At 47.2% G+C, this 71,780-nt stretch overlaps 2 protein-coding genes across 2 annotated transcripts in view; both read right to left on the bottom strand.

Annotated features, from left to right (window-relative positions):
- USP44 (ubiquitin specific peptidase 44) overlaps positions 1 to 3,814 on the bottom strand; it is a gene marked incomplete at its 3' end in the record, with an annotated part of 11,440 nt that extends 7,626 nt beyond the window's left edge. The window contains exon 1 of the mRNA XM_079549358.1: positions 2,309 to 3,814. Coding sequence (XP_079405484.1) covers positions 2,309 to 3,739 — 1,431 coding nt within the window. The 5' untranslated portion in view covers positions 3,740 to 3,814. The remainder of the gene's footprint in view (positions 1 to 2,308) is intronic.
- Positions 3,815 to 36,406: 32,592 nt separating this feature from the next.
- On the bottom strand, positions 36,407 to 70,749 carry NTN4 (netrin 4; the record flags this gene model as incomplete). Its single annotated transcript, XM_079549583.1, has 10 exons — positions 36,407 to 36,543; positions 39,436 to 39,606; positions 41,777 to 41,845; positions 42,748 to 42,860; positions 43,507 to 43,735; positions 47,634 to 47,822; positions 47,996 to 48,122; positions 56,794 to 57,066; positions 67,342 to 67,871; positions 70,683 to 70,749. The coding sequence occupies 10 exons, from the start codon at positions 70,747 to 70,749 to the stop codon at positions 36,407 to 36,409; spliced, it is 1,905 nt and encodes a 634-aa protein (XP_079405709.1).
- Positions 70,750 to 71,780: the final 1,031 nt, after the last annotated feature.

Below are 71,780 nucleotides of genomic sequence, written 5' to 3'. Positions count from 1 at the left end.
AGGCAAATTCCAGACAATGGTTTCCCTTCAACTTAAAACAGAATGGCTACGAGAGGGACAACGTTTTATTGCACACGTGAAAGTAATGCAAAACCAGAGTAAACATACAGCTTATCTGCATTGTAAGCGATCCTCTGTGTACTGTATCAAGAACAGTTCCTGAGGTTTAAAGGTCAAGTAGACTGGCTTTGCTGCACTTGAGTGTCTCATAGAATCAAATACCTTTGACTAATACTTTCAGTACTAATGGATAATAACTTTTTCGTGATGCTGAAATGGAAGGCAGCTGCTGCACAGCTTCTCACCTCTCCTTACTCACTGAACTAAGATGTGGTTTACAAAATACTCTTGATTAAAGACCCACCTAATTTTTTGAACAAACATAGCATGCTATGGCTCCAGCTACTTTCTAGAGAAAAGCTGTACAAGTGCTACAGCTTATAAACAGAAAACACTGAGCACTTAAGGAAAAAGACTACATTCCTTACTTCTAAAGAATTAACATCGTCAAAGACGTGGAACTGCTGCATGTTCAAAATGCCAGTGAAAAGTAAATTGAAGAAAGGAGTGAAAGAAGACAAGGGGCTTATTGGGAGGTCAGGTGCTGGGTGCTATCTGTGAAAACTGCCTCAGGAGCCAGGGAGAAATTACTGCAGCACACTTTTTCTTGTTCTGCTCATTCTAGGCACTTTGAAGTTCATCAGTGCTGAATTTTGCACACAGATATTGGCCATCTGGAGAAAAAGAAATGGGTGTTGTGGTCATTGCATAGCTTGAATCTCTTTAGTTCCCTTTCAGGCTCACTCGATGACACTTGAGTGAATTCTCATTAGTCCCCTCCTTAGTTACAGGAACGTGGGAGGGTTTCTAGTCACAAGCCTTTTTGGATAAAGCTAAAAAACATGTGAAAGAAGCAATATTACTCAAAGTGTCTTCAGAACCTCAGCAAGTCTTCCAGAAAATGATTCCTATTAGAACGCAAAGCACACCTTGACAGCCTGCCTAAGCAATTACTTTGTTTTTCTATCAAATTTGCTGTTGGGAGAGGAATGTGATTTTCAAACAGATTCAACAATATGATGCATTAGACACTTATATCAGTCCAACCCTTATACGAGAGATAACCACCTCAAGGAAAAAGTAAGCATGCCAATAGAAGTCTCTTACACTGGGCCAAGCAGAAGGTAATGGATAATCTATTTTTATTAGCAGGTGTACCAGTTTCTAACAGTTAAATCCTAAAACGAACTAAAAGTCAATATATTCTGCAATACAACTCTAATTTTAAGAGTCCTGCTGGCTTATAAAGTTTACTGATCACAGCAGAAAACAATCCTACCTCAGCTAAAAAGCATTTAGCTTTACATACACAAATACTGAACAAGCACTCCAGTTGTCAAAGTAGAGGCAATACCCACAATTTTGTTAACTGTCCCAAACCTCTGTTCGTTCACACAACGTATCCAACAAATGTTTCTGCACTACCTCAGCGGTGTCTGCATTTGTACCACAGACCACTTCCAGAAGGCCTAGACTATCTCATCTCAGCCTCTGTTCCTCTCATAGTGCAGTTAGTTTTATGATGCTCTCAACAGAAATCAGCATTTATTTGTTAATTCACAAATATTTGCATACACAAACAGCTGGGGTATGCATAATAGTAAGTGGGCACATTGATGTACTTAACAGGAAGCCAAAAAGAAAACAAGAACAATTAGGGGGAAAAAAAAGGCAGTTTGACAGAAAAAAGGAAAACCACAATTGCCTTCACCCCACAAATTTGGTTCCTGCATCTAAAGGGCTTTCTGTATCTTTCTGTTGTAATGGAAAGGAAGGATTAGTATCCTGGTGCACAACTATAGCCAACTAGGTACTTTAATCACAGAATCACAGAATGGCCTGGGTTGAAAAGAACCACAATGATCACCTAGTTTTAACACCCCTGCTATGTGCAGGGTGTCAGCAACCACCAGACCAGGCTGCCCAGAGCCACATCCAGCCTGGGTTTTAACTTGTAAATTCTTTATTACTGCATCAGTTGATGTTCAGAAGCAAAGCCACATGCTTATCAGTAACTTCAAGAATGTGTTTTACAATACCAAATTTATAACTTTTATGTTCATCAGGTGACTCTTCTATTTTTGGGAGTAGCCAAATGACCTTACTTCTAAAACTGTCTGTACTATATCCTCCCCATCCCTCCTCAATAGTTAAACATGTATTAACCTTTGAAAGGCGCCAATCGTTGGCCAGTATAAATCTGTAACTACAAATCATTGCACATCTTAAAAAGATAACAAAATCATACCTGACTTAATAGCTGTCCGTGAAAAATGTTGTTCACCACATTCAAAACCTGTTTTATAAGTTTTCTTTGAGCAGCAGGGATGAGAGCTGGGTATCTGGTCCCCGTAGTCTCCAGTTCCTGCTGCACTTTATCCAAAAGTTCACAAAGAAATTCCTGAGCATCTTGTTGGGCATATCCTCTGAAGGCTGGAATTAGTCTCCAGACAGAATGAAGCATGGCAAAAGGAGACACCAGCGCCCATTTGCCAGACCACATCACTTGAAACAGAGTATGCAGCTCGTGACAAAGAGAAATATGCTTTGAACTGGGCTCCCTGGGCTGAATGAGTTCCATATTTCTACTTTTTGATGCTCCTCCACTTAATCCAGAGGATAAATTAGATCGTCTCACAGAAGATGATCCCCTTCCTTTCTCTTGGTTCTCATTCACTTGTAATGTTGAAGCAGTTATTGACGAACGCCTGGATGAAGACCTGGTTTTACCACTGGCTGCTGTTGCCAGCAGTTCCTGAGTTTGGTTGAGATCAAGCTTTAAGAAGCATTCTCGAAAAATAAGTAAGTGACTTAATACCTGCAGGATAGAATTCATATAGCACGTGTTTCCCAGGTTCCTCAGTCCTGTTACCCCGGGAGTCACGGTGGGCCTTCGTTTAATTGGAGAGTCACTTATTTTTTTCAGTCTTACTTCATCTGAGGTATACGTTTCTTTCAACTCTGACACAGATTCCATGTTCTGTGATGTCTTTTGCATGACAGATGTTTGTGAGGACATTCTCATCTGGTTTTGTAAACGGCAGCTCTTTCTCGGAGGCATCTTTTCCATCTCTTCCTTCAACTGGCGCTTTCGTTCTTGTCTTCTCTTTCTAGCTTTGTTCCTCCTTTCCTCCTCTTCTTCCAAACGCTTTTCTTCTTCCAAAATCTTTTTTCCGCTAGGTGTCAGCTGGAACCACGACCTGAATATTTTGCCCATGAACGCACGCCTTCTGTGCCACAATGCTGTGAACATGCGGTCCTGATTGCGAAGCAAGGCCTGGGCACCGTCGTGTGAAAGGTAAGAATCATCACTGGCACCCATAGAACGCAAAGTCCTCCCACTACGAGTAGTACACTCATACTTTTGACTCTTGATTGCACTTAATGTACTTCGCAACAGTTTTATATCACCAGTTGCATTATCATTAAGAACATAATCATCACAGAGATAACAGAAAACATACAGCTCATTTACTTCCAATGCCACCGGGTGACCGTTCTCCTGAAAGTGCTTTAGTGCATGTTCTTCAATGTATCTCCCACACGCCACGTGCGAGCAGCTGAGGCATGCCCACACAGACTCGGTAGTATTGCAGTCCATGCAATGCCATTTCTGTGGATTCAGAATGGAGTGATCTTGGGCCAGTCGCAGGCGTCCTATGTGCTTACACTTATCCATTGTTAGAACTGAAACTGCAGAGATACACTAGCAAAATACATCGTCCAAACTATCTTCTGCCCGTGACATTTCCATCTGCAACTAAAAAGAGGAAAAGAAAACAACACAGAAGGTTCATAAATACCCAGCTGCTTCACTTTGATAGATATCAATGTATCAAACTCCCATTTGAGGTCAAGACCATGATCTTCTTCCAACTCAGTCCCACCAAATGCATCATGGCACTCAGTTACACAGAGTCAAAATGAACATTACCATCTGCAGGCTGACCCCCAGACGAGTCTGATTGCTGCTGTTCAGATTCCCAGCACCTTCTGGCTCAAGAATGAACCATACTGGCCCAGGTTTTGTTTGTTTTTTCCCCCACTCTGTCTCCAAAGAAGCAGCAATTTAATTGAAGCACACTGCCCGAGAGTTTGGATAGAACCATTTGAAATGTTCCTATAATTCTATCTCTAAGCACACAGGTGCAGGAGTGCAAGGTTCACTTAAATGTATTATGTTTACACAGTGCACCTAGTGTAGACAAACGAGACTTTATACAACTCAAACCTTTAATTAAACCACACCTTTAATTAAATCACTGCAGCTCAGGCAAACCTTATATCAATGCATCCTTCAACAATGTATTTTCAAATAAGTACATTTTAACAAGTGACCCTAACACCAATAGGGGGAAAAAAAAAAAAAAAAAAAAAGAAAAGAAAAAAAAAGGAAGAAGATGATCTGGAAAAGACAACTTCTTTCTTCACTAGACAGAGATGCCATTAGACATCTAGCTCAACTCGCTAAAAACTTTGTTTAAAAAGGCATTTTTCTAATTACTGTCTTTAAAAAGTCACTTAAAAACGTGACTAATGTTGGCTTACATCCTTTTATAAGTTTATGTGGTATCATTTATTTGTTCAAACCTGCTGTATTTACTTTCTCCTGTAAGGTGCATTTACCTAAAACAAATAGGCAGGCTCTGACTAACAGGAATTAAAGAGACAGTGATTCATTCTTTCTTCGCCTTCATAAAGTCTAAAGAGAGATGGCAAAACCAACCCAGTTGAGAGAGATCGCCTAGAGACAAATGATGTGTCAGGAAGCAATTATGTCTGACCTGGAGCATTTGTGCCCACGATGTCACTGACTGGAAAGGCAAAATTAAAGCACACGCAGCACCAATCTGAGCAAGCACAGTACCCACCAGATGAAAGTTACTTCACTTGGGCAGGACAAGTGCTTATGAAATACGCAGGTTATGCCAACCAAGAACTAAGCTTTGCCATTACAAACGTGTGCATAATGTGGACCTTGCCTGGGCTGTACATCAAGGTCCAGGACTCTGTGTTCTACAGATGAGTAAGCCAGCTGATTTAGACTGCTCTGGATAGAATCCAAAGGACCTGACATGCAGAAGAAATGATTAATTGAGTTAGAAAAGGTGTCTGCCTTGCAGCCTTGCACTTGATCAGGGGAATCCTAACATCTGATGACATGACATTGAGGAAGGGAAGCAAGTATAGAAACAGCAACTGAATAGGAAAGTAGCTTCATTTTTCACCTGGTAATTACACTAAAACTGTAGTTAAAAGATTTAACAACAGCAACATGACTTCGATCAGCTAATCATCCTGTGGCTAATGCCCATTAAGCTGTTTCAACACAGCTACCAAAAGCTGCAACAAATGCACACATAACTGGCACCCAGAGCTGCAGGAGTTGAGTTCCTCTTGCTGTCAAGCAGGAAAGGCTGAGCCAGCTGTAGCGAAACCAGGAAAAGTGCACACAGTTTTACACGTCTGTCATCCTCATTCAATTTATCTGAGAGCTGCCTCCCACCCATACCAGCTGCACCAAAGGATTTCGGGTGCTGTGACCTCTGGGTACCCACGTGGTGAATCCCAGACTGAGCTCCAGCCCCGGTGCTCCAGAGGTCAGGATCCCCCGAGTACCACAGCCAGCAGATCACAAAAATAAGGGCTTTGCTGAATGCTTTCAGCTTGCTGGCGTCCACAGCATTCATTCCTTCTAAAAGGCAGTCTATTCACAGGCTGCTAATGAGATTCTTTTGCAAGTAATTGTCCATACTACATTTGTTTTTAATACTGTTTTTGTAAATAAGACCACTAATTTTACTCCGTGTCTTCCCTCAGTCTGACAACTTTTCCCCAACAAAGATGAGCTTCTCTAATAACGATGTACATAATACAGAGAACTCACGTACATCTCAGAGTTGTACGCGTGGGTCAAACCTTCTTAGGAACATTGGAGAAATTCCTAAGTACCACATGCTGCAGCAATTAATTATGGTAGACAGAATTATAAGAGATGAGATTCAGCTCTGTGCTTTAGAGCTAAGCAAAACAGGCTCTCCTGCACAACATGCAAGTCCTTTCCAGCAAGCAAGAAAACCAAACTGCTTTCCTCTAGGGCTGCTGGACACAGCAACACCATCAGTCACCGTGTACTGACTGTCTTACCTCTTAAGTCATGCTATAAACGCTGTGCCTTATCTTTTCTCCTTATGATATGTCCAAAAAACTATTTTTCATTTGAAACGTAGCATCAAGAGTGGTAGTACAGTGCTTACATGGTGAACGTAAGTACAGCATGAGTTTAGGACATGAGTGCTAAAGTACTAATACTACATCAAATGGGAAAGTTTATAACCTTCAGATTAAAACCGAACAGATTAGAGCTGGCAAGACAAGTCAGGGAAATAAGACTGAAGTTGCAAATAATGTGTAAAACTCATTAGGAAAAAAAAAAACAAAACTGGATGCTGATTGATACACCTGGTAGAAATCTGCAGCTGAAGTAAAAACAAGTAAGCTTTGCACTGCCAAAAATCCCTAAAGAAAGTTATTCAGCGCTCCTCGTGCTTTCTTCTCTCCCCGGGCTCAGTTCTCTGCACACACACAAAGAAACCGGGAATTAATTGCCCAGCGGTGCAGAGATCAGCCCCCCGTGCAGCAGGGACTGAGCGCTCCTGAAAGCAGCGAGCTGCCGGCCAACGGGCACGGCGTCTCCTCGCGCCCAGCTTCCACCAGCAACAAACACACACGGACCGCGATGTTTATTCTCAATGAGCTCTATCTGGACCTCACTGTTAGGCTCATCTCTTTCCCTTCCTCAGGTCTCCTACCTGCTGCACAGCTGAAAAACAGCGATTGCAAGTTTGGGTAACGCGCGTTGCTTGAAGCTAGATACACGGTTTCCTTAAGACAGATTGCTGCCGGTTTTTGTTTTTGTTTGGTTGCTGTTGTTTTTAAAGCCGACCCAAGCGAACCCGCAGCCCTCAGGCTAACACTGAGACCTAAAGATCTGCAAAGAAACGCTGCGAGCGATTTCCGAGCGGTAAGCGCGCAGCGCTGACACGAAACCCCCCAGCCTCCTTCCTTCGGAGCCGCACAGCCCCACGACTCGCTTTTCATCGCTCGTGTTTTTCTCCCAGCCAAGGAACGCTCGTGCGGTAACGCTGCCCGTGAGGAGGCACAGGCAGCGAACGCTGCTATGAGGCTACGTTTAAAGTTTCTCCCCGCCAAGAACGGCGCGTTTCCCGCAGCTGAGAACAGGCCGACGGGTACCTCGGACCCGGGCACCACTTCGTACCCCGCGGCTGCACGCGGGACGCTTCAGGTTTAACGAACGTCTCCGAGCCCCGCCGGCCCGAACCGACCGCCTCCCGCTGCCAGCCCCGACGGAGCCCAGCCGGTCCCGCGGCTCGCACCGCCGCTCTCCGCCTCCCTCCCCGAGCCCCTCACTCCTCAGGCTGAGCGAGGTCCCCAGGGCCCCGCTCCCCACCGACCCTCCGCCCGCCTCGCCCCGCTCTTCGCCCCTCGCCGGCCGCGGGGAAGCGACCCGTGCCGCCCCGCGTCGCCCACACGCACCCGTCACCCGCCGCTGCCGCCATCTTGCCCGCCCCGAGCCGCAGCCTCCTCGCCCCGGCCCCTCGGCGACGTCAGCGCCGCGCGGAGGCCACCCCCCCCTCCGCCACGCGGGGATCCCCGCCCCGGGCCCCGCCGCCCCGAAAGCTCCAGCCCTCTCCCTCCGCCCCCTCACGGCCCCGGTGCCTGCGGCGGGACGGCGGGGCTGAGCTTCGCGACGGGAGCGGTCGCAGAGGCCGCCCGCACAGACAGAACGATACGGTTCACTGTGTTGCTCCATCGCTCTGCTTTTTTTCCTCGCGCGTGCTCAAGCAGCTTTATTGGTCAGCGTGCCTCCACGCAGCGTGCTGCCTCCGGGAGCGCTGCTCTCCCCTCTGCTCGCGAGTCCCCGCGCTCAGAGTGCCTTCCCCAAGTGTGTCGGACCTCACGCTTCTGTTTCTGTCCTCGTGTCGTCACAGCCTGCTCTCCCCGCTCCCCAAGCGTCAGACGGGCCCTCGGTCCCGAGCTGGGAATGGCACTCGTTGTGCGGGGATGTGTGGCCCCGGCACAGGGCCGTGGGGTGCTCAGCATGGCCACCAACTTCTTCCGGCCCCTTTCATCGGCCATTCACACCGTAATTACGATCCTCAAAAATGCATTTTCATTCATGCCGGTCTCTATTTGGCAGCCCATCAGGTCCTCAGCGCAGTGCTGCCCCTTTCTCCTACAGCAGACAGCACCTATCTTCCCAAACCCCGGTGTAGTGTGATAACAGAGATTTGCTATGTCTCTGTTATCTCTACGGTATCTGATTTTACACAAAAGAGATAAAGTTCCTCTTTTCCTCTCTCTTTTTGTTAACCAGACAGCATTTCAGCTGGTTTTCACTCAGCACAGTTCATAGCCTTCCTGACACAGGGCCGTCTTCAGCCTCTCCCTGCATGTTGGCTAATCTGCCGCAAAGTATTGATTTGGGATTGGGATTTGGCTCCAGCCAACAGGTAAAGCAGCGGATTGCTGTGCTGCTCCTGATTACATTTGCTGACCTTTCTTTCTTCTTTCTTTCTTTCTTTCTTTTTTCCCAGGCTTACGCACAGCCATGCACCTATCTCTCTAAGTGATGGCCACGTTAAATCATTCAGGGCTGGGAAGAGAATTCTTGGGCCTGAGGGACATACACAAAGCCCAGCTCCTTCTCACCACCCAGACATTATAGCGGGAATTGTGTGATTTATTGAGACAGCCAGAAATTGATTTCCCCAAAGTAATTTAATTTGAAATTCATTGGGTATTTATGAAAATGGATGGCAGATATATAATGCATTGTCAAGAAGCAAGCAAGTGTAGTAAATCCTTAAGAGTAATGTGATCTCTTATCTTCCTATCACATACAAAAACATTCTCTGGAGGGGAGAGCACCGCCTCTGACTCAGTGTTGAAACCTTTCTAATGCAGCAAAGACTATTTTTAAATACTCCCTAATGTACATAACTATATACAATATGTATGTATTGTGTGCACTTACCAAAACATATTTATTCAGTCCATTGGACAGACAAGACACCATAAGCTGTTATTCTGAATGAGGCATCTGAACTTCTGTACATTTCTGAAATCTTAAATGAAATTAAAAGTGAGCTTAAAATAAATACAGAGCGACATCTGATCTCTTTGAAGCAAACACCAGTACTGTTTTGCACAACTCAGAGAGGCTCTGACTGGCACTGCTTGCTCTGGGACTGCTCTGAGTTTGAGTAGTTCCTGCATTATACTCCTCCTGGGGAGCAGTCAGCTGCTCTGAGCTGTGAGGCAATGGGTAAGGAACACTGGTCATCAGAAAACTTGTTCTTTTGCTTTTGTGCTGGTACAGATGTGTCCTGTGCAGACATCAGCAGATGGTATGGATTTAATTGCACATCTGAGGCACAGAAAATAGACGGGATGAGGGAGGGATAATAAATCACAATATTTCATAGACCAATACAAACAGCTTGATGGCTTCCAGTTCAGCCCTAGATGATAAATAGAAACCTATCCTTCTGAAACACTTTAGAATGGTACATTCAGAGGGGAATCTTGGAAAGCTCATCTACAAGCTCATACAGGTATGCATTAATATTTACATTGCTTAGGAATACTTTAGGCAACATCTGCAATGGGCATTAGCTGTGTTGTGTGTAAAAGGACTGTTTACATGGGTGGACAGTGATAGGACAAGGGGGAATGGTCTTAAATTGAGACAGGGGAGGTTTAGGTTAGATATTAGGATGAAGTTTTTCACCCAGAGGGTGGTGACACACTGGCACAGGTTGCCCAAGGAGGCTGTGGATGCCCCATCCATGGAGGCATTCAAGGCCAGGCTGGATGTGGCTCTGGGCAGCCTGGTCTGCTGGTTGGCGACCCTGCACATAGCAGGGGGGTTTGAAACTGGATGATCATTGTGGTCCTTTTCAACCCAGGCCATTCTATGGTTCTATGACTGATCCTCAATATGACTGAAATGCTTTGATTTGTGAATAAACAGATTTTGGGAATGGCATGGAATTCCGTATTTGTGAGACCCTGAAGATAACACCTGATTTTCTTCAGTACCTGTGGAATTTGGACTGTGATTTGGTTTTGAAATGAACAAAGTGGTTATTTAATTCCCATTAGAGTCAGCGAGGGCTCAAACCAGCTATATCTGCTGCACTTTTAGTGTGTGAAGCCTTCAGACAGGGCTGGCTGGATTGGGACAGGGCTGAGGGCTTGTGATGCCCTCCTGGTGTGGCAGCTGGGGATGGGGCAGGGAGCCCAATGGCCTCTCAGGTGGCACCAGCTGCCAAGACAACACACTGAGCACTGGACGTTCCCTTAGGCCAGCTCCAAGCACTTCTTCACACATTTCCAGGCAAATGAAGACAGACTCACCCTTGTGCCTAAAGTGAATTAATATTAAGGAATTCTTTTGTCTGAGGCCGAGTCTATAAAAAATGTTAAATGAACCAAATTGCCTGATAAAATTGTTTTGTTGTTTAGTTATAAAATCTCATTTTTAAATAGTTTGAAATAAAAGTGAAAAATCAGCCAATAATTGTTCAAGCAGGTGCTATAGTTGTTCACTCAAATGTCTGAGACTCTTAGAAGCTCTTTCCTTATCAGGCACTCGGTTGTCCTTGTGTAGGCGCTCAGCTTCTGAGTCTCAGCTGCACTGTAAATCCTGTTGCTCGGAGATGCTTGCAGAGGTCTTCTTCCTGTTGCTCTTTCATATGAAGCAGTTAAACACATGCAGGAATTCTTGAGAGACATAATTTAGCAGGACAAAACTGGTGTCAGTCAAATCTTGCAACTGCACTTTCTAAGGACACCTGTACAGTGGAAAATACCTTTTGTTTTCAAGCTCAGGACTAGTCTCCCACAGCTCAGAACCCAGATCATTCTTCCTTGTCGATATTTTCTTGATCTGCTCTCCTGGGATCTGCCCCTTCACATGGGAGCGTGAGATACGATGGACATTTTGTTATATTTCCATGGGGCCTGCCTTTAGTCTAGATGTTAGCAAATTTCTGCATGATGTTGGAGCTAACAAAGAAAAGGAATGTCCGAGGGTGGGTTTGCACTCCTGTTCAGTGAAGAGAAGGACAGAGAAATGCCCTCTCTGCACCTCCGTGTTCTGCACCAGGCTGCCCGGAGGCCTGGCTCACGGTCTGTGTTTCCACCAAGCCCTCGCTGCGAGCCTGGGGAGTCACCGTCCTGTCCCTGCCGTGCACAAAGCGCTCCCAGTGCGTGACCCCGCTCCTTGGCCAGGCGCTGAGACCTTTTCTTCTGCTCTCAGGACTTGTTCTGCATGACAGTGCTTGTGTCTTAACACGGCTTTTGTGCAGCAAGCTCAGCCCCGGGATTTGCTGCGGATCTCCCACCGTGCTCCATGGATGTGGGACCCCACTTTGCTGGAACCGCTGGGAAAAGCAGAGTGCCGGAGTGACAAAGGGCAGCTGTGTGGCACAGCGCCCGCACCCCCGTACTTGTGTAGGGTGAGGGCTCGGCCACCTTCCCGCAGCACCTTGCAGCGAGGTGTCTGTCCTTCCCAACGCAAAGCGCCGCATGGAACCACATCCACGGGTGGGCTGGGGTTAACGAAATGACTTCGGGTCACAGAGTTTGCTTCAGCTTCAGCCTAGCTGAATATCCAGCTTCATAGCAGCGCTAAGTGCATGCACCCTGTGGGGGCTGTGTGTGCCTGCAGACCCGAATCCTGCACATAGTCACATTGACAAATCATCCATTTCAGACCGGGCTTGATCTGCCACAAACACAACCTGTAATTCCATTAATGAGGTATCCCATTTGGTTTGCTACTCCTATTTTTTTTTCTCTCTGCACATTCGATAACACTTTATTCCCCTTTCTTCTGTTCGGTGCCTGTCTTCTTTACGTGAATTTTGGCCGTAAACTTTTAATAGTCTGTTGAATTTCCGTAAGCTTGTAAAATACTCTGCTTGCTTCTTAGCGAGCATCTCACGCTTTGCTCGGTACCGCCGTTGAGAATCAGGTCCTTAAAGTTCATCTGTACATGGAAACAACAAATCGGGATTTGGAGAAATTCTTGCTGCCGCGACACAATGACGGTGTCTCCGCCTTCAGATGTAAATGTCTGCGCAAAAGCTGCTTTTAAATTAAACTGTGGCGCAGTTCGGTGCAGTTTAGCCAAAGAATGTATTTGAATGGAAACGCTTAAACGATACGTTAGGATTTGGTTACAGACTTTGCATTTGTTTTCTGAACCAAATGTAAAACAATTGTGCGGCGGCCCACTGGAGACAAGATTGTCTGTGTTAACGATCAGTGCTCAAGCGTTTTAGATTTCAATCTTAAATTAGCAATTTAAAGACAACAAAGAATGATTTTCATGCTTGTCAGTTCTGATTAATGTAACATTAACCCCAAGAGAACGCTACATCGCTCCACCACTTTAATTCAAGTTGCAAGGGAGCAGCCCTGGGAAACGAGGAGAGGATTTGGGTTGTTTTTTGTTTTGTTTTGTTTTGTTTTTAACTCGAATCGTAAATGTACCGTTGCCTATTGCTGCTGTCTCTTTCTTACTCCGGGCTCGTGGCTGTTATTTTCTGTCGTTTTCCAAGCTTTGTGACAACGAGAGGTTTCCTAAATTGCACCGTAACGACGTAACGCCATTTCAGCGCTTCCCCCGGATAGCAGCACTGATTTTGCCATTCCTGTGTTGGTGCCGCGGAGCCACTGCTCACACCATCGATCTGATCTCTGGAGAGCAAAACTGCTCAGAGAATGCACAGGAAATTTATATGCTTCTCCCCTGCTGAGTAAATAACAGAGAGATGAAACAAAACCAAAACGTGAAAGCAGCACATAAAATAATGGCAGTATTGCTGTAAAAATGGTTGCTTTTTGATTTGACTATAAAAGTAAATTTTGCTGTAATTTTCCCTACTGTAGAACAGGGGGTTGCGTGTTTCTGTTCAGTATCCCCAGTGTGGGGCTGTGAGAGAAGCGTGTAAGGGAATGGCTGTCAGAAGGGGAGAACAGTAGAGCGTTGCCATGTGGTGTGGCTCAGTGTGTGATGGGGGCCTGCAGCTCCCCTGTCCCTCACATAGCAGCATCAGGCACAGTCCACAGCGAGGCCTGGTGTCGGCATGGATGCTGTCCCCCAGAAGGAACATAATACATACAGAATCATAGAATGGCCTGAGTTGAAAAGGACCACAATGATCATCTGGTTTCAAAGCCCTGCTGTGTGCTGCTAGACCACTAGACCAGGCCTCCCAGAGCCACATCCAGCCTGGCCTTGAATGCCTCCAGGGATGGGGATCCACAGCCTCCCTGGGCAACCTGTTCCAGTGTGTCACCACCCTCTGTGTGAAAAACTTCCTCCTAATATCTAACCTAAACCTCTCCTGTCTCAATTTAAGACCATTCCCTCTTGTCCTATCACTATCCATCCTCATAAACAGCCATTTCCCCTCCTGTTTGTACTCTCCCTTCAAGGACTGCAAGGCCACAATGAGGTCTCCCCGGAGCCTTCTCTTCTCCAAGCTAAACAAGCCCACTTCCCTCAACCTTTCCTCACAGGAGAGGTGCTCCAGCCCTCTGATCATCTTAGCGGCCCTCCTCTGGACCCACTTCAAGAGCTCCATGTCTTTCTTGTACTGGGGGCCCCAGGCCTGGACACAGTACTCCAGATGGGGCCTCACAAGAGCTGAGTAGAGGGGGACAATCACCTCCCTCTCCCTGCTGCCCACCCCTCTTTTAATGCAGCCCAGAACACAGTTGGCCTTCTGGGCTGCAAGCGCACACTGCTGGCTCATGTCCAGCTTCTCATCCACCAGGACCCCCAAGACCTTCTCTGTAGGGCTGCTCTCAAGGAGATCTTCCCCCAGTTTGTATAAATACCTGGGATTGCCCGAACCCAAGTGCAGCACCCTGCTCTTGGTCTTACTGAACCTCTGGGATGTGGTGCTGTGATTGCAGTGTGTTCACTCAGCCCTCGTGCTCCTTGTTCTCTTCGTGCATGTCTAAATGAGGACTCTGAGGCTGTGTGAGATGGAAAAAGCAAAACAAAACACAGCAAACCTTGGAAAATTTTAGCTCTCCAAATCACAGCTATTAGATGAACACTTCTGTATACAAACTTATCAGGACTTCCAAATAGTCCAAATATATTCTCTGATGGTTGCAATAGCCCTCACCCAACAACCCCTCTGAGGAAAAAAGCGAAGACCTTAAACCTTCAGCAGAGACACAGAAAAAACTGCTTTCTTCTATCCCAGCTGTTTATATCTATTTGTGTGTTTCCAGGGGTTTAGGCCACATTTTGTTTTGCTTCCCTCCTGTTGCTGCCTAAACACTGACATAAGAACTACCAGCTGCCTCACATGAGACCGTCATGCTGGGATAAAGGCACAGAAAGACCTCCTGCACAGTGTGCGCTTTCTGTGCTTGCTGAATTTCCACTGAATCCAGGAAGAATTGGAGGATTTGCAAGAAACATAGAGCTGCTCTTGAAGCATGGTTTATGCTTCACATACATATTTTTCCATTGTATGTATGTATTTGGAAGCATTCACGTACTTACAGAAGATGGGTACATGCTCAGACACACATATATGTGCGTACACATGGTGCCTCATCAATGCAACGTGACTTTCCACTTATATCAGAGGAGTGCTGAAGAGGCCCAGATGCTGGCAGTACACAAGCGGGCAGCTGAGCACCCACCCCAGCCATGTGCCAGCAGTGGGTGGCTGACAGCAGATCCTGGATGAGGGTTGCCCAAGGCAGGGTGCAGCTTTGCCTTTGTGCATGCCTCCCAGCCCAGAGGTGCACTGTGTCCCTCCTTTGAGATCCTACTAACTCTGTGATGCTGATGTATCAGCCAACTTCTGGACTGCACATGAGGAAGCAGTCACACAGTCCCTTTCTCACAAGCTGTGATGGGATGATGGCAGCATCCTGCTCCCTCAAACGTGCTGCAAATCCATAGTGAGAGGAAGTTCCTACAGTGAAGAGGCTGCCTTTTAAATGGATGACATAGGAACAAGGGATAGGAGAGGAAGTACGTGGTATTGATTTATGGTAGCTGTCATGCTCCTTGGGCTGCTTCACCTGCATGAGGCCAAGCAGCAGCAAGCTCTTCTGGGTGACAGCTGGCTTTCCAGAACTTGAGGTACCTCTCAAAAAGCCCTCATGCGGGGAAAAGAAAAAATTTAGGAACATCTGGATCCATGCTGGAACACTACTTAGGTTTTCTCCTCACGGGGAGTTCCCCCTCAGGCAGTTATGGAAGTAAGGCTGGAAGGCCTGTGTCACACATCGGAGGAGCTGGCCCCACTGCGGTCCAGTCCCTGAGTCTCTGCCTGCTGGGCTGAGGCAGAGCTGTGCACCCTATGTGCCAGCAAGAGGGGAAGAAGAAAATGAGGACAGTAATACTGCAAGACAGAGTACTGCTTCCAGGTCTGAGGCCCCCAATATAAGAAAGACAGGGAGCTGTTAGAGAGGGTGCAGAGGAGGGCCACAAAGATGATCACAAGGCTGGAGCACCTCCCCTATGAAGGCTGAGGGAGCTGGGCTTGTTCAGCCTGGAGAAAAGAAGGCTGCGGGGTGACCTCACTGCAGCCTGTTAGTACCCAAAGGGAGCTTACAAACAGGAGGCGAGTCAACTCTTCAGAATGGTAGATAATGGCAGGACAAGGGGAAATGGTTTTGTGGAAGGAGGAAAGATTTGAATATCAGGGGGAAGTTCTTTACTGTGAGAGTGGTAAGGTGCTGGAACAGGCTGCCCAGAGAGGTTATGGATGCCCTGTCCCTGGAGGTGTTCAAGGTGAGGTTGGATGGGGCCCTGGGCAGCCGGGTCTAGTATTAGACAATGAAGTTGGTGGCTCTGCATGCATCAGGGGTGTTGGAGCTTGATGATCCTTGAGGTACCTTCCAACCCAAGGCATTCTGTGATTCTATGATATTCTGGATTTGCCCAGGCGTGGAAGAAAATTTTGGCTTTCTGGCCTAACCCAGGCTTTTGACCATTTCTGATTACACAGTAATGACATTTAGCTCAGTTTGCTCTGCAATCACTCAGTACTGCTGCTGCAAGGGTTCATGAAAGCTGCAGTTTCAAAACAGATGTGATAGTGGTTTATGTGGGATGGTGTAATTGCCGTGGCTCTGCTGCCAAGCTATGCAGGAAGCAGGGCTCGTGACAGGCTTTGTGCTGTTTGTAGGCAGCACACAGAGAGATTCGGAAGGTCACTTTAAGAAGTACTAATTGGAAGCATAGTTCTGGAAATGCTTAAACCTAATACGGCTACAACTGCCTCCTTGCTGTACTACAACTTCAGCAATTCAAGGAAACACACTTCTTGTTTGTTTATTAAAATCCTCAGCAACAATTTAGGTAGAGGGAGGTTCACTGCTTATCTCCTTTCTCTCATCATTCACTTGTTTTCATACTCCACAAAAAGGGTGCGAAAGTAATGCAATAAAATGGAATTGTGAAACCACTGATGGTGGTAAAGTGGTATGTGGAGCAGAATTGAGGAGAAATGGTAACAAAGGTCTTCAACAGGCAGAGAAGTTTGTTGTATAGCAGGTGATAATCACTAGACTTTGCTAGCTTTTGGAGGAATACAGAACAAAATATGCATAATTTTCAGCACAGATCATGTAGGTTACATATAGGGAAAAACATGGACTTACTGGCATTGTTTTATTTATTTTTTTAATAAATGAGATGAATTTGTGTCAGAGCAGATTTAATAGTGGCTTAGCTCTGCCTAAAAATCCGGATTTCTTGGGGTCACATTTTGTCCTGCTGTTCTCCAACTCATTGCTGGAGCCCTGGGAATTAAGAACTGGGATTCTGCTCACACTTCCACTAGTAGTTTGTCTGACACCAAAGAGACCCCAGGGCCTTTGACTGCTCTATCTTCTCTGTGACCTGGCTCATGAAAGCCAGTGTTGTGAACCTGATGGTGAGATACGGGACAAGAACAAGACATCTTTGCTCTAATTTTACATTGCAGAGCCTTAATCTCAGAATCATAGAATCATAGAATGGTTTGGTTTGCAAGGGACCCGTAAGATCATCCAGTTCCAACCTCCCTGCTATAGGCAGGGACACACCTCCCACTAGACCAGGTTGCTCAAAGCCCTATCCAGACTGATCTTGAATGCCTCCAGGGTGAGAACATCCACAGCTTCTCTAGACAACCTGTTCCTGTGTCTCATGAACCTCATATTAAAGAATTTCTTCCTAATGTCTGATCTAAATCTACTCTCTTCCAGTTTAAAGCCATTTCCCCTCGTCCTGTTGCCACATGCCCTCATAAAAAGTCCCCCCCAAGCTTTCTGTAGGCCCCTTTCAAATACTGGAAGGCTGCTATAAAGTCCATCTGGAGCCTTCTTTTCACCAGGCTGAAGACTCCCAGCTCTCTTAGCCTGTCCCTGGAGGGGAAGTGCTTCCGCCCTCCGATCATCTTTGTGGCCCTTCTCTGGACTTGATCCAACAGCTCAATGTCCTCCTAGTATCGCGGTCCCCAGAACTGGACACATTACTCCAAGTCAGGTCTCATGAGAGCAGAGTAGAGGGGCAGAATCACCTCCCTTGACCTGCTGGTCATGCTTCTCTCAATGCAACCTAGGAAATGGTTGGCCTTCTGGGCTGCAAGCACGTGTTGCCAGCTCATGCTGAGTCTTTCATCAACTGACATCCCCAAGTCCTTCTCCTCGGGGCTGCTCTCAAGCCATTCTCTGCCTAACCTGTATCTGTGCTTGGGATTTCCCCAACCCATGTGTAGGACCTTGCACTTGGCCTTGTTGAACTCCATGAGATTGGCATAGGCCCATCTTGAGCCTGTCCAGGTCCATCTGGATGACATCTCTTCCCTCCAGCATGTCAGCTGCACCACTCAGCTTGGTGTCATCTGCAAACTTGCTGAAGGTGCACTCAATCCCACTGTCCATGTTGCCTACAAAGATGTTATATAGCACCAGTCTCAGAAATGATTCCTGAGGAATGCCATTCATCACAGGTCTCCACTTGGACACTGAGCCATTGACTGCAACCCTTTGAGTGTGACCATCCAGCCAATAATGCAACCGTCCAGCCAATCCTTATGAAAAAGGCAGTGTTTCAAATATCACAAAATCCTGTTTTCTTAGGATTTAAGCAAAGAAGAGAGACAACTCCTACACTACATGTGCTTTTGTATCACCTATTCCTTCCACACCATTGCTGTCTGCTCATCAGTGTGCACAGGAGGTCTTCACAGAAATCAGCTTTAACCTGGGTCACCAGCAGAACTGCCAGAAAGTGAGCATTAGATTACTGAATCACTGCCTGTTCTTCGGTCTCACAGGCAGGATACACACTGCTAACACAGAGCAGGATTCTGTCATTGTGACCACCAGGCCTGGTGCCTCCCAGTCATGGGTAGTGTAACTGTAGGATGAAAGGCTGGGTTTTCTGAGACTCTCAAGCTGAAGGAAAAATAAGGAAAAAAAAAACAGCACAGGCAGCAAAGTAGGAAGACAGATGGAGAAAATAACACTGTTCTTGCAACACAGCTAGGCCCATAGAGAAAACATACATAATTCCTTGGGCACGTCAGCAGTAAATTCGCAAAAGCAGCAGTAGGAAGGAACTTGTTTGTGGTGCTCACCATGGCGATGCCACAGGCATTTCCTGCTCTAATTACAGATGCTGTGGTATCCTGGCACGAGCTGGAGCATCACACAGGCTTTGCTGCTCTGCTCCCACACGGTGAGCTGCAATGTATGGCCCTTAAATGGCGTGGTAACCGGTGATAAGTGCTGGGGCTTTCCAGCGGGGACCACTGTAGGGGTTTTGTGGTGGGAGGTTGGCAACCACAGTGAAGAGCTTTAAAATGAAGTCATTTAAAGTGAAAGGTGAAACAGCAGGAGCCTGTGGGCATTTGCAAAGACATCCAGGCTGTTGTATGGGAAACAAAAGAGTCACTGTGGCTGCAAATGCATCTGCTTTTTTAGACGGTATCCTCAGTTAACAGCACTATTTTTACATTTTAAAATACTTGTGATTATTCCCTTTTTGTTTTTCCATGCAATTTTCTTAAACACCAACCAGCATTCTTCACGAATTCCTGACCTCGACTTTTTTTGCTGGTACAAACTGACCCCTACGGGCCCAAAGCTGCAGCTCAGCTCCTTCTCCCTGGTGCACGGCACTGGGCAAGGTGTGTACAGGCTCCTTCCATGCAGGTCAGAGATTTTAACTTTTCTTCGTGGGGAAACAGTGCTATCTTTCTGCTGTAGTCTTCATTTGAAGCTCTTAAAGAACCTGAGAAATGTTAATGCCTCACGCTTCTTGGGTGTTGGCATGGAGGAAATGGTTGGGCATCCCTAGGCATGGCTGGGTGAGGCCAGGCGTGGATCCAACTCCTCAGTCTTGCTGCAAGCAGCAGTTGCACTGCACTGAGTTGGCCTGCCTTGAATTTAGGAAAAACAGAATCACGTAATCATTGAGGTTGGAAAAGACCTCTAAGATTATCTGGTCCATCCATCAACCCATCCCCACCATGCCCACTAGCCATGTGCCTCAGTGCCAGATTCACACAGTTCTGGAACACCTCCAGGGATGGTGACCCCACCACTTTCCTGGGCAACCTGTGCCACTGCAGCACCACACTTACAGAGGAGAAATTTTTCCTCATATCCAACCTGACTAATGTGTGGAGCTCTGCTGCTTGCCCAATGTTCTGTTTATGCTTGGGATAGGTTTGGAATGGCTCATGTTTTGAATGATATAAAAGTGTTGGTTTGACTATCTTTACCAGAATGCCTTTTTCTGGAGGGGTGAGCAGGTGTGAGGTTCTGCCTGGCATCACCCAGTGCTGCTAGTTGCTCTGCCCAGGGGAAAGGAGAGATTCACCACATGCCACTGGGGTAGAGAGAAGTAACTGGGAAAAGCCACGGCTCTGATCTTGCACCTGTGCCAGTGTGACTGCAGGAGCCCCAGGGCAGTGTCAGAGCTCTAAGAGGCTCCCAGAGGAGCATCCTGTTCAAATCACTGATATTTTGTGGGGTTGGGGCCTGGTCTGTGTGGCCTGGAACTGACAGCCTGTAAAAGTAAAGGCTGAAATGTTTTATTCCCCACACAAGTGGAGCATAGCCCATAAAAACCCCTGTGCTCATTCAATCCATCATCCAAGATGAATAAAAGCAGTAAGGGCAGTGATTACCATCTCACCACGTGCACAGGAAAGCAGTGAGGAATAGGAATGGCATAGGAATGGCTGATCCGGTGGTCTCACAGGCCGCACGAGAGCCGTGCCCATGTTCAGGGCTGGGAAAGCAGTGAGGGCGTAGATAAATGCCAGGGGAGGCCATTCCCACAGCAGGGGCACCTCCTTCTGACAAAGCACTGCCACTTTATTTATTTTGCTTCCTGAACAGTTTAATACCTGGAATTTTGTCCTCCTGGCAGCTCAGTGGTTTCTTGTTTATATTCATTTAATTTCAAAGGAAGATGTTCTGCTGACATTTATAAAATACGCACTGTTTCTTGTGCTGAATCCTTAGAAAAGTTTTAAAGTTGCTTCTTGGGTGTAATAAGCACTGTCCTTCCTCACTTCATGCAGGACTGAAATCCATAAACCAGATGCTACTCCCGGTTTAGAAATCAGAAGCCTAGGGAATTGCTTTTCCAGATTGAATGCCTAAATAAAGAACCGTGTCAAAGCTCTATAACTCAAGCAAGGTTACATACACTGAGTGCTGGGAGCCAAATGGCACCGAAAAATGTTGAGGAGTCAAGTACAAATTCACCCGCTCCACCTATCTCACTATCTATATATCATCTCTGAGAGGAAATAATTCATTCCAGAGGGCTGTACTGACACTGCTGCTGCAGGAGTTGCTGAACTACTTTGGATAGGCTGTTGCTGTTTGGGAGGATGTAAATATATCTGTGGATTAAATAATCTCTGGCTGTGATGTGCTGGAAATGAAAGACAAGGTTTCTCTAGGTCAATGGTCGATGCCCTTCAGGATGCTTGCTCTGCCTGGGTGCTTGAGGTTTTTTTTGTATATGCTGCACACAGAGTCCTTGGCCTCTTGCTTGGTCACCTACAGAAGAGCCAGGGCACTGTCCTAAAAGAAACAAGTGGTGATGTGATCTGGCATTACTTTGGGCAGAGGCTTTCTGGCTTCTTTACGAAGTAAGCCCAGTATCAGAGAAAGAACTGTGTTTTTCTGGGGAAGTTCTGAGCCAGATCTTATTGCCAAAATGTCACTTGGGCCATCAGTTACTTACAGTCACGCGTATGGACAGTTTTCTTCTTTTTGATGTGTTTATATACACAAGGGCATTTAGCCATGGCTGCTTACCTGTGAGAAACAGCTGGCTGTGCCACATGGTGCTCCTACTGTTCTTTAGTGAGAGGGCTCAGAAAAGCTGGGAGAGGCTGCAAGGCCTTATTCCTGATGGGAATACTTCAGTGCCAAGAAGAGAAAGACATGAGATGACAGGAGTGTCATCACTGCAAAGCTCCATGTGTTCTGGCACACGGCAGTGCAGACTGTGAAGGCTTAGGTGATGGCAAAAGCATGGTCTTCAGTCTTTTCCCTACCACTTATGGTTCAGAATGCATTTGAAGTAAGGAATTGCTCTTTATTTTTAAAGTATTTGCACAGTGAACGGACATCAGGCATCTGCAGATCAATTCCTTCCCCTAGTGCTAAAATGGTGAAAAACTTTGAACGCTGCCCTTCTCCCTCACATTCCCACACCTGCCCCAGTGCTTGGACATGGCAGGAGCATCAGGGAGAGGGCTTGCATGGAGCACAGGCAGACGAGGCAAACCCAGCTTCTGCCATTTCTTTGTTCAGCAGTTTTCAAGACAAGAGTTTTCAGTAATGTTAAGGCAAGAGTTTTTGGTAACAGAGCTTGCAAAACTTTGGACCTAAGAAAACCCACAGTTTAACATCCTGCCATAAGAGGGCAGTCTGAGATAATCACACAAATAAGTGCTCTTGCTCAGGAAATTTTTTTTCTTATTTAAAAAAAAAATGATAGAAACAAATGATTTGCCTCAAAATAAAACCTCACTTTTAATTTGAGAAGGATTTTGTTTTCAGTTCATTTACATAAAATGAGTGCATCAGAAGAGCATTTACAGTAAGTACACTAAGCTTCTGCTTTCTGAGAAAAGAAGAGCCATAGCCCAAGTCCTTAACTCAGGAGTCAGAGGGGTTGACATTCAGCTTCGAACAGCTGTGTTCACATACTGGGAACATGGGACTGGTATTTTCAGAGGAAAAACTCTGTGGTCTACTGTGGCATCTTCAGAGGACCGTTTGTGAGGCTCTCTCAGGCCTTGCTCCCTGAGCAGGAGGCTGGGTACAGAGAAAAGTGGGCTGGCAACCACCAGCCTGCTAATTCCTGCTGAGTTTTTCCCAGTGCATGTAATCTCCAATGTCGGAAATGAAAAATCCAGCCTGGTGCAGGGCTTTGAAAGGCTGCCTGCTGCTAGGCTGGTTGCTGGGCTCTGGAAGAGAAAATCTCATCCTCTCTAAATCCAAACGTGTCTTCCTGTGGTGCTGGGCAAGGCACTTGGCTCCCCTAAACATAAACCCCTGATAAATGGATGCAGGATACTTCCCACAGCGTTGTTCACTGGCTACCTCTTGCAGTCTGATACTTAATGTGCTTCAGCCCCCGGCTGTTGTGCTTGCCCCATTGCCTGGCACAAAAGGAAGGCCCAAGGGCAGGGAGGATGAACACTGCTGAGGCCGCTGCCTCTCAGGGTGCTGCTGAGGGACTGGTGGGACAGTGAAGACAGCCCCAAAGCTGGCTGTGAGCTGCAGCTCCAAAGCTGGAAGAACTGCTGTGACACCACACCTTCCTTTTTGCTTTGCTTGGGCATCACTGTGGCTCAACCAGAGCCTGAAACTTTCAGAGGTGAAAACATCCTTTCTCTATGCTCTTATCAAACACAGGGTACATTTCATGCTTTTGCTAGCTCAAGTGAATACATCTGCTTCATGACACAGCTTAAGGACAGCTGTTCATTCAATAAACACTGAAGAGAGAGCAAATGCTGTTTGTGTCCCAGTCTCACCCTAGAGGGTGAAAATAATAAATCTTAGCCCCTCCTGCAGGAAGATCTACAAAGGGAGTCTTTTTTTCTGTGTCTTCTTCAGTGTTAATTTTCAAGAACAGAAAGAAACAAATGAAGAAACAAAAAATGAACAAACAAACAGATGTACTCCCTCCTTCAGTGCACTTTTACATATAATGCATATATAGCATAAATTGTTAAAAATAAATCACCAGACACTCAGAAACAACAGTCTGTAGGAGGAAGAAATAAAAAATATCACCACCTCTTCTGCCACCCAAACTCTGACAAACATCCCACATGGATTTCAAGATTTTTGGGAGGGAAGGAGATAGAAGGCATGGAGTATCTGACCCCATGCTATCAGCATTGGTTTGTTGTCTATTATGGTGAAAAAAGCTCATTTATTTTGAGCTCAAAGACACAGTGTGTAATAATAAAATTGTTTTGGGAAAATCTGAGGCCAGTCAAATATGTACTAAGTCTTGTTGTAATTACTGCTCATGTTGAAGAAATGTTATTTCTGTCAGCAGCTAGAAAGAGAGTTGATTTTGCTTTTGCTGAGGAGGAAGGAATCGTTAATGACAGCAGCTCTTCATCATCTCTGCCATTTTACCCTTAAAATTTAGATTCAAAGTCCAATGGGAAGCTACAGTTTGCTACAAATGCACACAGAGGCTTCCTAAGAGCAAGCAGCATTCCTCAGCTGTATATGGGCAGATTCCTTAAATCAGTGCAGTCATGCTCACAGAAGTAAAAAATGGATCTGTCAACTCTGACGAGCAGCTATTTCACTGGTACGCTCCCATGGGAAAGGGAAAAGCAATTTTCCCAACTGAAGGAATTGTTTCTTAATGTGAGATCATTGAAACGCAAGTAACAAACCAAAACAGATGAAATATGCGCAGAGTAAATAGATCAAAGACATTGAGATAATTAATTACCAGCGGTCCAGTTCTCAGAGAAAGCACATCCATTCACAAAGAAGCCACTGTACCCGACACTTCTTAATATTGATGGCCACACCACAGATTTGCTGAAGTCTGTTAATGAGGAAAGGCAGAATTATGATTCCAGATAACTGCTTGTTCAAAAATTCATGTTTGTCATGATAGTGCTTTTGCCTATGAATAAACTTCACTGCAGTCATATTTTATTTTAAGAAAAAGCGCCAAGTCCGCTTTTGTATTTACTACTGTGAAAGTTTCCATCTCTATCTGCTGATGGTTTGCGTGTTTGTACAGTCATTTCAAAAGAAGACCCAGCTGCATGGAATCTCAAAACCATATTTTCTTAATTCTTAGTGCGTGGATACTGATATTTTTAATCCCATTACCTCAGCAGGAAAATTTCTACTGTAAGGACAGTGAGTATACAAAAGATGAAACACTGCACTTGTGCTGGGTCTTTGCCTGCCCACTGAGACGGTCTCATTCCCTGAGGAATTAATGGAATGATATAAAAGAGTAGATTGAAATTACACTGTGCTCCTCTGACAGGGAGTTAAGCTCCTTGAAGGCATGCAAAGGCTTGTGGCCGGAGGGCTATTTTGTGTGTGCTACCAGCCAGGTGTCAACGGGAACTTCTGATTCCTTTGAATCTGCAAAAGGAGAGGTTTGTGGGGCAGATGGATGGATATGCTGGGAACAGGCACTAAGCTGAGAAACACCTGGAGAAGTTAGGAGGGAAAAGATGCTGATGGTAACACCAGACACTCACCTTGTGTCAGAGCCACAGCGAGTGAGATTTAGACATTGTGTGTATAAACATCTCTCACATTAAGTATCTAAAGTGTCTCTGAATGGCATTTCGTCCTTTGGGTGTTCTGACTGCACCACACAGCTTGGTGTTGTCTGCAAATTTGCTGAAGGTGCACTCAATCCCACTGTTGACATAATTGATGAAGATGTTAAAGAGCACATGAAAATCTTAATCCAATCCAACCATCAGCCCATCCCCACCATGCCCACTGACCATGTCCCTCAGTGCCACATCCACACAGTTCTGGAACACCTCCAGGGACAGTGACTCCACCACCTCCCTGGGCAGCCTGTGCCACTGCAGCATCACTCTTTCTGAGAAGGAATTTTTTTCCTAATATCCAACCTGAAATCTCCTCTGGCACAACTTGAGGCCATTACCTTTCATCTTTTTACTGTCACCTGGGAGAACAGGCTGACTCCCACCTCACTACAACCTTCTTTCAGGTCTTTGTAGAGAGAGATAAGGACTTCCCTGGCATCCTCTTCCTCAGACTGAAGAACCCCAGTTCCCTCAGCACTCCCCGCCAGACTTGTGCTCCAGACCCCTCACAGCTCCGCTGTCTTCTCTGGACGTGCTGCAGGGTCTTCTTCTCCTTTCCTGTAGTGAGGAGCTCAAAACTGAACACTGAATTCAATGTGCATCCTCACCAGTACAGAGGGATGATCACCTCCCTAAACTGAGCTTCGGCCTTTGCTGTGACATCCAGAACTATCAGTCTTGAAGGTGCAATCTCTGTAGATATATAATGCAGATCTGCAGTTAAACGCTGAACCCAACTCCCACAAGCCAGCCCAAAGACTGGACTTTTTGGAAAGTTGCAGGGAAGGTAGGGGAGTGCATGTTGGCAGCAAGAACAGCCTCTGTTTAGTATCTGAGCATCTGGGCACTTTTAAAGGAGTTTCACCCATCCACGTAGTTGTGACCGTGATTTATTAATGGCTGGAAACTGGTCATGAAACGTACAGTGATGACCATGTTCTCCTTTGAGAGCACATTAATGTACTCAAGCTTGCTGAATGCAGGCTTTTTTCTGTATTTCAGCTGCTGCTCCTGGTAACATTCAAAGGAGGCCATGTGCTTCCTCAGCACTGGGCCGGTCTACATGGCCTTCTTGAACATGGCTCTTGCCGTATCCATCTGAACATGTCTGTCACGGTTTCAGGCAATGCTCAAGCTTTGAATTCCCTGCTGGGGTCAAGGCAAGGGAGGGAGGGAACAACAGCCGCGCTTCCCAGGGAAGGGGAAGAAGGGCAAATGGTGCTGGTGCTGTAGGAGGAGAGGTGGGGAGCTTTGGGATGTGTGGAAGAGATGGAGGACTGACTTCCATGGGGCAGGAGAGGGGAGGCTCGGGGTTTTTTTCCCTGCATCTGGCAAAGATCCTGCTGCTCCCCCCAAAACAGTCTCCTCCCTCCAGGTTACCAAGCCTCAGCAGAGGGGTTCAAGGAGCAGAAAGAGACAGAGGACAGGCCTGAAGGCTTAGTTTATTTGGCTCAGCATGTACTTCTAATTTTAGCCACCACAAGCATAATGGGACTTTTTCTTTATTCCTTTATGCAGCCATGGGGCAGAAAGGGCAGGGAGCTTAAAAGACTTATTCATGCAAGCAGAGCAGGAGCGCTAAGTCCACTATTTGCACTCTGCAAATGTATTTCATTCACATTACTGCAACACGGAGTAAAAGGCGTGCAGGCCAGGTGTCTCCTCCATGGCACTATGGTGCAAGCAGAGGCCAGCAACCTCTTTATTTTCTATTCTGCAAAATAGAAAGCTCACCTATGCAAAAAAGGGCTAAATGGGTATGGTAAGCCACTGAAGCAGAACAAAATTTATGCACGTCCTCTTTTCAGAGTCTGCTAAAAAAAAAAATCTCCATCATCTCTCTGCATGTACTATTTCAAGCAGAATGATTTCCCAGCTAGTAGAGCAAAAATAGTTCAAGTTTGAGACATTGTTGGCCTTTTGAATAATTCCTGCCTCCTTTCTCCTGCTTGTGCCAGGCAAATTTGTTTTGCTGACCTTCAGCACAGTTTATGCTGACTATTTAGAGGTGTTATGGTCAGGCATCCAGGCTGTAGCTTGGCAAAACATTAGTACAAACACAGAAGAAAAGGCAAATCTTTGTAAGTTGCATGCCTGAGTTGCAACTGTTTTACTGCAACTGGTTTAACTGTACTAATACATCTTTCTCCTACTGAGAGAATGTGCCAACCTGAAATGAACCATTATTTTAAGTTTGTATGAATTAAAAATCGGGGCCAAAATAGGAATACTGTGTTTCATAAAGCCTGTAGCAGGGCTGGGGTGGGACAGGAGAACTACATGATAGGATGCTGCCTTTTCTCAGGGGCCTCCAGCAGCCAGAAGAGAGATAGAGAGCAGCTCTTGGGACCTGCCTGGCAGACCCTGTCGTCTCCTCCACACTCCATGCCTGGGGTCACCTGGAAAATGCTGCGGAAGCTGTGACAGCCATCCATCTTCTTGGGCAGGTGCATCCTGGCCAGGGCTCTGCTCAGCAAGCTCGACCTCCACCTTCTGTGCTCCTGTCCAACTGCAGCACCATTTTTCCTCCAGCTCCATCTCACCCACAGTGCATTATTAACACCTTGCTAGTCTTACAGGATGGAGATCCCCAAATAGTTTTCCTTTTCTCACCCTTCCCTGCCTGAAACAGGTTTATTTGCCAGCTCTGCTCGACACAAGGACTAACTTGTACCATGGGAACACCTATTTAAATACTTTTTTAACTACTTCTTTTCCTAGCCAAAGATTTTTTCACAAAGTGCCAAAATGCCTGAAAAGAAGTCAGAGGAGACTCTCAAGGCCGGTGCCAGCATCTCTGAGCTGTGGGGTGATTCAGCAGAGCAGCAGGACAGGGTGGGGGGCAGAGTTGCAGAGGACTGGTTTCATCTGGTTCATAGTTTTGCAACCACTCTTCCCAAGAATCTGTTCAGAACTGGTCTGGTTTGAAAGGTACATTTCTTTTCTTGATCAGCCTCATTTTTCAGCTGATTCTCTGCTTTCTTTCCTGACTCTAACCTTTCAAAAGGGGATGTACAGTAAGAAGACACTGGTTGAAAGCTGCAATCTTCCTTCTTGTCTCTTACAAGTTATCAAGGGTGCTGAGACCAGAACACATGTTTCTCCTGCTGCATTAAGTGCTTTGAATGTATGCTAAAAATGTTAATACGTTATTCAAGAGACTGGAATTTCTCCTTCAGGTGCGATGCCTTTAGGCCATTTGTGTTTCACGCGCAGTCACAGGTAAGGGCTTGTTGCTTTGGCAGAAACATGCAGTTAATGAAACGTTCTTCTTATTATTACAGTAAATAAGAGAGCTCAGCAGTCATTCAGCTTCAGCATCTCCTTATTTTTCCTGAAAAGCTTTGCCCTGGAGTCAGCACTAGAGTAACTCTGGGACAAGAGGGACCTCTGTCCTCCAAGGATGGGAGTCCACCTTTGGGCACCACAGGGCCTGTTTGGATGCTCAGCTTTCCTCTCTGGATCACCAGTTGTGGTGCAGCTATTTCAACCCTGCTGCAAATTCTAGGTTAAAATATTCCTGTGTAGGCTCATCTTCAGCTTGCAGCCTTGGAAAGCTAGAGTGCTAAGCTCCTCTGCTGAAGAATGCCCACAGATGGGAGCTGGAGTTCGGCAGTATAACTTGAACCAACATCAGGTTCCATTTGGGTTTCTCGTTGTACATGATCTTTAGACAACTTTCTTGTTGGCTCTTGGCAGGGTCTTTATTGCATGTCACAGCATCTCACAGGACAAGTTCTCTTTCAGGGTGTCAGAGCAGAGGGAGATGAGTCAGCTTTGCTCAGGGGAGAGATCTGGAGGGATCCCTGAGCAGCACCGTGTATGCTGAGCATCTCCAAACCACACAATGTGCCAGAGGGCTCAGGAATGAGACTGGGAGGTGGGCCCCACTCCCTGCAGCACCTCTTGGGAATACATCCATATTTTGACCCCTAAACGTGTGGCCTCAGCTGCTGGTCCGAGCCTTCCCAGCAAGCAGAGCGTGTTGTTCCGCCTGTCTGCTTGCAGCGCTCGCCCTCCTGCTCCTCTGTCGTCACTGCAAACTGCAGTTCTGACCTTTTTGTCCTCAGCGAGCTATTCATTTAAAATACAAATGCTGTCCTCAAACAGCAGTCATTAATATGAGGCAGCAAATTCTTTTCTTTGTTCTTTATTGTTGATTTTCCCTACTGGGAAACCGGTGGCAGGAGAACTACATAGCTGCAGGAGCAGCTTGCTAATTGCATACTTTCGAATACTAATTTGTATGGGTTTGTTTGGTTACAAAGGGAATCAGAAACAAGCCAGGGGGTGATAAAAAAATGTCAAGGTTATAAACCCCGCAGAAGCTGGAATTTTTATGAATTCTTTAAATGCAAATTGCGGGCCAGTAGTTGCACATCCCCTACCCCCCACGGAGTGCCGTGTAGAACTGTGCTGCTCACCCTGCGGGCACCCAGCACTCTGACCATGGCAGGGCAGGCCACTGCCAGCCAAACTATGGCCCTACTGTGCTGTGTTTGGGTCCATGAGCATTCAGGACCTGGGGTACCAGTCTTACTGGGTAGTCACAGTGCTTTTGGAGCAGTTGTCTTTTTAGCCCACTTTCATGTTTTCTCTCCATACTTGATGTCTTTCTGTAGGTTCTTCCTTATCATTGACTGATGGTTGCTGTTTTTCCTTTCTTTTTAAAAGCAAGGTACAAAGGGGATATTTTTGTGCAAGCAATCAGCTTGGTCCATTAAGACGTTATCATTACAGAGGGGAAATTTAGGTTAGATGTGAGGAGGAAATTCTGTACTCACAGGGTGATAAGGCACAGAGCTGTGGATGCCCCATCCCTGGAAATGCTCAGGGCCAGGTTGGAGGGGGCCCTGGGCAGCCTGAGCTGGTGGGTGGCAGCCCTGCCCACAGCAGAGGGTAGAAACTAGATGATCTTTAGGGTACTTCTAAACTAAGCAATTCTCTGATTCTCTGATTCTGTGGTCACCACCTCCTGCCTTGCTGCTGCTGCGGTGGTGCCAATGTGGAGAGCAGCCCCAGCAGCAGGAATTCAGGCCATCGCTGTGTCCCTCTGGAGCAGTCTGAAAATCAGTGAGCACATCCCCTCTCCCTGAGCAGGATGATGATGATGGCCCAGGATGCAGTAGGGCTGCTCAGCACCACCACTGCTGTGTGTGTTCTGGAATGGTGGGTTGGAGGACCTGCTCTTGTGGCTCCGGTGAAGGACATGCCTGTATCAATGGGTGCAGAGATACCAGAGGGCTCCAAGGCTGGGAATGTGAGGAAGGTAAAGTCAAGGGAAAATCACACAACTGTGCTATTTTGTGGCTGTTTGCACTGCAAAGGCAGCTCTCTGTGTTTGTTCACTCCTTTGTTATCACATAACATGATACGGAGTCAAAATGGATTTCACTGCATACCCCACACATTATATTTCCCAGTACTTACCACAGTAGACCACTGCTGGTACTTCCACCTCTGCTTAACACGTCTGCATGACAGCACCAAAGGAAAAAAAGCATGCAGAGTCACCAGCCCTCAAAAACAGCATGTATTGTCTTTCATATCAAAAATTTCAAATTCAATTCAATATCAAAAATTTCATATTGTCTTTCATCAGCTCATTGATGAGAAAAGGTCACAGTTGCTGGCAGAGCTGCATGGTTTGAGCAGGTTTGCAGTGGAAAGCACTGCAGGAATGTGCAGCAACACAAACAATGCCTACGTATATTGCCCATGGAAGTTGCATTTTCTGAAAACCAATACCTGAGCTTTGCTCCTCAGCCTGTGATGGGCAGCTCGCTGGATCCCTTGATAGGAAGCTTTGTTGTTTGGTTATGTGATGCTTAAGATAATCGACCAGTTCATTTCCTTAACTGGAAGTAAAGAATGGCTTGTTATTATTAAAATTGTGTTTATTCAGGTAGCAAGAATGGGACAGGAGGTCAGTGCTTGGCAGCACACCAATCACCAGGACAAAATGGCACAGTCACAGCAAGGCCCCATAGCACCACTAGGTTTCCATGGGAGGCCTGTGGCTGGTAAGGCCTGTGCCGAGGAGTGACTGCCACTGCAAGGAAATAACAGTTCAGAAACTGCAGAACACAGCAAGAAGTTATCTGGGCTGTGGATTTGAGCCTGATTCAGACCATCCAGCTGGCAGAGGCTGGGTGGCTCTGAAGTATGTCAACAGCCTCAGATAAATGCCAGGATAGCCTTGTGAACAGGAACTCCAACGGTATTTTCTCCTGTACTGCAGCTATTTTAGTTCTGTTTATTTCCTCTCTGTTTGGATGTTTTATAGAGAAAAAAAGAATCCCCGTGGCTATAGAGAACTGCATGCTGGAAGCAGGAAGATGAGTGCCAGCTGGTTGCTCCTCTGCTGCTGGGCAGGATGGCAGGTGTGTGCTGGACTTCTCCCAATCCACAGCAGGTCTATAACAGGTGTGCCATGTCCTTGGTGCATGTCCTCATGCACTGGCTGTTCAGGGGTTTCTAAGGATTTAAGCTTGCTTACTGTTTGAACACAGAATGCGCAGTGATTCCTGATCTGTGGCACGTGTACGGCTTGCTTGGGGGTGGAAAGGCAGACTGCAGCTCAGGGCAATTCTCAGTTATTTAGTCCTTCCCTGTACAGGAGCTGGGAGTTTTCCAGCACGCCACAGACAGCCTGGGATGCAGCCATTTGTGGAGAGCGACGCCCGGCTGCTGCTGGGGCCGTACGGACATGTAACAATACCTGTCTGGCTCGCAAATGTCAGACAAAGCTGCCATAAATCTCTAAGCCCAGCGGTAAAATTAATGGGAATTGCAGGGAGCAGGACCTTGTCAGCTTTATAATAGGGCTGTGGGTGGAAAAACATCTCGTGCTTCCCTCCAGGCATTAGGCAACCAAGCAACTGATGCTCCGTGGCCATTATCCAATTATAAGGGTTTTTTGCGCAGCATTTGGTAGTTATTGCTTTTAATGTGTCAAAGTTAAAGAGTCACCAGCACAGAACGAGGCCGAAGGAACAGACCCGGCCAACAGAACGTGTTGATGGCAGGTCAAGCCTTGTCTTGTCCAGTGATGTCCATCTCATCTCTATCGGCCGGGCAGGGCATCCTGTTTTTGGCCAAGTGGGACTGGCAGTGCCGCCTTGCTGCTGGCAGGGAGCAGCCCCGTGCACCAGTGGGATGGCTTCCCAAAAAGGGGGAGAGCAGCACTGAGCTGTGGGCAGCTGCCTCCATGTCACAGCGAGTGGTATTTATGCTGTGTTTCTGGGTTTCTGCCAGTCACTCTTTGTGACCAGGAAAATTTTGTTGTCCTCTCAGCTGCATAACTTGGCTTCTGTCTTCTTGTTGTTGTGTCCTTCCTCCTGCCCCTAGAGCCAAAGGCTGTGGTGCTGGGTAGACCCTGCTCTACCTTCTGAGCACCGTCAGTGGCACTTTTGAATGACTGAAGTACCTGTCTGCCTTCTGGCATGCAGAGCTGTCCCTGTGGGGGAGTTGGGTAGCTGTAACACCCCTGGGTGCTCCTGGAGCTCTCTGCATCTGGGGAAAGGGGATCCTTGGACAACTGGCACCTGCCACCTACATCTCAGTGACACAAAGCTCCACTCCCTGTGTATCTGTAATGGCTTTCTTGACTTCTGCAGGTGTTACTCAGAAAGGCCCAGTTAAAGGTTATGGGTCTGACCACATGGAGGCCGTACAAGCACCCAGGGTCCAAACACAAGTTGCACCAGATGTGAATGAAGGAGACCCTGCTCCTAGAGTAGCAAAGGCAGAGGGCAGTTGTGTTTCTGCAGCTGTATATTATAAGGTTTTAATGTTAAACTTATCACTTCTACTGAACCAGGCAGGGAAGATGTATAAATTGGGCATAAGAAATACAGCGATAAAAAATCCTGTCCTCAGAGGTCACTGTCAGATATTTGATTCTAATTTCTCTCTCCTTTGTTCCAGCACCTCAGCATGTGTCTCAAGCCTGGGGCTGGACTGAATTTTACACCTGCTGAAAGGAGTGCACATCCATGCCCACAGTACATCAGTTCAGGGAAACACTGCTCATTTTTTAGGAAGCAATTTCTTTCTTCTCACCAATTTCCATACCAAACCACGGGCCTTTTCCCAGCTGTTTTTCAGGTAAGTTAACACATAGCTCTTGTGCTCAGTGAGTGCATATGAAGTCTGTGCACAGCACTGAAAGAACTGAACAAAGAACCAAAGGAAGAAATGCTGGCATTGCAAGCAGCCTGCTCAGGCTGGGAAGCTCAGAGACGTGAGCAGAGAAAACATCTGGGAAATGCAGCAGTGAGGTGTTCTGGGGGTATGCACAGCATGCACTGCACCCACACCTTTACCTCCAGACAGACCACTGCAGCCTGGGGAGCTTCTTTTATGTCTGTATACTTCTCAGAATGTGTCCAGGCAGAGCCTGGGGATGCTCTGAACTGCAGGTCATGTCACAGGGAACAGGACTTGGGCATGGCAAAGTGCATCAATGGGGCTTCAGCTTCTCAACCATGCTAACACTTTCAAAAAGCCAAGAAGTTTTCCACATATAGTGTATTTCCCAGCCTGTGAGCTTGCTGAGGCCTCACTGCCCTCCCTTTCCAGCAAAAAGCAGAGGCACTCACAATGTTTCCATGATGAATTTGTGGGAAAAGAGTAGTGACCCCTGAGCAGGAGCATACTTTGGAAACACTGTCATCAAAAAATCAACACATGAGCCCAGAAGGATCAGGGACAGCTGATCTCCACCTGCTCAGGAGACAGTATCAGAGACAGTGCTCCTCTGGATGCTGGGGCAGCAGCCACCAGACGTTTTTGAGATATTTATTCTCTATGCTGTGGATACTGAAGTCGATACAATAACTAAAAATAAAGGTTTAAGAAAACAACAACAACAACAGCACTGCAGCTGTTTGTTCCAGAACTGTTGTGTTTACCCGTACCAGCCTGACTTTCCATTCCTGCAGCCTTGTAGTACCAGATGTCCAGGCACATTCAGCAGCATGGTCACTTCCCAAAAGACTCAGCCTGTCGGCACATCTATATTAAACACGCCTGGAACTTTCCACCAAGGTCAGAGGAGCACGTTGCAGTGAGTGATAGCTGCTGGGGATAGGCCCTGCATACGTGTTACCAACCCAGCGTGGAGCCTGTGTGGCTCTGCCAGTGGCAGGAGAGGACAGCGGTTCTAAAGCCTGCCAGGACTTGGGCTGGGAGGTGATCTTGCCTCCTCCAGGCACCAAGCTTCAGGCTAGTGAAAACCAATGGGCAAATCTGAGTGACTCATCCTGCTTTGTTCCACAGGCATCAGTGATGGCAGATTGTTTACTTTATGCCTGGCCCTAATAACCCTCAATATGGGATTTGAGTTCAGAGGAGGAAGAGGTTGAAAACCTGTAAATGTGTTGGTAAGGCTGGATGCTCCCCTTCTCAGCTCTCCTTGCTCTGCTCTCCCTGCTCTGCTTTGGGAAGCTACCAGCTCTGCCCGCATCAGCAGCTCTTCTCTTTATCAGTGCTGCTTACACTCAAGGTGGGAGCAAGGAAAGTGTGATGTCTGCATGCTGGACTTCACACTGTGGGGCTGTGACTACAGCCTGGCTCAGCCAGCTTCAGAGTCCACACCCACAAGTCAAGGTCACCAGCAGCCCCATTTCTGAAGAAGCCTTTGCCTTCTCGCTCGTCTATTCTGATGCCTGATTTCACTTTGTGGTGCTCTTGTACATCTTTTGCCACAGTGTTCACTTTCCACACCTTTTATTTTCCTTTATAGTTTTCATGTAGGCAGTGAGCCTGATTTCAGCTGTCCCTGACTTGCTGTTTATCTGTTACTGCTCTGCAGCTCAGCCAGGTTTGCATGGAGGCAAAGATCTGGTCAGCTTTGAGAAGAGCAACGACCTCCTCAGACAAACGAAGCTGGATTTCTGTGAGCCACCTCCATGGTTTGACTTTTTCTCATATGGAGAATGTTACCTCCCCACAGCAGCTTCTCCTCACCCTTAGCACGCTCTTCAGAGCAGGCATGAAGACCATATTGCTGGAATGTTGAAATCATTATATATTTATTACATACATGAGATATAAAAACAAATTACCAAAATAGTATCTTTTTTTTTTTTTTTTTTTTTTTTTTGAGTCCACAGGACTTTGAAAGAAAAGTACATATGTAAAGCATATTGGTAGGCTTGTGGTTCTTATGATGTTGCATGTCTGCCTTTTCTTTCCTCTCATACTCATGAGCAAAATATACTATGCAGTGTGCTTCAAAGACGCTTTACAGAAAAGATATACTTTAGTGCTGAAAACTGCAGTCAATTGTGCTATATTCCATATGGGTGTTAATGTGGAAGTGTAGTGGCCATACATATTGCAAACAATATCACAGAAGAAAACGAATCGAGTGTTCGGTCTTAAATACTAACATAAAAATAAAATAAACTCCAGGCCCATCGTGAATCACTGGGTGGGGATATGTGAATGGCAGTCCTTTCCATTCTTCAGATCCACTCCTCCTGTGGGCAGTTTCCTACGCTGGCAATTGCATTTTCATTCCAAAGTCTCTTCTTTTTGTACTGACTGCCAAGTCCTGCCCACGGAACCCAAGCGCTGGTCTGAAGCTGGGACTTCAGTGCAAATGCTTTCTATCCCTCAGACTGCACCCCGGGATGCTCCGAGTGGCCATGCCAGGCTGGTCCTTCCCTTTATGCCGTGCGTCTTCAGGAGTGCTTCTGTTTCAGGAAGGTTTTCAACCTCTTCTTTCCCAAACACAGTCTGGCCTTCCACACCATGAAATGGCAGGTAGTAAAGTGCTTTATACAATGAAATATTTACAGGAGGCTGGGTTCATATTTTAACACTTCAAGGACAAAAGCTCAGAGACTCTGCGTCCCACGGAGCCAGCTCTTCTCTGCCGAGGTGGCAGAGAACCGGCAGCCACCACACGTGCATGAGGGCAGAGGAATTCACATCACCCAGCAGGTCCACCCTCAAGAGCACAGGCAGGGAGCTGAGCCCCAAAACCTCTGACAGCATGGTGAGGTGAAGGGCAGCAGCACCCCACTCTCAGCCACGTGTTCCTGCTGCTCTGCAGCATCTTTTTGGAGCCCCTGGAAGTGACCCCAGATCCATCCTGGTGGCACTGGCAGTGGCTCATCACCTCTCATCTGGGGCCAAACCAAGGGTCGCCCTTCCTTCTCTTCCCCTCAACGCAACAAAACCTGGGCTCAGGGAGTGCCTTGCAAGGAAGCTACAGGTGAGTGAATGGGCATTGGCCAGGAAAGGTTAAATCAGTCAGCGCCTACAAATGGCAATGCCTTGCTACACGCTTTGGCGCTATTTTCTTATGTTCCAGTTTTCATCCTTGAGGCCTTCCCTCTGTGAAGGCTCTTGCATTCTGTGCATGAAGAAATGCCCCAGTTGGCCACATGTATCTAGTTGCAGTCTCTTTTTAAAATCTCCAGGACCTTTCTCCCAAGAGCCGACTTCCACTGGTGGACAAAGCTTTTCATGTTGACGATGAGCCTGCCTGTCCGGACATCCTCGTGTCCTGCCACCAGGTACTCCAAGCCTGCAAACCAGCAAAGTGGTCAGGGTCTGCACAGCACTATGTTTGGGGGAAGGGCTATTAATGCTACCTGGGTGCAATTAATGTACTAGTGCTTTGGAACATGCATATAAAGGAGAAGAATATGAGGGTAGCCAGGTGCAATATTATCAGGATTATCACAGAAGTGGTTGAGATTTTGGCTCAGGGTGCCTGAACTGACTTCTGCCTTTCTGACATGCAGAAGCCAAGGCTCAGGCAGAGATCAGCACAGTGGGAGGGAAGCTGCTCTGGAACATTGTGCTGTGCTCACACTGGCTTGTGCTCATCCCTGGGGACACAAAGCCCCCACAGCTCTGTGGGCTCCAGCCTCTCTCTTGCTGTGCCAGAAGGATGAGCACCTGGACAGGCTCAGAGCCCTCCTCACCTGCAGCACTGGAGTGGAAAGCTGCTCCTGACTCTAGGGCATAACTCACAGGGATCCCAGAGCCACATGGGGACTCCCAGCCCCTCCACCGGGCGCAGCAGGCACTCTGCTCATGTTTTCTTGGCCTTTTGTTTTGCTGCTCAGAATAAAGGGAGGCAGTGGCGAGGGGACAGTGTCCCCTAGTTAAAGGTTAAGTATGTTTTTCTTTAATTCAATACAATTTGTTATCTGCTTCATCTGAGCTTCTGGGCACACACATCCTCTCTTCTGCCAAGTAAACACAGGAAATTTGCATGGCAGGAGCAGCCTATGCAAGACCTTCATTTTGGCTGTGTCAATCCTGCTGCTGTAAACATCACTTCTTAAGGGCTCCTAAATCTCTTAAGAAAAAAATGTGACCCACATTTTCAGAGGGAAAGCTAATTATTGCTTTGGCTGCTGATTCTCTTTTGAGAGGAACATTCATCCTTCCAGATTTTCAGTCTGACTTTACAGCACTGAAAAGATAAAATACACAACAGAGATGCCACAGCCAGACTGGAGGCTGCTTTGTCCGCACTGCTAGCAAGGAGAGCTCCTCTTGTGCATGTGTGAGGGACTAGGAAGTTAGCAAGGGCTACTGCTTCCTGCAGATGGCCAAGACATCACAACCTCCCTCTGCACTCCCCAAAGGCCAGCCTGTTTCCTCATAGGACCCCTGGCACATTTATCATCTGGAAGCAGCCTGTGGAGATCTGTTAGATGTGCAGAGGTTCTATTTTTTGCCAGAACTTTTAAGAGCTTACCCTCCATTTGGTGTCACTTCAGCACTGTGAAACAGTTAAAATATGTTTTGCTTTCTTCTACTTTTATCTTTCATCTCTATGTTTTTAGGAGATGTGATTTCCATTACAGCTAATGTCAAGAAATTATTTCATGTCAGCTTGGCTTTCTATCCTGCTGTTGATGGTTTATTCATCTGGAGGTCATAAGCTCTTACTCTGAGAGAGGGCTAACTTTGCTGTTATGGTATTGCCAACTATCCAGAAATGAATGTGTTAGCTAAAAATGAGATTTAAAAAAGTATTTGGGATTGTTTTTTTTTCTCCTTTGAAGTGATTCATTCTTTAAGGTGCACTCAGGTATGTTTTCAAGTTTTCTCCCAGAACCAAGAGATTCCCCAAGCTTCACAGATGCTTTTGAATATGAAAGCTGAAATGAATTTGTACGGATGGGATTCCAACAACTGCACCTCCACTGCTCTGCTGACAGCCAAGTGGCTGTGACCTTAATGGGCTATGTGTTCGCTGCTCTATTCTCTGCTGGGGAAACCACGGAAGCTCCCCCGAAGCTTATGGTGTCACAGGGCTGGGTGTCAGGTGTGGGGCTGCTGTGTGCAGCAGACAGTTTCTGTAGCTTTCCTCCAGGTTTGTGTTAAGGCAGCCAAGTTGTGTGCATTTGCTTTGCATATGGAAAATTAAAATAGCAGATTTATGGTGTTTTACCACTATCCAAAGTCTTGCTGTGCTCCAGCAGTGAAGTCCTGCTCAGTGCTGCTGATCTCTCTGACCCTTGCACCTGAGGAGACCTCCTGACTGCAGCTGTACTATCAGAGCAGACTGCCTTCAAAGCCAAAAGCAGTCACAGACATGAAAGAAGACAGCAAATACCTCATAAATGAATAACCTTCCTGCATGCCCAGCCTACCAAGGAGCCCCTTCCCCCTGAAGGAAGCTCCCAAAGATGCACATGTAGAATAAGTCTCAGCACTGAAGTAAGTGCTTCAATCAGTGATTTCCAGGTGAAGTATGCATCTTATAGAAAGAAAATCTTTTATCCAAATTAGTTGGTAACTCTTGGCTTATCTCGGAGTTGTAAAGAAAGGTGTGTCAAGTGGATCTTAGTTTTGCTCTGTTAAAGAAAACCTGGAGTATGCATTTCCCTGTTCCTACTGGATACTGCGTGCACTGTTTACCCACCACTGATTACACTTCATTTCAATGAAAGATGAGGAAAAACTGTGAAGCCAAAGCCTCACACAGCATCAGAGAGCCTCTTCTGAAAGTTGAAGATGTGAATTAATGTTACTTTGCAAGTTGCATCTTCCCCTGTGATTAGATTCTATCTTCAGTAAAATGTCATGCCTAAGATTAGATTTAAATGCACTTTTATGGATTCAAATTAGCATTAGTTTTAAAAAGATATGTCACATATTCATGGCACAGTATGCATCTAACTCTTGTGGGAATACACCTACTCTAATAAAGCTGCAGTGCTGTTACTATGCTTCATGAAGAGCGATTGTACATTTAAAAATCTACAGAATGAAGCGTATTTTTTGCTTCAAAATTCAAATTGGATAGAGTTTGATGCTGGAACCCAAATGATGTAGATGCCAAGAATTTAATCAACATTAAAACTCATCAGCATAAGGGGATGAAAAGGGGAGCATAAGAGGATGAAATCTGTGGGAGTGTGGAAGAGATGTACTTCCCAGGAGTCAAACCTACCGGGATTGAGGATTGGACAGGTGCAGCCTCTGTTAGTCCAGGACTCAGGGTAGAGCGTTCTCTTACCCCGCAGGATCTTCAGCTTTGTAGACTTCAAGACTTTCTTGATCTTCACATTGACCTCTGCATGGGAGCCCTTGTCATGAGCTGACAAGATCTTTGTCTTTATCACTGGGAAGACATGAATTAAAAAAACAGGAATATATAAACTATTTAAAGTCTGGGTGAAACAGTGAGAGCAGTGATTTCATTACACTGGCGTTAGCCCAATGCTTCTTGCATCAAAACTTGCAAAGGCCAAATTTTCCCCCTCAGCAAAGACTTCTGCTTCTTAAGCACTTTTGGAAATCAAGAGGAAAGCCCTGGTTTTAGGGATGAGCATTGAGGCTTTGCAGGGTTTGGCAGCTGGTAGTGCTGTCCCCATCCTGCCCTGGTCCTCCCTCTTTGCAGAACTGCCACATCAACACAGAGTGGCAAAGACCGAGATGTTGGTGGGGACTGAGGCAATCTTGAGCTCACAGATACCCACAGGCAAACCCCAACCAATTTCCTGTGTAGGATGGAGTTAGAACTGGGGCACCGTGTATCTGCTGGCAGCCCTGACACAGCAAAGTGTCAGGGCCCAGGTCCCACACACCAGTCACCTCCAGACCATGCTGATGTCCACAGTGGTGCTTTACTCAGCACTGCATGTTATGAAGGTCCACAAAGACAATCACAAGGCTGGAGCACCTCCCCTATGAAGGCTGAGGGAGCTGGGCTTGTTCAGCCTGGAGAAAGGAAGGCTACCGGGTGACCTCACTGCAGCCTGTCGGTACCCAAAGGGAGCTTACAAACAGGAGGCGAGTCAACTCTTCAGAACGGTAGATAATGGCAGGACAAGGGGAAATGGTTTTGTGGAAGAAGGAAAGATTTGGATATCAGGGGGAAGTTCTTTACTGTGAGAATGGTGAGGTGCTGGAATAGGCTGCCCAGAGCGGTTATGGAAGCCCTGTCCCTGGAGGTGTTCAAGGTGAGGTTGGATGGGGGCCTGGGCAGCCTGGTCTAGTATTAAATGGGGATGTTGGTGGCCCTGTGTGTGACAGGGGGTCCTTGAGGTCCCTTCCAACCTGGGCCATTCTGTGATTCTTTGATTTAGTGATTATGAAGCACAGGGAAACCTTTCTTTCTACAGCACTTGCAGTGGGCCCCATAATTCATCTTTCTCCAGCTGAGCTGACACCTTGCATGTTGAGTGATGAAAGGGCAGCAAGCCTGAGTGCACTTTAGATAAGATTTATGAACTTGGCTTTTTTGTGCTTTTTAAAAAATTATTTCTTATCTTCTGCAAGATTAAAACTCAGTGACTGTCACAGCCAGAAAGCAAAGCAAAGCAAAATCAGATTTTTTCTGACATCACTAAGCCAGGGCTATATTTCAACAACTGGCGGCCCCTTGAACTTCCCTTTGTGGGCTGCTCCGCAGAGCACCGCAGCATGGATTATCTCCCTGCTCATTTTCAGCTTTAGTGCAAGATGAAACAGGTGCAAGAAGCCTCTGGAAAGCTATGATGGGAGGGAGTGCTGCACAAAGCAGAGCAGTCCTTACTCTGCAGCAGTACAAAGGAGGTGCTTTGCCAGAACAAACCGGAGAGGTCTAGGGAAACAAGGTATCTCCTCTCATTCCCTGAAATCCAACGTGCTACGCCCACATAGGTGATTTCCATCACCCCACTGCAACAGCTCAGCTTTGCTGACAGGACAAAGCTCCCGGTGGCTGTCAGTGACATTTTTTTCCATATAATGTCTTTGGTGGTTATCACTGTCCCTCTTTCCACTCAGTGTAATTCATATTTGGCAATTTCTACACTGTTTGTGAGGCAGCTGGTCTGTAAGAGCGACTCTTCAGTGACTATTCGGTGACTTGTTTTCAGTATCAGTGCCTTCTACTCTGCCTTGGATCCACTGAGCAGGCACTCTCAAGGCACTTACAGCTCTTGCATTCCCATGATTTCAGCACAAGTGCACTTTGGAAGCAGGAGGAACGAGATGGTTCACTCAGTGTGACAAGGCACCACGATATCTGCATGCTTTTGGAGAGGCAAAGATCTGTCCCTAGACTAAATAGCCCAAGAATTTGCAGGGCTGGCATGCTCCATTGCTGAGAACATGCTGAGATGCATGGGGATACATAGGCTTTGGGCCTTCATTATCCCCCATACAGTGACAACATCATCAGTGTCTGAATGCTAAAGTTTGCTTCCAGACTGCTGCTCCCCTCTGGCAAGTTGCAGAGAAAGAGTTGCTCAGCACTATACTCCTGTAGAATCTCCTGCACACCTCTATCACCTACCACAACTCACCATAGGTATACTTCATCCCACAGAAGACCTTGGAGTTGCCCAAAACTTGCTCTTTACACTCGCATTTACCTGTGGGAAGAAAACAAAGCAAACAGATGTGGATTGTACTTTCCAGTGGGAATCTTTGCAGAGATCCTGGGGTTTGAGGGAGCAGAAGTGTCTGCTACCATCCAGGAGAGTTACGTGGCCCTGGCTGGGGAGAAAAGGGCATGCTGGAGGTGGCTGCTGCCTCATGGCCCAGCCTCAATGCTACAGGAGGGATTTGGCTGCATCACTGGGATCTGCTAGGGGTTTTTACGTGGTCCACAACCCCCTCAACATGCCCTGTTCTCAGATCTGGGCTGAACATAGCCTTAGTCCGAGGGCAATTATTCCTTGTTTACAATTTGAAGAGAAGGGAAACAAAGGCTTCATTATGTGGTCTCAGGATGCAAATAACATGCATGTCTTTTCCTGTGGTATTTTCCACAGTGTAATGTCCCAGACACAATTTTAGAAGGAAACACTGCCGAGGTTAAGGCAGATTAATGACTTCCGTGATCTCAGAACAAAGAATAACATGTTATACTTATTTACGTTTCAGATTAAGTTGCCCAGACAAATGATGGAGTTTTCCCCTCAATTAACTCAATTATCCTATCCTCAAGATTTTTATTGTGCTGCTTTCTGCAAATGCAGGAAATTATACCTGCCCTGCTTGTGTGCAGTGGTTTTGAAGGAGGACGTGGCTGTCACCAGCCCGTGCAGTGCTGTGGGGCCAGGCTGCTTCACTGCAGCACTGCAGCTCCAGCACTGCCTTGTCCAACCTAGCAGGGCTGGGGAGAAGGAATTCCACAGTCGGACCTGCAGCTGGAGTACAGGCAAGTTCTCACTGCACCCTCAGTGTAGCTGATGCCAAAGTAGGATGCTGCATGCTGGTGTGGGACATCTCAGTGGAAAGGATGTGGGAGCACATGGGGCTGTGGTCCTACCAGAGTGCCGCAGAGCCGAGAAGCCCTGCTCATCCTCCCATCCCCAGGCAGGCTTGCTCTCGTTGAGTGCTGGCTGGAAGGGCAGCACTTCTTGCTGCCAGCTCGCATCTGCACTGCTGGGGGAAAGGAAGAGGGTCAGCCATCCTCCTGCCACTGGCAGAAAGCACTCATAAGTCATGGCCCATCCTTGCAGCTCTGCCACACATCTCATTGTTAAACATACACAGCTGAAAGAGACGACTTTGGAAAATGAGCAGGTTGAGGGTTGCCAGAGTGGGTAGTGAATCCATTTTTGGTTTAAAATGTGCAATAGGGATTTCTCTGCTAAAAATATTATCCCTATGGCAAAAAGGCACCCTATGAGATCCAGACACTGGGGTGTCATTCACATGTTCTGCCTCTAGAAATCAGAGCTTGACTGTCCAGTGCAGTCAATGCAAACTGAGTTGTAACAGCAGCAACATTTAGCTCTGGTCTCTGGGTGCTCAGGTCTCCCTGTGGATCTTATTTTGCTCATGGAGAGGAAAAAACTGTGGACGGCATGAAAAACACCTGCTCTGTTCACACCAGCACCAAGTGCCAGCAGTGCCACCACGCCAGTGTCCAGCACCCAAAGGAGTCACAGCATCAATGTCCCCTCCTCCCCCAATCCCTGGCAGTGCCGATTACTTGGCTGAACAGGTGCTGTCAGATGGCACATAAACCAGGCAGGAGCAGTACCTGCCTGGGGTCTGGGGGGCAGCTGGAGCCCCCACTCACCTGCTGCTGCTGCTGCTGCTGTGGCAATCGCCAGTGAGAGGGTGGCAGCTCCGGGCACAGTTGCAGGGCTGGCAGCCGCCAGCACCAAAGCCCCAGTATCCGGGCAGGCAGCGGTCACAGCGTGGCCCTGCCACGCCAGGCTTGCAGGGGCAGTCACCGGTGCTGGGGTCACAGAAGGTGCGGGGGCCCAGGGGGAGCGCGGCCGATCCCAGCGGGTGGCAGGAGCAGGCTGTGAGGACACCACGGCGTTAGTCATACGGCAACAACCACTCGCTGGCCAACTGGAGGTTGAACACCCCGCTCCTGATGGCCGTTTAATCAAAGGACAATCTCTTAAAGCACATCTCTTAAAGCCATTGTTTCAAAATGTGAAAGCGGATAACATTGCCAGGCATCACTGGGCTATGTGAATCATTCCACTCTGGTGATCTGAACGATGAAAAAAATAAAAATCCCCCCTGAAATACTGCTGCCTAAATCTCAATTTACATAAAAACTGAATTTCCTGAGAAAATTTTCATTTGGAGGGAAATTTTTTACCGAATGCTAATGCAAATATTTTTACTTTGCAACTACGACGACAATAGAAGAGAAGAGCCATTACGTGTTACAGAACCTCACTTTCTCTTAAAATACTTACTGCTGTGCAATTACATTTCATTTTGTTCTGGTGACGTGCTTGTGGTTTCAGGGCTTTGACATATCTGGAGCGCAGTTTCAAAATATTAAAGGATGAGTTAATATTGGCAGCCAATTTAGAGAAGACTGCAAATCCAAAATCTTTGCTAAAGTAATCCCCAAATTTTCCCCGCCCTTTCCATTCCCAAACAAATATAATTATATAAAATTAAAAGATTAGAAAGCCTCTCCACAAACTGCATAACTAGCTGCAGGCAGTGAACGCTGGTACCTTTAATAGCATAGTTTTCAATGGCGCTCAGTGAGAGCTGCATACCTTTCTCCTGAAGCCTGTGAAATGTTTTACACCTGACACATGTATCTAAATGCTCTATTTTCCTCCTAGATGCAGAGAGTATTTATGGCATTCCTCAGCCCCTCCAGGGGAAATAGCAAGCACTTGACACTCTCCGTGCTCAGAGAGAGACTCAGTCCTATCTTGGTTGAGTTTCAGCTGAGTTTCACTTCTGGTCCTTTCTTACCTTTTTTTTTTTTTTCTGTAATGGAAAATTTAATGGTGATAGCAACACTAATGGTGAGAAGAAAACACTGAATTTACAAAAGTTGATATAGAATACACAGCAGTGAGCTTACAGGGGACTGCAGGCAATGAAAATTGAGAACATAGTTGGCTGTATGCTTTAACTGGAGCCACAGAGAGGTGTTGTAAGAATGGGCCATTTCCACATGGCTGTGCAGCCCCCATCCTTCCTGACTGCTCCTGACCCACTGCCAGACTGCCACTCACTGTCCACTGACTGACAGAGAGTTTCAGATTTTGGATCCTGAGTCCTGGGGCAGAGGGCCTTATGCTGACTGGAGGTGCAAGCATAAGGCACAAGTTTCAGTGTGAGGTTTGGGGACAGCGCAGAGCTAACACACCATGGCCATCCTGCTAGTAAGGGCTAGGACTAGGAGAAACCTGCCACAATTCCATCTGTTTATTTTCCCTTCCACTCATAAGCAGTATCATTAACATGGCAGTCAACCCAGCTCATTCAGTACTGAGAGCCCAGGAAGACAAATTGACCAACCTGCATACATCAACCCCATGTTGCTTCCAATGCACTAATTGAGCAGTTTCCTGAACTGTCTTGTCTGTTCAGCTTAGAAAATAAAGCCCTTGGCATACACTGACACAGTACTTTGGACTATTAAAGAAGTGTAGAAGCTTATCTGCAGTAGTACCTATTTGGTATGGTAGCAGCATCACACAAAATTGCTTTACAAAATTGCTTTGGACACATCCTAAGTACACTGAAGTCACTTCATCCCTGGGCTCTAATTTTGCATTTTCCTTCTTCATCAAAAATGGCACTTCTCCTCACTGCACCACATGGTTACATCTGGTATGAGATTTCTGTGCCTGTGTGAAGAAACAACTGCCTGTCCCCACACCCCAATAGGGACTGAAAGGCAGTGAGACCAGTGGGCTGCGTTTTGCCCCCTAGCCGTTGGCACTGGTGTGGTTTCTGGAGCTGCCATCTAACCTTTGGATATGACAAATATTTACCCTCAAAAGCCTACAGTTTCAAAGCAAAAATTAAACTTGCCAATTATAAAAGCTGATTTATTATCTGCAATCGTAGTGGTGCTGAAGCTTCATGGGGAAGTAAAGAAAAGGACAGATAGGTATGACAGGGGGCAAGTCATCAGATTGCTCTTTTAAAGGGCAGAATGTCTTCTATCTGGTGCACATTCACTCCTAGGCAAATATAATATACACTCTTCACCAACACGAATCTTTAAAGAATCCTTAAAGATTATGGCTTAACAACTCTCTTATTTACTTCGACTTTGGCATTTTCAAATTTTCATTGCTGCTCCACAGTTGAGCAGTAACAGTGCTGTGAGCCAGAAGCAAGCAGGCAATGCTGTGGCCTTTCTGAAAGAATAACTGGGCATCCCCCTTGTCCCTCGTTACTGCAAACCACGGCACGGTCCTTGGAAATGTTCCAGCCGAGGGCTGTAATCAGTCTTATATAATTTAATTTAACAGTCATTAACCATTCACTGTTCAGCTGGAGCTACAACAAATAACCCTAACCTGCTGCAGGGTCTGGAAAATGCTGTGGTGGGGGAAAAAACCACCCCTGCTCTACAGTCTGGCCAGGGCAGCTCTGAGGGAGTTCATAGGCAGCACATTGGGTGTGTTGGGTTGGCTGCAGTGTCACCCTCATGGGCAGCCCTAAATCAGCCAGAGGGAACCCAATAGGGAAACCATGGAGAGTCCTAGGGAGACGAAGAGTTTCAGTGCCCAGAGAGAAATGGTTTCTGTGTTCACAGTATCACAGTCTCTGCAGGGACAGCATCAGATACTCCCAGCATTTTCATGGAAGCAGTCTTTGCCAGGGAAAGTTGTCTCCCTGGAATGATTGAGTACTTTATACTCTGAAGTTTGTAAATACTGAAAAAAGTGCAAGAGGTTTAAGTGCGGGATTTAAATGTGTTTTTTACTAACAAGATGCTAAAACAAAAATTCTTTGCATAAGTTCTGGCAATAATTACCAAGGGAAAGGATCTGTACACAAGTATGTAGAGACCTTAAAAAGCAACTATATCCACTGTCTAAAAACCAAACTTGTGTACATACTACAGCAGTGAAATAATTATTTACACAAGTAATGAAGATCTGTGGTCAGTTCTGCTTTTGTAGAGAGACCAGGTCTGTAAAAAAGCCAATTCAGCTGTGGCTGCTTCTCTTTGCAGAGAGTGAGTGATAGAAAGGGGAAAGCCCCCTGTGAGAAGCTGGGAGGGCTTGAAGCGCCACAGGGATGAGCCTCAGTCCAGGAGAGGATGGAAGTGGCAATGTCTGGCCCCTGCAAGTAGACGCAAAACTGAACATTTGGCTTAGCCAGGTGCTGTGCAATGTCCCCAGTGTGCTGTAGGGATTCTGTGTGCCCCATGGTGCATCACCACTGCCTACAGCATTCCCTGGAGCTATTCTGGAGTGCTGCTTTGGCTTGGGAAAGATTTAATTTTCACATGTGGGCTGCCTTTGGTCTCGCCCCCCTGGTGTTATGCCTTCTGCAATGTCACTTCACTTGTGTTCCAGCTTCTCCTTCCATACCCACCTGCTGCTGCGTAGGCAATGCACCCTGCTTCTGGGGTCATGGCAACGACTAAACAAGGAAGCATGCAAGCATGATGCAGCTCTTGCTTTCCAAAAATAGCAGGAGAGTCACTGAATCATCTTTCTTTCCCTGTCCCCAGCCTACAGGGATTCTTGGGACAGATTTGTCAACAGCATCTGCAGGCTTTTGTCCTGCAAATCTCATCATCGCTTTTTGGAAACAGCATCAATGAGGGAATTAAAACTGAATACTGCTGTGAGCTTCCCATCCCTCGCTGAAGCAAGAAGATCGCTCCAAGTCGGAGCAGGAAGATCTCACCTTTGACAGCCTCCTACTTAGCAGAAGCCTTACATCAGTAAGAGGTTGCTGACTTACGTTTGCAAGCATCTGGGGCAGAGAAGGGCTTTCGCAGGTCTCGGTAGAAGCCTGGCTTGCAGCGCTGGCAGTGCTGTCCCTCTGTGTTGTGCTGACAGTTGTCGCAGACACCACCACTGCGGTTGCCCGACGCCAGCCACGCATCCATGTCAAAGTGACAGGTGTCGGCATGCCCATTACACTTGCACGCTGGGATGAAGCCAAAGAGAACAGAAAGATTTGTTAAAGCAGTGAAAATTGTTTATAGAAAAGAGGCAGAAAGCTGAACCACATTTTGGAATGGCACATCTGCCATTCAAGTGCATGAGGATACTTCGCGTTTTCATCCACCCACAGAAATGACATGTAAGCTGGCCACGTACACTGACACTCTCGGGGGGCTCCAGTTTTGCCATCAGCAGCCTGCCAAGGGCGGTCGTTGTAGAGCGGGGCACAGTGCTGGCAGTGAGGTCCTGCAGTGTTGTGCTTGCACATGCACTTCCCATGAACCTGGTGGGAAAAAGAGAGTGGAGGTCATTCACAGCAGTGCCTGGGCACAAGGGCTGCGACGTCAACCCAGTGCAAGGACATAGGCTGGGAGGAAGGCTAGCACTGGGCCTGCTGACTGGTGCAGCCAAAGGTGGGTATTCTGCATTTATACCTTCAGTTAGATTAACATTTCTATGTCATATATGTCATTATATCATGTAATCACATCTCTTTTTTCTCTTTTTTTAATTTTCTTTGAGGTTTATAGGGATCTTTAGCAGGGGGTTTCCAATCCCCACATGGACTTCCAGGAGTCATTAAAAGAAGCCGAGGTCCAAAGCATCCTTGGGAAACACTGAAAAACCTTTCTTTTTTCTCCCTCCCAAACAGTACAACACCAACGTACCACTGCAGCAGCAGCGGTCACAACCTCAGTGTCCATCGCCAATGTCAACAAGCAGAAGAAAAAAGAAATTAGAACCTCAGGACACAGATACCTAATGTCCTAGGCAGAGGTTTTGCAGCACAAGGGAAGATCCAGAGACAGCACAAAGACCATGAGGGACGGTCAGACATCTTTGTGACAGATAGGTAATTGAACAGCTAGAAAACACAGTCCAAGGGGGTAATTAGAGATGAAAAGACAGCATGGTAAGCTTGGTGCCAGCTGCCCTGTCAGCTGCTGGCATTAATCACGCTGCTGGCAAACGCAAAGAAAACAGGACGCAGCCAGAGGGCAAGAGCAGCCCGGCCGCCCCCAGACATGATGAAATGGAGCTCTGGAGCAGCTGAACACCTCCCAGCCCACTGGGCTCAGAGTGGAGGGAGAGGCTGGAGCGCGGCCTGGCTGCAGCTTGGCACGCTCAGCCCCAGCCCACAGCTCATAGCGAGGACACCGTCGTCATGGCTCCTTGGAGAGGCTGGTGGCCTGCCTCATCCAGGGGAGTGTGGTGGATGGCTGCGTCTCACAGCGACTGCGCCGGCTGCCTGTGCTGCTGGCTCTTTGGCAGTGCGGTTCCACTGACAGCTTGGGCTGGACCGAGGAGCACAGGTGCTGTGTGCAGCCGTCAAACCCAGAGGGCCATCATGCTGTGGTCACAGGTAAAATGGTTCCTGCTTCTGTTCACTCCAGAAGCATTTTGCTCTGTTTGGTTTCACTCAGGGAACTTCAGCTGCAAGCCTCCCCATCAGCAGGTCTCATCAGCTGCATTCTGCTTTGCTGTTCTGCTGCCACTTCTCTTGCCAGCTGAGAAAGCCACAATATAGGGGAGGCAACAACTGGGATCACGTCCTCCTGCCACAATGTCTGATGCAGATTTCACAACAGTGCTCTTTATAAATGCATAGGCTGCTGCTGAGACTCACCGTGAACTGCTCCTGTCAGAAACACGGACAGTAAATGGAAGAGGAGAGGACCTTAAGTATGCAGTAAACAACTCCTGTGTGTTGCGTACGTGCACACGCATGCAGATTGCAAATGCCCCTCGCTGATGACGACTTTCTGGCTGTTTCCTTTTAATAAATACATTTCAGGTAATGTCTCACAGGGGTCAGAAATAACCAGAACAGACAACACTTCAAAACTGACCTTGAAAGTCCTTGAAAGAGTTTTCATCAGTAATGCAAATAGTGAAATCTTTCAAAAACCTTTCAAGTGGCCCTTTCCTGCTTTATTAGAATGTCTGGATCACAGAGCAGGGGCAAGTGTAAGAGTATAGCAACCAGACGGTATGAGCAACATTCAGATGCAGACAGAATCCAACAGAATGCAAGAGTATCTGAGCTAAAGTGGCAAATGCTGAGATAACATTGCTTTCTGTGCTATTTCTGCCTCGCCGCAGATACTCCTTGCTCTGTCTGCCTTATCAAGTTGAGGTCGCCTATATGCTCATATGTGTGATAAAGTGTGGAAAGAATGAGAAGCAAACACAGAGAGAAACAAAACAAATTTGCAGATGGAATATTTCATTCTCAAAGTGTGTCTCGTGTTCTCACATTTTCATTTTTGCTACCACTTCTAAACATTCCTCTTCAAACTCTCAGACTCCTCACTCCTAAAGTTACATTTCTCTACAAAACTTCCCATATACCCTCTTTAGGGAAATGCCTACACAAACTGATGTTACAACCTGCTTTACACTCACTTCAAGTCTCTAGCTGCATGGAAATGGAAATCAGTTAAATCTGGGAGAGCCACTGAGGCAGAGCAGGACAGGATGCCCCTTGTACTGATTGCTTGCAAATTGCGTTGCGCCCAGGAGAAGGAAACAAGTGCTATAGACAAGCTTGAGGTAGTACAGAAAAGCTTGAAAAGTAGCAGGAGAGCCACTCAGCTGGGTGCAGGGTGGGCTGGGGGCTCAGGGTGATGACCCAAGGAGGTGTGGAGGGGAGGGAAAAAGGCTCTCTGGTTTTTCTCTGCAACTGTTTAGTTAATATATTTTTCCCTATTCTTTTTTTCCCCCACGAATTTAACAAAAGTCAGACTAAGCACTTCAAAAACCTCGCCTTGGGCAAGATGTATTTCTTCTCTTTCAATAGCATTATAATGATTATTCCCCAAAACAGCTCTGCTTTAAAACCCCTTCCATCCTAGCTTTATTCCATTGAAGAAAATCTCTTTTTTTCTTCTACATAATTCCAGCATGACATAAAAGGTTTTTATGTGTTGGAAACAACAAAGGAGCTGAATACTAACAAGCCATTTCTTGTAACCCATGTGCAGACAAGAATTTTTTGAGTTTTCCAGAGATATTGTGACAGCTAAAGACAGGAGAAAGGAGAAGAGAAAACAGAAGGAAAAGAAATGTGGCAGCAGGTGAGGGGCATACAAGAGCTGGATGCCAGGCCAGGTGCCCTCTGTAGGCCCGATTTGATGGGGAGCACTGGGGAACCAGGACTGAGGTGGCAGCCTGGCAAAGTGGTACCAGCCCAGGGCATTTCTCTGGCATCTCAGCATCTTTCTAAAGGCACAATGGGACCCACATGGGCTGACAGTGGAAAGAGCACGTTTTTCCTCCCTTTTCATTCACCTCGATTTACATTTAACTATAAGGCATATCCATTTGGGGTCACTATGGAGCATTGCTAAGTACACAAACACAATTCCCTGTGTGTCTCACTGCTTTAAGCATTCACATGGCTCTTGACTCAGTTAAGCAGAAAATCCTTTTCATACCATTTTTCATTTTGTCACGGGGTCTTTACATCCCTGTTCATTTTCACACTGTTTCCCTTCTTAGTTTGACAGCCCAGTCGCAACGTCACTCGTTAGAGGGCACAATGCAAACAGTGTTACAAAAGTTGACTTCTGCAAGATAAACGAGTGGCTGATTTCTATATACAAAGACAGTTGCTAGGGCATGCTTCCTTCCATAGCCTTTTGTTGCTGAATTATTACCTTCCAGCACTTCCTTTCAGATTGCAAATACGCGGGCTTTTTGGTTGAGTCTTACAAAGTGCTTTCCACCCTATTTATCCAAAATGTTGCAGAGTGAAAGAAATGCTGTGCTGAGGAAAAAAGGCACTCAGTCACCTGATATTAATTCATTTCTATTACAAGAACTCTCCCACTGTATAAAGAGTCCAGCACAAACGCACACTAAAACACAATCAGTGTCCCAAAGACCTGAGAGACTACACAGATGAGCTAAATAGCTGGGAGCAGCAAACTCCTTTTAATAGACTTGCTTGCTTGCAACTGCTAAAATTGCATTTTTTCTATCTTTTTTTTTTTTTACTTCCTTGGAAAACAGGCGTGATATCAGTGTAAAGGAAAAGCACGTCATTCATACTGGTCTTTAACAATGGCTTTTAAACTGCGTTGCACTCAAGCCACTGTGTCAATTTTAGAAACCATGCCTACTGGCTGTTTTCTGCCCACAGGCTGGTACTACTTCCCAAAGTACCAGACAACCAAATTTATGCATGAGAAAATTCCCATATCCTATTTCACTCTTGTGAAAGAATACAAAGTTTGTTGTTCAGGGTGTGGGGGCTGTCTTTGTTTTTTATTCCTTGTACAATAGGCTTCTGTCAGTGGCTCTGGGGAAGACCTTCAACGTCTTTTGATGTCAGCAGCACAATAACAATTTACAACAGCCACTGGGTTAGCCACGTGGGAAGGGGGAGGGATATTCCTGCTGTCCAGCTACGAAGAAGGGCTCTTGTACTCAGTATGCCAGCCTTAGCACATCCCCCCAACCCAGCCCATTCAATACTGATGTAAGGAGCCCAGAGAGACCAACTGACCAACCTGCATATATCAACCACACGTTGATTCAAATGCACTCATTGAGCAGTTTCCTGAACTGGCTTGTCTGTTCTGCTTACAAGATAAAGCCCAACTCCTGGAAAAATCCTTGGCTTACACTGACACAACATTTTGGACTATTAAAGAAGGGTAGAAGCATATCTGCAGCAGTACCTATTTGGTAAGGTAGCAGTACCACACCAAATTGCTTTGGGAACATCTTAGATATGTTCAAATCACTTAATCATAGAATCATAGAATCACCAAGGTTGGAAAAGACCTCTAAGATCATCCAGTGCAAATTTCCCAATAAACCATGTCCTTTGGTTATATATAAGTATATATAAACAAACCTCAATCCCCAGGTTCTAGTCTTCATCAAAGACAGTTGTTGAAACTGCCATTGTGGGAAAGAGAAAACAGGAGGAAGAACAAATTGAGACAGCTGAATTTGTTCTGGCTTTTTGTTCAACGAAGATGACAGGTGTGCACAGCAGGACTGCAGTAGTGGGAATGCTGTGCATGTTAAAGAGTTAATAATAGTGTATTATCAATGAGACAATGAAACCATCAGTTGATGATGGTAACTCAACTCACAGAGGTAAAAGCAGGAAGCCCCAAGGATACAGCCTTCCAAGATTGTTGACTCAGGCCAACTACACAACAACTTGGATGTTAGAAGGCCAGGGATTGTCTGAGGCAGGTGAACACTTGTCCTTACCTTGAGGCAGAGCTGCAAAGCCTGGTGTGGTACCTCTGGGCTTCTTTTCCTCACTCTGGATTCCTGACTTGCAAGTTACTGCCTATGTCCAGGCTAACCTACACCATGACCATTGCTGCTGCGGCAAGCAGGCCAACAGGGTGCTTCAGCTGGTCAGCATGACCCTGCGATAGCTCAATGCATGGATGTAGCAGCTCCTGCACTATAGATCAGCCCCAAAAGCCAGGCTTTACACAGCCACTGAAGAACAGGGGGCATCTCCTGTGCCTGTAAATCCATTTCTTTGCTCTCAGATTCTTTTTACATTTCTTTACTGCAGTGTTTCACCCTGTAATCCATCTCACACACCAATCCAACTATTATGCATGGTATGGTGTTAGGTGTGCTTGTCCACGCATGCTTTTTTCTTGACAGGCATTGGGTTCAGTGTTGGTATGATATAGATAGGGACCCTTTGAATAAATGATATGGGAGGAGGGGAGATGAGAGGGAGAGTAGATGTACCACCCTGACATCTGTTTGGGGCACACCAGTGGACAACACGAGACAGCCAGCACTACTGCACCCTGAGGAGTAGTGCTCATCACTACTGGAGGGTAGCTAGGTCCTCTCTGCAACTCGTGAAGACAGAAACTCCCCTGGAGCAGCAACCTCACTTCCATGCTCACAATGCACCTAGAGGTTGTCATGGCATTTCTGATGTTTAAACAAACCTAGAGCTTTCCTGTACAAATTCCTTTCTCATTTATGTAAATCCAGCAGACATATAAGCACCTCTACCTAAACCTTCCTGCCTGATCCACTCCTAAACTCCAACTGGTAGAACTGGGTATCTCATGGAGAGGCGTAGGCTTCCACTGGTGCGATCACCCGCATAAAGAATGCAGGACAAGGCCTGCCACAATCCCCTCAGTTGTCAGAGGAATTGGATTGAAGAAAGATGGACAGGAAAATTGCTTTTCTCTGTGGTGTCCATGAAGCAACTTCTGCAAGGAGGAGGATCACAGATGGGTTTGCAGCTGGACAGTGGTAAAGGCACAGAAACTTTTGTCAGGTCCTGGCTGTTGCTTGGTGCCGTTAGGACTAAGTGAAATACTTTTTTCCTACACTGAATGTTCAGAGTCTGTAATGTCCACCTTTGCACTGATATGACTCACAGAGGAGGTTATTCCACCCCAGAGATAGAGCTGCAGTTGCTCTTGCTGGGATAAAACATGCTATTCTCCATTCATAGAGCCATCCTCTTTGCATCCCACCCTTGCAGCTGAGGATATCCTGGTTTAGTATTATCAGTAAAGAAATGTTTAGATGTTGTGCTGAGATACATGGATTAGTGGGAAATATTGGTGGACAGTTGGACCAGATGATCTTAGAGGTCTTTTCCAATCTTGGTGATTCTATGATTCTATTCTATGATTTTATGATCACATGGCCAACCCAAACTTAGCCTCCATTCAGCCATTCAGAACATTTTTCTCCAGAGCACAATGGCCCAGCCACTGAGAAAAAAATTCATATGATGGGAGGAATCCTGTGGCAGCGGGCCAGGATGAGATCTTGAACTGAGCGGGATGCGCTGGCCCCAAACTCAGGCAGCAGGAAGCATCCCTGCATCCCCAGGTGGCCTTGACAGATCCTCTCATTCTGGCTGCTGGGGAGGTGGATGAGATGCTTCAGGTGGCTTTGCAGATCTGCCTGGCAGCTGTTCCAAGTGCTACCAGGATGACCTCCATCAGCAGAAACATCAATATATCACGTATGGTTCTTCTGCTGGGCGAGCAGGCTCTGAAAACAAGCCTGCAGCTAGGATTTTGCCTCTGGGCTGAAACCAAGTAGGGGTTTGAGAAAAACCGGATATATTTTTTTGGACATGGGTGGGTTTCTTTTAAGACAAGGAATCTTAAACTTGCTCAAAATCTGATGCTAACTCTCTAAGTTACGAGATGCTCATCAGGAGTGCTTTGGTCAAAATAAGCACAAGAACTGAGCCAGATTTTGTAATCACATTCAGAGTTGGTAATGCATTCCCCATCTTTTGCTGTCCCTAGTCCTATACTGAAGGGTCTGCGAAAGCCCCCATGTAAATGTTACACAGAGCCACCCCTGAAGTCCTCATCTCATGCATGAATAACTGACAGCATATCTTCAGAGTTACCTGTAATGTGACTGACTTTTTTTCCAGGTGAAACACACAGAAACACTTCTCTTAAAAATCTCTGTTTTCAGAAATTTGAATTGCAGCTAAGCAGCCACAGATTCTGCAGTCTTTCTGCCCTGATCTGACAGTGCAAAAAGTGGCAGTGGGTGAGGAAATATTAGTGGCGGAAATGTCTCATCACACCCTGACCCTCCAGCAGGATCCTGCTGCAAAGCATGCTAGGTTGCCCTTAGGCAGGCCCATCCTTCATAGGCCATGCGGAGTCAGCTCTGAGGGACAGCAAAATGAGTCAGCCTCATTACATAGACGTCACCTTTGGGACTCATGCCATGTTTATAAGTGATATTTACTTTCCCACTCCCCCAGGGGGTGGTGCAGAGGCTTGCTGCTATTTCTTGTTTTGTTTTTCAGTGCAATTCTGGCATTGGCTCCTTCCCACATCACCACCTGCTACCTGTGCATTGTGATTTCTATAGGCTGTAGCTCTACCAGACGCATAATTGGCTTCAAGCTCTGCTGTAACTCTCAGCAGTGCTCTTGGTCACACTTCCATGCTACCGTATCACACAGAAACAATCCCAAGCAAACAGCTTCTTTCAAAGGCTTTCACTCAGAGAACATTTGTGAAAACCAGAGCAGCAGTACACAAAACAGGCTTATTAATCATAGTGCTGCATGCTTTCAAATTTGTGTACTTTCAAGATGTTGGAAGACTAGCTCTATTAGAAGGGAAACACGATGTCTGTTTCATGTTTTAGACCATAATTTAACTGAAATGAGAGCTCTCTGAAGAGCTGGATAGATGCCAGACCTCCTTATCTCAAGTAGTTGGCTTACATTTTTATGATCTTTCCCTTCTTCACATCGTACAGGGCACTATACTTGCCGGCTTCAGCTTTCGCCATGGCTCTTCTGGAAGCACAGACAGTGTCTTCAGGGCAAGCCAGGAGGGGCAGAAAGGGCACAGTGCACTGTGGGCAGTGAAGTCAGAGCATTCTCAGGCTGGCCGGGTGGAAACATGAGAGTGCTGGACACTGAAACAGCCTCCTCAGGGCAGTGGTCATGGCACTAAGCTTGCCAGAGTTCAATAAGCGTCTGGACAAAGCTCTCAGACATATGCTCTGATTTTTAGGTGGTCCTATGCGGAGCCAGGACTTGGACTCAAGGATCTTTATGGACTCAAGGATCTCATCCACCTTGGGAGATTTTTTGACTCTGTGAGCCTGCCACTTTGGGCTTTGGTTCTTGTTCATACACAAGGGATTTCACCTTATGACCCTTCAGATGTGAGTCCCCTCACAACCAGAAAACAGGGGTTTTGTCTAGGGAAAGTATTGAGAGGTAGAATGGAAAGCCTTGGTGTGAGAATTGGAGCCCTCCTGCCCTTTGCCTCACGATCCAAACCAGTATCAGAGAATGCTCCAGGAGCAGTGGGAAGTGCATGTCCCCTGCTCCTCTCTGTCATCAAAATGCCCTGCATTTAGTACTTCTTAGATAGTGCTAGTTAGGATCTGTGGGCAGAAGAGAGTCAGAAATGTTAACATCACCAAATCTGTGTACGTACCACATGGAAAGCACCAGCTGCCCTGACAGGCCGAAACCCTCTGACGGGAACACAGTGGTCGGCGTGGCCATTGCAGAAGCAGCTGCCCTTCACAATGAAGTCGTAGACAGCGTAGTGTGGGGCTGGTGGGGCAGGCGGTTCCAGTGGGTAGCAGGGGCAGCTCTGCCGCTCCAGCAGCCGCACGCGTAGGTTGGTCACCTTCAGCTGCGCCTGGGCCTCCGCGCTGTATGGGTCCTCGGCAGCATGCGGTGGCGAGAGGGCTCGGTATATCACCTGCAGAGGTGTGGAGCAGAATGGAGGGTGTTAGCGGTGTGAGGCCATCCCCAGGTGCATGCAACACCCTCACACCATTTGATGCAACAAATTTGGTCCCTACAACTTTGCTGGCCATTACTCTACGTTTGGCCATTAACCGCGGCTGACCAGCTCACGGCAAACATCAGGTAGAAGACTCCTTGCCAACTTCTCCCGCCACTGCCCCTTATTTTTTTAACAAACGAAGCTCAAATTTCCAAATGTTTGGCTCCCATCAGTCCCAGGCCACTTCCTAGTGGAAAAGTGATGTGGCGTGGCAGCAAGCTGATAGTAGAGAAAACCGAGATAAGAAAGAAAGAAAAAGTAGAGCTCCCAAGGGTTAAGAAAACACTTCTCATCAATCTTTATTTTCACTTCTGTCTGATTGAATAAGTAAATATTGTCTCAAATGAAACATCAAGAGCACTGGACAAAAATAACTAATTTTCTTCGAGAGCTTTATTTTATCTTGCTGGGCCAGCTGCCTGCTGTGTGTCACTAGAAACAGCACGTCATTCATACAGCTGTCATTGGTGTGGAATGACAAATCTTCGATATGTATTAGTTACCAAAATATCTAGGTTATGGTTTACATTTATTAAATAGCTATATACCCCTTCAATGACTGACTGGCTTCGGAAGACCTATGAGTTACGTTTGCAAGCACCGGTTCAGTGAGTTGCTTGACTGTTTGAGTGCAACACGGCCTAGTGGGTAGGTGCACTGCTTCCAGCAGTGGTATAAAACCACCTAAAGTTGTCAGACAAGCAGTCCTTCCCCGAGGTACTCAAGCATTTAGCTGATTCTACAAAAATGCTGTCAAAAGGGAGCAAGTTGGCTTGGAGAGGTTGCCAAAGGAGTAAGGTGGGTGGTGGTACATCCCTTGTGGAAGTAATGAGACACACAGGGGATGTTAGTAAATACTGACACTTTTCAAAAGGTGTTTCTTCATCCCTTTCAGGGATATAGAACTATTTTTCCACTTTCCTAAAATAAAATGAACCCAACAAGCAGCCCTGCACCTCTCCTCTGAAACAGAAACTGCTGTTCACCCGAACACACATCGGTGTCATTCTGCTCACATTTACTTGTTTGTGGCTCTGTGAGTACAAGATGCTTTCAGATATGGAAAAAAAATTCCCTGGAAAACTTCCATTTTGGAGACATGGATTCCCTTTTAGTGGAGATGATGGAAAATGCCTGGCTGAGAATTTTTAGTAAAAACTAGAATTTTGGTTTCCTAGCTATTGCATCAGTCTTGTCTCAGAGAATTCTTTGCTCATCCTCATTCAGATGGGAGTGGTGAAGGAAATACACAAATGGGAATAACCTATGCTAGATACAGCAACAGATTTTTTTCTGATTATTTTCACTTTTTCTCATTTATCTATCCCATTTTAAGGCAGGCAACTGATGCCTGTAACCCTCATAAAGGCAGTGCAGTGAGGAAATCAGTAGTCCCAAGTGCCTTCACGCTGTGGGAGTTAAACCACGGCTGTGTGGAATTCAGGGGGAGTTATGCCACTGATTTCAATGGAGCCAGTATTCCAGCTCAGGCCCTAAATCGTTACAAACATTTCTTTTTATGGTTGCTTGAAAACAGTGATGCTAAACACGAGCCCTATCTGCAGTTCCCAAGGGCTGCAGAGAGAAGGCTCACCCTGTTGCCCCGGCTGCTCTGCACTGCTCACACAACAGCAGGGGAGCTGAGTCTCAGCACTGCCACTGCAGTAAACACCCCCATCCCCCAGTGCTAGTGGGTCTGTTTTAATAAAATACAGAACAGTAGTCATAACATGTGAGATGCCATACAAGTAGCGATTCTTTGCTCCGTCCCAGCCGACTGAGCCGTAGCCCCCAGAGGCTGCACAATAAGATCAAGGATGTGTTTCCCAGCAGGATTTCCCTGTTCAGTCATTAACCTTGCCAATTCATCCCAGCCTGTTTCCGGAGTAATCCCAGCACATCACTGAGGTCACACGTCCCCGTGCAGCTGTGGTGGGCCTGCTGCTGCCCGGCACCCTCACATGGGCCGCGTCCTGCTTTCACCTCTCCTAGCCTTTTCCATCCAGCTTTCCACTGCAGGATTTGAGATCAGTGAGCTGCCTCTGTGCATGTGCACCTGGCCATGGGGTGCTGCAAGCCTGGTGTCCCTGAGTGCCCTCTCTGACATTCTGCATGCAACGAGCCTCTCCAGGAAGCACCCCATGGCCACCAGAGCTGCCTGTCTCTATGTGTCCTATGAACAATATGTCAATAATCAGCACTACGGTGTTAGGTAGATGGTGCGACTTCTCCCACGTGATAGTCAGCACCATGCATGACAATCAGAAGTGGGAGGACAGGATCTCTACAGCAGCAGCTGCTCTGTGTATGCCTTACTACACATTTGGATTCTGTAGAACAAGTAGGAAGTGATAAATTGAAAACCCACAGCACTTTTATGCTGGATGTGCCATAATATACCCTATCAGAAAGGCATTTTCATTCCCAGTGTTGTGAGCTCATTGTAAATCTTCAGATGTTTGGGATTCTTCTTTAGCACAGTCCCAGGAACCGAATCTCTCTCAGCTCCCATTTAAAAATAACTATCTCATATGTGAGGAGCAAATGTCACAAAGTAGGAGGCAAATAAAACGAACATCGGTTTTCAAATCAAAATACCAAGCGATTTTTGGGGTAATGTTCCTTCTAAACCTTCTAATTGTGCTGTTGGATGCCATGTCCATAAGTATGATGCTTTCATGAAACAACAGAGCTGTGATACAAAACTTGCTTGAGGACATCTGGGTAGGAGGAGAAGTCTCTCAGGATTTTTGTCCCCATGAAAAACGTCCAAGGAAAAAGCAGTGCTTTCAATAAGAAATGGAAAAGCAGGCTGAAATCCTCGTGTTAGGCAACAGCACAGCAATGCCCCTCAGTGCCAGTGAGCCTGGTGCAGTGCCCACTGCCAGGTGCTAGCTCCAATGCCAGCCCTGTGCATGCTGTGGAATGCAAACAGGCTGCTCTTCAGCCAAGTTCTCCGTAGTTTGGGCACATGGCAAAGCTGACACCCCCTAATAAATTTTCACAGCATTCCCATTTCCTCACAGGCTGTCATGAGGAGCTCTTGATCTGTTGATTATTTCACTTTTTTTTTTTTTTTTTTTTTTTTTTGCTTAAGCGGCACAAGAAGCTTTAGCTACTTACCATTGCTCAGATGCAAAAAAGTAGCCCTGAATATAAATAAAACAGCGGCTCTGAGCAGGGTGCACTCAAGTAACCGCCTGCACCACAATGACCTTGATTTATAAATACATAAAAGTCCCTTTGCAAGAAGTACCCTAGTATGTTTACACTCGAAAGGCAATGAAAGGGCATCTTTATATATATATCCACAGTGGGAAGGAAAATGCTAATGAATGATGCTGAGAACAACACAGTAGACTCTGAAGTCAAAGTGGCCTGAGGAAGTCAACAAAACCGATACAGATTTGCTGCCAGTAAAGCTGCCTAGATGAGTCACAGTGTGCCATGGACCACCAGAGCCTCTACCCACCAAGAGTCTTTGTCAAGATGCAAGTGACTGTGGTGACAAAGTCAGCCCTTTAGGTCACTTATACTTGTGATACTTAAGAGACACTTACAGAAGAAACAGGCACCCGTGGGGCAGGGTGTAGGAACTTGCTACCCTGTGTCCTACTTGAGGTGCTGGGCTTGAGCTTCCCAACAGCCCTGACTCAAACTTGTCATGTTGAGCCTGCAAGGCACTGGGAGATGGTCTGCAAAACAGCAACAGCAGAAATGGCACAGAAGGAGTAAATGGATGGGGGAGTCAATGAGCACGTACACATGGAAAGAAGAAAACAAGAAAGGAAACAGCCAACAAACAAGGAAAACAGCAAAATCTGAGCTGGTGTACAGGTCTCCCTGTACAGGTGGCTGCTGGAGCCCCAGAGCTGGTCCCTCTGTTATGTGACGTATTACCCTGACACCAAGCAGAAGAACTATTAAGAGAGAAAGCCTCGTGTATCTATGACGTGCTACGCCCACTGCAACAACCCTATGCTGAAAAAAGGCTCTTCGGTGGCTACTGTAAATAATGGCCACAGAAACCTGCTGTATACCACTGACAGTAGCTACTGAGGTGCTGGAGAAGTGGCTTTCCTGCAGCTTTTCCTGCAGCTACTTCTCATACTCTGACAATGGACAGCATTTGGCCCGTGCCTGCAGCCCTTCTGCAATCTTTTGTAGCACATAAAACAAAGCAAATGACTCCCTGCCTCATCATCCAGGAATCATACAATCTTGCAAAGACTTCAGAAGGAAAATCCAGCTGTTTCAAATAACTGGCCCTCGTGGGAGTCTTGGCAGGTTAATCTATATTCAAGACAGCTTGGGGAAACTCAAGGCGCTGCTCTGCCATTCTCAACACTGAGAAGTTGTCTGGGAAAGCTCCTGGTCATACACGGCAGCCAGCACCGAGGGGCTGGAAGAGGTACAGGGAGAACAAGGTAAGGACCAGGGTTCCTCCAGGATCCTGGATGTCTCTGGCAATAATCAGCCAAATGAGAGCCATCTTCTCAGCTCCTCTTCAAAGTCCCACTGCACAGTTTCTTCAGATGAAAAGGAAACACTGCAGAGTCATTGCTGTCTTTAGTCAAGTGATGATCACAGAAGTAACGTTCTTATCACAAAAATCTCTCTTCAGTGCAAACAGCTCGAAACATTAGGATTCCTTCACCTCAGCTAACAGCGCTTCTCCATGAACTGAGTTTATTCTCCGATGGCTTTATTTTTCCTAATCACCACTCTCACTCTTCTAACAGGCAGAAAACCTGGAAGACCAAGAGAACATGGAGCTGTGTCCAGCAAGGCAGGGAGAGCACTGGGCCTGCTCGTGCAGCTGGCTGTCTCCCTGCGGCCACAGAACAGCCCCTCTCACTGCATCCTACAAAGGCCTGCAAGGGTCAGAGTGTCAGCATGGATGCCTGCAGTAGGGCTAGGCATTGATGGCATTTCTTTCAGCTGAAGCGTAACTCGACTTCATGAATATTTTTCCACTCCTTTTGTCTATAAAGAAAAGGCTTTGTGTCTGTAGAGCTGGTTGCTTGGTATTGCAGTGGAAACCATCCAGCGTCTATGAGCTAAACTTCAATTTGGGAAAAAGAACACCTGTCTGAATTGTATGCAAACAGGTACAGTCCAAAAGGCCGTGAGAAACAGCATTCCCTTTTCACCCTGAGGCTGTAGACTTCAAACATGGTGATGGGGCACGGGGACGCAGCACAGTGAATGGCTTGTGTAAGCCTGTTTTGGACACTGATTTCTTCCTGGAAAAGTTGCCCAGGCAGAATCCTCAGATTCTGCCATTTGAGTAGGATTTTGGATGCTTCTAGAACGGAAATTTCATGCTATTACTCACTGTGCATGCCAATTAATCTTAGATTAAGTCCATGAGCTTTTGGTCCAAGGCTCCTGAGATGCAGCCATTCACTGCTTTTGGTTACACTCTTTCCATGTAACCATTAGTACCAAGGAAGCCCAAAGAGAAGTACAGCAACCCCTGCTTCACAGCCAGCAAGCTGGGAGCTGAACAAGTAAGCCAGTCTTCCCTGCACGCCAGTAAGGAGCAGTGAAATGGAGCAGCAGGGAGCAGTGCTGCAAGAGGAGCCTGTGGCCTTTTCTCAAGGGAAGCAATAGCCTTGCTAATGAGGCCAGATGCCAGTTCAGGGAATTAAATTTTCCCTATCCAAATCCCTTCTGCTTCACATGAGTACAGTGTTCTTCTATGCCTACATAAAAACATAACTTTGGAAAACTGAGCCCTGGAGCCCATTCCTTCTCTTGCTGGCAGCCTACAATATAGAATTTATTCTCTTTCACAGCCCCCTCCCAGGAATAATTTGTTTTAGGCAGTCTAGTCATAATTTAGCCATAATTGGAGGCCAATCTAGAAGCCTTGATCTGCAGTAGTTAGAAACTTGCTTTTCTAAATAGAGTGCCGGCATGCACTATTAAGCACTGACTATGCTCCATCCTGGAGGTGGCTGCATTTCAATAGCTAGCAATAGCAATAGCAAGCGGAGGGTCAAATTCTGTGTGCCAAAAAGCCTCGGACAGCCAGAGAGAAAAGGAAACGATGAGACCTTGCTGTGGGCTGGCTGCAAAGAAGGAATCAAGGGGAGGATAGCTGGGCAGGTTGAGAAGCTTCTTGCCCTCACCCCTGGCGGAGCCCAGGCTCTGAAGAAAGGTATCTTTCATGGTACAACTCCCTGAGTACCAAAGCTTCACATCTGCACAGGCCCAGAGCTGCCTTTGTCCTGAGTCCACTCAGGCACAAGTGAAAACTAAATTTAGGTTTCCTGCTTCCACCTGAGTATGTCCTGCACTAAACTACCAGCTAGCAAGCCTGGGATTTTCAGGTCCCTACAACACATCATTGACATAAGCTTAAAATAAGCTCAGGATGGGCAGATTCTTCCTATAACCCAAAATTAGGGGCTCAAAATAAAAGTCACCAAGCACCTTTAACTCCTGTTTGTGTCATTGAGTGTTGCAACTGCTCAGCGTCTATCAGGGTCAAATTAATCAAGAGTAGGACCGAACCTAGTTTTGCTCTATACAGTTAATTTCAGGTAGAACCACTAGGGCTGCTGTGCAGATCCTTCAGGACAGAGGCAGGCTGCATGTAGTAAGTGTGAGGCAAGGTCCTGGAAGGTTTTTCTGCTACAGAAGGCACATGAGATCAATATGATGCTCAGCAAGACACACACACACCCCACAGTAAAACAGCAGCATGTGATGTTTCAAACATCAGCAAGCAGCGTGTTAGAATCTGCTGCTGGAAAACAGTCAGGCTGCAAGTACGCCTCTCCTATTAATAACACATAGCAACAATGGCTGAAGTCTCAAAGTGATTTATTAGCGGTATTCTGAATAGATAAACACTCAAATAAGTTGCTAATTTACTAAAATCTTGTCAAGGAGACTCTGCTTCAGTAAGTCCTTTTATGCCAGAGACTGTCTAAATGGGGACACTCAGGCGAGCTAATCTGAATTGACCACAGATGGGAATTTAAAGTAAATGAGATAATTGCATTGCAGAGTGGACAGTCATTCTCACTCACAGTTAAAGAATTAACATCTGCTAAGGGCCTCCTCTAGACAAGCCCTTAGCAGTGATCTCTAGTCAGGGATAAATTTAGGATTAGTTTGTAAGGCAAGAAACATAAATCTGATCCAAAGTATGGGAGGGAAGATAGCCTTTTCTGTGTACTAATAAAACAGAGCACAGGGCTGAAGGAGTTTATTTCTGCATCTTATTTACTTAGGTTACATTTGGCTGGTGAATCCAGTTCGGACTTCCCTTGCAGGAATATGGTTGAAGGGTTACATCCTGGAAAAATGCAAAAAATACCCTGGATTTGTAGCACATTTGTACAACCCATGCTAAAATATGGCCCTAGCCTTCCTGCTGTAACAATGATAACAACAGGCCAGCACCTAGAGGTTTCTGCATGTAGGTGACGAGGATCACTGTTGTGAAACAATCCACTGAATTAAGCATGGGGAAAGTCTTCAGTCAGATGTTTTGTTTGGCTCCTGCATTAATTCTGCTTAATTCTGGTGACAGTGCCTTTAAAACCCCAAACCATGGCATCGTGTTGCTGAAAGGATGAGAATCTCTCTTCTGGTAACTATGTGAAAATAAAACAGCACCGGATAATTCTTTCCAATGAGCATGTTTCATGCTTATGACATCTGTCTTGTGTCATATGCTCCAATACATATTTTGGTCACTCTTTCCACGTAACCATGGATGGCTTGGGTATGTGCTGCGCTCCATCACTAAATAAGAGACATTACTTGCATGGTAGTATTCTGTGCAGTGTTAAGCACCATTCTCTCCTCACACTTTTAGGACTCATGAGTCTTACAAGGAGTGCCTGGGGGAACTGGGATTGTTCAGTCTGGAGAAGAGGAGCTCATGGGAGACCTTATTGCTCTCTACAATGACCTGAAAGGAGGTTGTGGTGAGGTGGGGGTTGGCCTCTTCACCCAGGTAACAGTGGCATGACAACAAGATGTGATGGAATGACCTGAAGTTGCACCTCAGGAAGTTCAGGTTGGATGTTAGAAAAAATTTCTTCTCCAAAAGAGTGGTTGGGCGCTGGCACAAGCTGCCCAGGGAGGTAGTGGATCACCATTCCTGGAAGGGTTCAAAAACCATGTCACTGAGGGATATGGCCAGTGGGCATGGTGGGGATGGGCCGATGGTTGGTCTGGATGATCTTAGTGGCCTTTTCCAGCCTTAATGATTCTATGATTCTGTCATCTTTCTTGTGCCATATACTGGTTGGGGATGAAAAAAGCCTGATTTTTCCATATTTATAGAAGCACAGTGTAGCAGATTGGTACCTTTGTGGTGTTTTAGGGTGGGCAGCCATGTCCTGCAGCTCTGCAAATTGCTCATCCTGGGGGATGGGCAGCAGCAAGCAGAAACCCCTCTGTTCTGTGGAGTGCTGCCAGAACCTGCAAGCCCTGACCCTGCACCTGAAGATGCACATGGGGTGTTGAAATATTTGAAGGAGAAAGCGGTACGTAGATGGTGTGATACACAGCCTGGTCACGGGCTGTGGTTGTTACACTGTGCTAAAAAATACCATCAAAAGCTTAAAAAGAAATCCAGTAGCACTTAGGGAACTTATGTTTGTGCTTTAAAGAAAACTGCGGTAACTGAGCTGCAGTTAAATAATACCGTTGGACATCCCAGATGACTGCATATTTAAAACCACTGTTTCAGTGAAATTACTGCTTCCATATGTCAGGAATGAGGTGCTGCCAGAAGTGGGAGTAAAGTGCTACATAACTCCAAACAGAACACAAAACTCCGATGTTTCTTTAGGTGAGATCCATGTTGCTATTGGCAGTTAGGAGTAATTGCTGGAATGTAGCAGTGTAATAAATTAAATGTGATATTTGCTAGGCATGCATGCTTGCCATCTGGTCACCAGAAAGCTGCCATTACTGCTTTGCAGGTAAATACAAGGGAACTGAAACGTGCCATATAAATAAAACCCTACAAGCTCCAGCCTCTTGGACCCAACATTTGTTTAAGCCCTGGAATAATTAAACAATCTTGACTTTTATAGCTTCTTTGCAATAACACAAACTAAGGCACTGCCAGAAGAGGTCCTGCAGGAGCAAGTTGAGCAAATAGCCTGCTTTGCAGCTGGCTACCGCAGACGCATCAAACAATACCAAATTTCTTTCCTTTTTGAAAATAGGCACTGATTTTGACATATAAGAGGCCCGCCATGCCCACACACTGCACCAACCTGCTGAGGGATTTGCAAGGCAAGGACTTGCACAGGTGCTTGCCAGACATAGCCCTGGTGCAGACACATTATGGGGTGACTGTGGCGACCTAAGACCAACAGGGCAAGTATCGCCCCAAATGACACTCTTGAGTTTCTCATCACTGAGAACAGCCATTGGGAAAGCTGACAAAGGAGTGTACTTGTGTACTCAGTACCTCAGACACATCCTGCTTGCTGACCTAAGAGCTACAAACATCAGTGCCATCCTGTTGCAGGATGGTACTGACTGGTGGTTGGGGTGCTGAGGTCATGGGCTGCAGGAGTGCTGAGGACCATGACAATTCCCACAGGGTGTGTCCTTGCTTCTCCTGCAGGTCCACCTTCTTAGTAAGCCCCAGTGTCCCTTTCTAGGGAAGTTCAGTCTGCTTTCTGGGGCAGGAGAGAAGAGATGGAGAAGAAGAAGAAGATACTACTTTCTCTGGCCAGCCAAGAAGCCGCAAATAACTCTGAACAGGGGATTATTAGACATGACTCCAAAGACGGGACCTTCACCTCAGATCACGTTATCAGCAGAAAACACAATCTGTCGGTAATAACTAGTGGAGAACTGACACCTTAATTCACGATCCACATTTGCCCCTCTCTGCACTGTGGCACCCATTTGATTTCCCACTCAGACAGGTTCACGGAATGAGGCCACAAGAGGGAGCTGCCTCAAGGCTGGGCTGGACCCTGGGGGACCCTTCCCAGCAGGGACTCCATGAGCAGCCACTAAGCAGGATGCCCAGCCCCACATCATGGCTTTGGCATGCTGGCAGCAGGCTGCCTGTAGCACCTCCAGATGTGCAATTTATGACCTGCCATTTCTGATACCAAAAATAACCTGTTCTTTCACATGCATTCTTCCTCTTAGCAAACGGGATCTTTCTCCTTGCTTTTTTTCCCCACTCACCTCTCCTCCAGTGCAGGGGAAGGGGCTGGAGTATCTGGATGTGCATGGGGCTCCCCTTCTCACCATGTCGTCCTCCAGCCCGAAGGCCGTCGAGCAGTTGGTGGCAAAGTACTTGTAGGCCTGCCAGGTCTTGCCAAAGTCCCGTGAGCGCTCCAGCACCATGGCCGCCGGCCGGGGTGATTTGAAGACCAGGATCAGATGCGTGAAGTAGAAGGTGGCTTCCAGGTCCAGCTGGATGGTCTCCTGAGGGGCGTCCCCGGCCGCCTGCCACCAGGTGCGGGGCTGACGGAAAGGGGAGTCGGCCATGGCAGCGGGAGGGTGTGCCAGCCCTGCGTGGGCCCCACTGCAATGGCTGCAGGTGGGGGGCTTGCAGCGGAGCGTGGCATCCTCGGTGTAGGCGCAGAAAGGCTCGGCAGCATGGCTCCCACAGGCCGTCTCCGTTCTCAGCGTCCGCCCGTGCGCCAGGTTGCCAAGCCGGGGATTGCAAGCCTTCTCGCATGGGCTGCTTGCACTGGTTGCGCTGCCCAGGCCTGGAAAGAAAGCGATGAGACCATGGCATGCATTTCAGGGTTGCTCACCAACCCACGTGGGCTGCGTGCCAGACAGGCACACAGCTGCGTACCCAGTGCCCATCAACCCCACAAGAGCTGCACCTCTGTGTAGTGCGCTCCTTCGTGGAGCATAGCGTGCCTAAAATAGCAAAACAAAGTAAAATTAAAGCCCTCAGGGCTTCCCTGCGCATGGGAAAATCCCCAGCGAGAACTGCAAAGAGATGAGGAAAGCGAGGGCAGGAGGAGGGAGGCCTGCACCTCACCTTCCCACTCTGGAGCCAGGTGGGGATGCAGAAAGGCTCAGGGGCAGCGGCAGCCCCATCCCACGGCCATGAGAGGATCCAGGTGGTCTTAGGCACAGGGAAAGGCAGGAGGAAAGCAGAGAGTTTCTGTGGCACGTGCCATCTGCATCTCTCCATGCAGGAGCACAAGAACTGGGTCCTGGTCCGAGCACTTCCTCCAAGTGTTGACCCCAAACCTTCACAGCCCTTTCCAACCCCTCTGTTCCTACCCCAAAACTCCCCGCAGTCCCGAACTGCCATAGAAGTTGAATCAAAACACTGCTGAGGTTTGGAAGCCTGACACCAAAGTGTGTAAAGCAGGGGGAAATAAATCCTTGGTTGAAATGGTGCTGGCAGGCTGCCTTACAGCTGAGCCGCTGTGGTTTGTGTGCAAGTCACTCTGGCAGCCTCATCAATTTAAAAATCACAGCAAAAGTGGCAAAGGAAAACAAAATCACTGCGGGGTTTGGTGTGAAACTTTCCGCAGAGCAATCTGCCTGGCTCAAGAGCGTTTGGTGAGGGGTCCCCACCTCCTTATTAACAAGTGTAGCAGCAGGTCAAGGCTGTATTTTATTAACCATAACTGCTTAATATGTTAAAAAATAATTTTAAAAACAAAGCTCTGATGACTCGCATGCAGGCAGCCAAAACATCCAAGGTGCATAATGTCTTCTTTCTCGCTGTGCCAATCATACACAATCAGCTTTGTGCACCAATTACTGTGGCATCTTGGCGTTTTTTTGTTATGTCCAAAGGTCATTTCAGTTTAGCATCCAATAAATCCTTTATTTGGGGTTTATTCAGCATTCACTTACAGTGTCATAGCTGCAATTAAGCTACATTACCCACTAGCAGAGACAAAGCCTTCAGAGCCTGATGGATTTCCCTATTCCTGCCCCTTACAAAGTGCTCTGGAAACAGCACAGTTTTATCACCGCTGATCTGTGTGGGTTCCTGTGCTGTTATTTAGAACAGATGCAGACTGCTGCTTGTAACACACCTGCTGCAGAGCACTCCTGAATTCAGTCCCTGCACCACTTTAGGCAAGAAGCCTTGGGCACTTCTAGCAAGCAGTGAGTTTAGCTTCCTAACAAACACAAAACCATCAATATTAACTGCGCAGCACCCATCTACTCTAGAAAAGCAAACAAACATAGCTGTAAAACACACATACATCTCCTGAAGACACTTTCCAAAGCACTGTGCAAACATTAACTAACCCACACGGCTCTCCCGAGGGGTCGCTCAGTGTTTGCAATTACCATATTATCAGGTAGGCTTGCCACAAGCTGGCCTAATTGACGTGTCTAGCTGCTTTCCTGGATCCTTTGGCTACATGCAGCACAGTGCAGCTCACTGTCAACAAACAAGTGATCACTGACTGAGCGCTGGATCAGAACAGGGGTTTGGGATAGGGAAAATGCAACAGGGCTCAGCTAGCACCTGGAGCCAGATCAGGATCCTTGCTTGTGTTCATAGCATCCTTTTAGTTTCCCTGTACCTTGACAGTGATTGTTCTCAGAGAGGTGTGGGGATGCTCAGATCAGTGGCAGACTTCTCAGGGGCTGTCCTGGTGCTGGGGCACAGCATTGCCAGGAGGGCTGGCTCCCAAATTCCCATTTGAGGTTTTGGGATCTGAAGGGATTTGGCTCCCAGCACCCTCCAGCCCCAGTCCGAGCCATCTGTGGGCTAGGAATATGGGGTCCCTTCCTCACCTGCAGGTTTGGGACCAAGGACTTGGGTTCAGCAGGGCTGGGGAAGGAAAGCTGCTGCATACAGACCCCAGTAGGGAGGAGAAGAAACCCCTGTGAAGGGCATTTGTTTTCCCTCGGGTTAGCAGTTGCATGATGGCCACGGAGCACCGCGTGTTACGAAAAGTGACAGCTTTCCTGTGTGCTGCCGCCTGGCCCAGGAATATGGTGAAAGAATAGATGAGGGCAGAAGGATTTTCCACACCGCAGCCCTGGGAAAGGGGCTTCTCCCGACTGCCCAGATGGATCTGTCCGTCTGAACAGCCCCGTTCTGCGCTGCACATGGTACCGGGCTGGGTTCTTTAACACTGAGTAAGAGCATGCAGCGAACACCATGACTCACCTGTAAAACATCCATGGAAAATCATATGCTTCCTGCTTAAGCATTTTAGCGACACTTGCCTTGCAAAGTTTCACTCGTAACTCGCACTCCGTGAGACGTTTGTTTCCCATCTGGGTTCTTTCTCCTTTATAGAGCGGCACATTGGCGCCCGGCTCGCAAACCTCCAGGGCAGCGTTACGCAAACCCGACCGGCTCCGGGACCGCACCGCGGGCCGATCCGGTGGGAGGTGGGTGAAGCCGCGTAACGCTCCCCTCGCTCCGGGAGCTCAGCGCACGGAGCCCCGCCGTCCGCCGCCACACAGCCGCACAGCCATCCACGCCCGCGTATCCACGGACGCGTACGTAGGTGCGCACACGCCCGCGCCCAGCTCGCTCGCCCGCAGAAAACGGAGAGCGCCCGCCGCTCGCGGCTCACCTGCAGCGCCCAGCAGCACCACCGGCAGCACGACCAGCAGCAGCGGCAGCCTCGTCCCGCTCCCCATGGCCGAACCCCGGCCGCGGCGCCGCCGCCCGCCCCGCGCGCCCCGCGGCGCGCCCGGCCCTGCGCGGCATCAGCGCCCCGCGCGGCCCCGCCGCCCGCCGCCCGCACCCCGCGCCCCGCCGCCGCCCGCCCCGCGCTGCCCCGCCCCGCGGCCCGCCCCGGCGCGAGGGAAGGAGCGCGGTGCCGGCGGACGCCCGCTCGGGACTTTGTGGTCGCCGCGGCAGCAGTGGAAGGCGTCCCGTCCTCCCCAGGGCTCGGTGCCCGGTGGGGAGAGCGCCCTGCTCTGCCCTGCGCAACAGGTGGGTTCTGAAAGTGGAAGAAGGGCTGCTCAGGGCTGGCCGTCACCAAAAGGCACCGAGAGGGGATGGCGGTGGGTCGTCAGCTGAACGGGGGGGGGGGGGGGGGAGTGTGAGTGCGGTGAGGATGAAGAGGAAGGCAGAACGCAAGGTGGGGAAGCACAGGTGCAGGGGCAGGGCAGGTGTGGATGGAGAGAACACATGCATAAAATCATAGAATCATTAAGGCTGGAAATGATCACTAAGACCATCCAGCCCAACCATCAGCCCATCCCCACCATACCTACTAACCATGTCCCTCAGTGCCACATCCACACAGTTCTTGAACACCTCCAGGGACGGTGACTCCATCTCTTCCCTGGACAGCCTGTGCCAGTGCCCAACCGCTGTTTCTGAGAATAAATTTTTCCTGATATCCAACCTGAACTTCCCCTGGCACAACTTGAGGCCATTCCCTCTCATCCTACCACCATCATCTGGGAGAAGAGGGCGTCCTTCACCTCGCTGCAACCTCCTTTCAGGTCACTGTAGAGAGCAATAAGATCTCCCTCTTCCCTAGACTGAACAATTTCAGTTCCCTCAGCCACCTCTCCTAAGGCTTATGCACCAGACCATAACACCACTGCTATTCTCTGGACACGCTCCAGGGCCTCCACGTTTTTCTTGTACAGAGGGCCCCAAAACTGAATGCACTCAAGGTGCAGCCTCACCAGTGCAGAGTACAGAGGGACAATCA

This window comes from Tetrao urogallus (assembly GCF_951394365.1).
Source record: "Tetrao urogallus genome assembly, chromosome: 1".
Classification (NCBI taxonomy): domain Eukaryota; kingdom Metazoa; phylum Chordata; class Aves; order Galliformes; family Phasianidae; genus Tetrao; species Tetrao urogallus.
This window is presented reverse-complemented; position numbering and strand designations above follow the sequence as displayed.